Consider the following 72089-nt stretch of genomic DNA (forward strand, 5'->3'; position numbering starts at 1 on the left):
GAAACAAGCTTCCGGGGACCGGTTTCTGGCATTTCAGCCGTCTTCGGCCCGGCTTGCTTGAATCCTGATGGTGCAGTGAGCAAGGGACTCACATCTGAGTATACCCTTCCACGCTTATGGTGGACAAAACGATTCAGAAAAGGGAGTGGTGATGGACAGAGTATCTGAATTAAGCAGAACACTCCTACCCAGTCCAAAGATCAGGGCTTGATCCATCACCGTTTTTTAGCTCACTGCACCATCCCAGCTCAGAACCTGGCTACATGCAAATTAGTCTGTCCCTGGCCCAGTGCATCATGGGAACAGGGCAGACCAAACTACCAAGCCAATTCTTATACTGGGAAGGAAACAAGCTTCCGGGGACCAGTTTATGGCATTTCATCCGTCTTCGGCCCGGCTTGCTTGAATCCTGATGGTGCAGTGAGCAAGGGACTCACATCTGAGTATACCCTTCCACGCTTATGGTGGACAAAACGATTCAGAAAAGGGGGTGGTGATGGACAGAGTATCTGAATTAAGCAGAACACTCCTACCCAGTCCAAAGATCAGAGCTTGATCCATCACCGTTTTTTAGCTCACTGCACCATCCCAGCTCAGAACCTGGCTACATGCAAATTAGTCTGTCCCTGGCCCAGTGCATCATGGGAAAAGGGCAGACCAAACTACCAAGCCAATTCTTATACTGGGAAGGAAACAAGCTTCCGGGGACCCGTTTCTGTCATTTCAGCCGTCTTCGGCCCGGCTTGCTTGAATCCTGATGGTGCAGTGAGCAAGGGACTCACATCTGAGTATACCCTTCCACGCTTATGGTGGACAAAACGATTCAGAAAAGGGGGTGGTGATGGACAGAGTATCTGAATTAAGCAGAACACTCCTACCCAGTCCAAAGATCAGGGCTTGATCCATCACCTTTTTTTAGCTCATTGCACCATCCCAGCTCAGAACCTGGCTACATGCAAATTAGTCTGTCCCTGGCCCAGTGCATCATGGGAACAGGGCAGACCAAACTACCAAGCCAAACCTTATACTGGGAAGGAAACACGCTTCCGGGGACCGGTTTCTGGCATTTCAGCCGTCTTCGGCCCGGCTTGCTTGAATCCTGATGGTGCAGTGAGCAAGGGACTCACATCTGAGTATACCCTTCCACGCTTATGGTGGACAAAACGATTCAGAAAAGGGGGTGGTGCAGAGGACGGCCCGGGACCAGGGTTCTATTCCCGGTGCGGCAGGTTTCTGGACCAGGGTCAGCGGACTCGATAATTCTCTCGCCTCGGTGCCCACTCTGATCAGCGATCACACTCGGCAACTCTGGGCATTAGCTTGCCTCATCTTCACTAACGGCCCCACCAGACCGCCGGGGATGCCTGGTCTCACCCTGGAGATACCCATCTCTCAGGGAAGCCAGGAAGGGTTTCGCAGCGGTCGAAGCGCCTTGGGACCCTCCGGGTAAGTAGTGCGCTATATAAATGCCTATACATTTACATTTACATTTACATGGACAGAGTATCTGAATTAGGCAGTACACTCCTACCCAGTCCAAAGATCAGGGCTTGATCCATCACCGTTTTTTAGCTCACTGCACCATCCCAGCTCAGAACCTGGCTACATGCAAATTAGTCTGTCCCTGGCCCAGTGCATCATGGGAACAGGGCAGACCAAACTACCAAGCCAATTCTTATACTGGGAAGGAAACAACCTTCAGGGACCGGTTTCTGGCATTTCAGCCGTCTTCGGCCCGGCTTGCTTGAATCCTGATGGTGCAGTGAGCAAGGGACTCACATCTGAGTATACCCTTCCACGCTTATGGTGGACAAAATGATTCAGAAAAGGGAGTGGTGATGGACAGAGTATCTGAATTAAGCAGAACACTCCTACCCAGTCCAAAGATCAGGGCTTGATCCATCACCATTTTTTAGCTCACTGCACCATCCCAGCTCAGAACCTGGCTACATGCAAATTAGTCTGTCCCTGATCTCTTGACTGGGTAAGAGTGGTCTGCTTAATTCAGACACTCTGTTCATCACCACCCCCTTTTTGAATCGTTTTTGGCCACCACAAGTGTGGCATGGTATACTCAGACATGAGTCCCTTGCTCACTGCACCACCAGGATTCAAGCAAGCCGGGCCAACGACAGCTGAAATGCCAGAAACCGGTCCCCGGAAGCTTGTCTCCTTTCCGGTGAAGAATTGGCTTGGTAGTTTGGTCTGCCCTGTTCCCATGAGGCACTGGGTCAGACTAATTTGCATATAGCCAGGTTCTGAACTGGGGTGATGCAGTGAGCTAAATAATGGTGATGCATCAAGCCCTGATCTCTTGACTGGGTAGGAGTGGTCTGCTTAATTCAGACACTCTGTTCATCACCACCCCCTTTTTGAATCGTTTTTGGCCACCACAAGTGTGGCAGGGTATACTCAGACATGAGTCCCTTGCTCACTGCACCACCAGGATTCAAGCAAGCCGGGCCGACGACGGCTGAAATGCCAGAAACTGGTCCCCGGAAGCTTGTCTCCTTTCCGGTGAAGAATTGGCTTGGTAGTTTGGTCTGCCCTGTTCCCATGAGGCACTGGGTCAGACTAATTTGCATATAGCCAGGTTCTGAACTGGGGTGATGCAGTGAGCTAAATAATGGTGATGGATCAAGCCCTGATCTCTTGACTGGGTAAGAGTGGTCTGCTTAATTCAGACACTCTGTTCATCACCACCCCCTTTTTGAATCGTTTTTGGCCACCACAAGTGTGGCAGGGTATACTCAGACATGAGTCCCTTGCTCACTGCACCACCAGGATTCAAGCAAGCCGGGCCGACGACGGCTGAAATGCCAGCAACCAGTCCCCGGAAGCTTGTCTCCTTTTCGGTGAAGAATTGGCTTGGTAGTTTGGTCTGCCCTGTTCCCATGAGGCACTGGATCAGACTAATTTGCATATAGCCAGGTTCTGAACTGGGGTGATGCAGTGAGCTAAATAACGGTGATGGATCAAGCCCTGATCTCTTGACTGGGTAAGAGTGGTCTGCTTAATTCAGACACGCTGTTCATCACCACCCCATTTTTGAATAGTTTTTGGCCACCACAAGTGTGGCACGGTATACTAAGACATGAGTCCCTTGCTCACTGCACCACCAGGATTCAAGCAAGCCGGGCCGACGACGGCTGAAATGCCAGAAACCGGTCCCCCGGAAGCTTGTCTCCTTTCCGGTGTAGAATTGGCTTGGTAGTTTGGTCTGCCCTGTTCCCATGAGGCACTGGATCAGACTAATTTGCATATAGCCAGGTTCTGAACTGGGTTGATGCAGTGAGCTAAATAACGGTGATGGATCAGGCCCTGATCTCTTGACTGGGTAAGAGTGGTCTGCTTAATTCAGATACTCTGTTCATCACCACCCCCTTTTTGAATCGTTTTTGGCCACCACAAGTGTGGCAGGGTATACTCAGACATGAGTCCCTTGCTCACTGCACCACCAGGATTCAAGCAAGCCGGGCCGACGACGGCTGAAATGCCAGAAACCGGTCCCTGGAAGCTTGTCTCCTTTCCGGTGAAGAATTGGCTTGGTAGTTTGGTCTGCCCTGTTCCCATGAGGCACTGGGTCAGACTAATTTGCATATAGCCAGGTTCTGAACTGGGGTGATGCAGTGAGATAAATAACGGTGATGGATCAAGCCCTGATCTCTTGACTGGGTAAGAGTGGTCTGCTTAATTCCGACACTCCGTTCATCACGCCCCTTTTTGAATCATTTTTGGCCACCACAAGTGTGGCAGGGTATACTCAGACATGAGTCCCTTGCTCACTGCACCACCAGGATTCAAGCAAGCCAGGCCGACGACGGCTGAATTGCCAGAAACCGGTCCCCGGAAGCTTGTCTCCTTTCCAGTGAAGAATTGGCTTGGTAGTTTGGTCTGCCCTGTTCCCATGAGGCACTGGGTCAGACTAATTTGCATATAGCCAGGTTCTGAACTGGAGTGATGCAGTGAGCTAAATAATGGTGATGGATCAAGCCCTGATCTCTTGACTGGGTAAGAGTGGTCTGCCTAATTCAGACACCCTGTTCATCACCACCCCCTTTTTGAATCGAACAAAACACAGAGACACAGGTCTGTAAAATAAAAGGCAGGGAAATCGACAATTGTGCTCCAAAAGCGCATGCAAATGGCTGCTTCACCTCAACCTGCCTGATTGTGTCTCTGGTCTCTGATCTATGAGATGCAGGCTCGGATGTGATAGGAATCATGAAAAAACACTTTCTTCCTTTGATTTTCTTAATAACACCACGTAGCGCCATTAGACCATCACGAGCTTCAATGTTCCCCGGTATGGAAAACACCTGACTAGCTGCATATGATGTAAATAGGTCAGTGAGTCACTGCTTTTGTCAGAGAGATCCTTTTGTTACTTGCAGTTCCCAAGTTAAAATCCTAACATACAGGGCGAGCTATTAACTGTCTTGTAAGAGCTGCATGCAAATTGCAAGGAAAAAATTGGAGCGTTATGTTTTTTCCCCCACAGTCTTTGTTTCATTACCCTACTATTTCAAAAATAAATTGTTATCTTATCATTTTCAGCACCTGACAACCTGAAACATTACCGCATTTGGGGCAATTTTTCACAAACACGAGGACATCAACCTCCGTTGCTGCTCTTTCACCCCGGCTACAACCCAGCAAACACCAGTGTTAAAGGTAAGGAAACTGATGCTATATATTTTTTTACATGGGAGTTAGGGCTATGTATGTGGTCACTCTCCAGGCCCTCAAGCAGTGTCTCTTTCAGTGCCTCCAGCAACCACTATGGCACAGAGAGACAGGAGGCAGTACGGCTGTATTTTAGCAGTCATTTTGTGGGAAGGGGAGCTGTTGGAGATGTGTTTGTATTTGTATTGAAATTTCATATTATTGCACTGCACCTTATACATTGTATTTTGATTATTGACAGGTTTATCAGCAAACAACAAGAGGACCCCAACCTCCTTTGCTGCTCTCTCACCCGACCCCGGCTACAACCCAGCAAACACCAGTGTTAAAGGTAAGCAAACTGATGCTATATATTTTTTTACATGGGAGTTAGGGCTATGTATCTGGTCACTCTCCAGGCCCTCAAGCAGTGTCTCTTTCAGTGCCTCCAGCAACCACTATGGCACAGAGAGGCAGGAGGCAGTACAGCTGTATTTTAGCAGTCATTTTGTGGGAAGGGGAGCTGTTGGAGATGTATTTGTATTTGTACTGAAATTTCATATCATTGCACTGCACCTTATACTCTGTACTTTGATTATTGACAGGTTTATCAGCAAACAACAAGAGGACCCCAACCTGCTTTGCTGCTCTCTCACCCGACCCCGGCTACAACCCAGCAAACACCAGTGTTAAAGGTAAGGAAACTGATGCTATATATTTTTTTACATGGGAGTTAGGGCTATGTATGTATGTGGTCACTCTCATGGCCCTCAAGCAGTGTCTTTCAGTGCCTCCAGCAACCACTATGGCACAGAGAGGCAGGAGCGAGTACGGCTCTATTTTTAGCAGTCATTTGAGATGTATTAGGATAATGCACAAGATATATGTATAATGTATTTATACTGAAATTTGATATTATTGCACTGTACCTTATACATTGTACTTTGATTGTTGACAGGTTTCTTTAACATATATATATATTGGTAAGTCCAGCAACACACCATCATGAATACAGTACAAGAGCTGATTACAAAGTCATTCCAGTCACGGCCACTTGAACAAAAACTACAGATAAAACAATTAGGACCTCATCAGCCTGAAATAAACCTACAGCAAACTACCCAGGACAGAGGAAAAATGTCAAAACGTACATTCTCAAATGCCTGGTACACAAAAGCTGATTGGCTTACAGGGTGCCCTATAAGAAATTCTCTGTTCTGCTTCCCCTGCTTGCTGTTTGGCGGTGACTTTTCTTGGACACCGCAAGGAATAGTAGACCTGAAGCACATCGCTGAAAAAATAAAGAAGCATGCGCTCACAAGAAATCATCTGGAAAACCGGACAAGACTTGGAATGTTGGGGGAAGACGCACCAATTGAGCAGCAGATAAATGATGCGTATCGCGAATCCATTCAAAAACACAATGAAGCTGTTGATAAGAACAGACAAAATCTATCCAAGATCATTGATTGCATTCGTTTTTGTGGTGCTTTCGAACTGGCATTGCGAGGCCATGACGAATCAGAAACTTCCTCAAAACCTGGGATCTTCCGAGGCCTAGTGGATTTAATGTCAACCATAGACCAAGATTCAGTCTTTAAGGGCACCTCTAATACAATACAAAATGAACTCCTTGACTGTATGCTCGAAATTATAAGAAGCCATATTGTGCAAGAGTTGCGAAACACAGACTTTGTGGCTATTCAGGCTGATGACACCACTGATGTGTCCACTAAACCACAGTCCGTGTTAGTATTTCGGTACCTTGACAGTGACAGAAACGTTGTGGAAAGATTTTATGGCTTCACGTATTTAAGTGACTCTAGTGCAGCAACCATCACTGAAGCAATACTGTGTCAACTGGACTTAATTTTCCCGGACCTGCCTCAAAAACAAAAACTTATCGCACAAAGCTATGATGGTGCGTCCGTAATGAGTGGAAGCCTTAGTGGAGTACAGAAACGAATTAGAGATGTGTACTCTAATGCTCATTTTGTGCACTGTTACGCCCACCAACTCAATCTTATTATGCAACAGGCGGTATCAAAGATTAGAGAGACACAAGTTTTCTTTCAGGATATCGGAGGCATAGCAGCATTCTTCACACGTTCCCCCAAAAGAACAGAAGCCCTTCATGAGATTGTGGACAAAAGCGTACCAAGGGGATCCTCAACTTGTTGGAACTTTCACATTCGTACAGTCAACTTAATCTTTGAACAGAGGGAGGGCCTTGAGAAATGTTTTGTCGCCATAGCATCCAGAGCAGACTTTGATCACACAAGTCAGAGTGAAGCCCATGGCTTTATTAGAACACTACAAGACAAAGAGTTTCAGTTCTTACTGTTTTTATTTCATGACATAATGATTCCTGTTGATGTGTTATACGATCAGTTGCACAGAAAAGACCTAGATACTGTCTCTGTGAAAGCCAATACATCTGCATTTGTACGAAAGATTATGAAAGTGAGAGATGGGGTTGACGATTTAGAGAGCAAACTGCCGGAGCATTCTATTTTTGCAAATCGCAGACAAAACATCACCTCTCTGGTTCAAATTGGAAAGGAGATATGTGACATTGTAATTGTGCAGGCACAAGAACGTTTTTCATTCACAAAACATTTGGTGAGTGCAACTTTATTGCAAAGTAAAGAGTTTGCACAATATGATGAATCCTTCCCTGAGCGTGCTCTGAATCAGGCTGTGGAAGCATATCCTATGCTCAAAAAAGAGCAGCTGAGAACTGAGTTAACTGTACTCTACGGAATGCCTGTGTACCGGAAGGCCACAAACGCCTTGACTTTGCTGAGTTTAATTCATAAACTGCATATGGAAAACTCACTTACAGAGACAGTGACTTTACTAAAAATTGTGATTAGGACTCCAATGACAACAGTAGAAGCTGAACAATGTTTTTCAGCCTTAAAGCACATAAAGACATTCTTCAGGAACACCATGCTAGAAGAAAGACTAAATGCTTTGGGGAACCTTTCCCCTTGGCAAATTGCGAAAACCTTTATACCATTTATGTTTGGGGTACTTGCGTGGACCTATGTGAAGTGTGTGTACAAAGCTCAGCTCAACCAGAATCACGGTAACAGCGCATTGCGCTGCCTCTTTTATATTCAGTATATTGTAAGACTGTTTTTCTTCCCCCGCCTTTCCTTGTTTTGTTTCCCTGTTTTCCCCTCGCATGCCATTCGTTACTCTAGAGTCTAATAGAGTCGGAAGGCCGTAGGGGAAGACTGTGGACTTTTCTTCAAGTTCCTGACGCTCCTGCGGAACGAGCCTGGCAACCATTACACTGCTGTGTAAATTCTTCTACTCTTAGAGCTGAGATTTCCATGAAAGTCTTATAGTCTGAATTCAGTACCTGAGCATAATAGGACGGAATGTATGAAGCTCTGTGGTGTTACTGAATAAGCAGCTACCTATGTTATGCCATCTATTAATGTAATAACTGCACTTTCACAATTGTTTTATTAACCTTCCTGCTTTCTCAAATTTGCTTGAAAATGCACGATTTTTCTTCTTTTTTTTCAAAATTTTCTTGGGGGGGGGGGGGTAACCCCCCTATAACTCCCCTTTTGGGGTTCAGGCTCACTCGCTGTGCTCGCTCGCTACGGTGCTGTATGCTAATTAGTTTGCGCCCCACCACTTTAAAATCTCACCCACCGCCCCTGCTGTCGCTAATCCAAGTGTTTTTGTGTTATATTTATAACAGGAAATGTCAATACACCATAGGAACGACTCCCAACCAATTACAGAAAAATTGTGGGGAAGGAGAGAAAGCACCTCACAGTCATAACACCAAGGAGGGCTTGCTGGTTGGTACTCACTAGCACACCCACTTCTCATCATCGGTTGCTTTCTCCCTGTAAAGAAAAAGTGTGTGTCCCATCGTGAAATTCCCAGATAATGAAGGAAAAATAACAATGAAAAAACGAATATGAATTCAATGTCAGTGCAAAGTGTCAATAAAGTGCCCACTGGACCCGTGAGAATAGAGATGTAATTCCCAACGTTTAAAATGAGGTACTGCTTACTGACTTGACATAACTTTATTCAGTGCTGTAAGCGTCCCCAATTTAAATAAATCAGACCATTTTCAATTCCAAAGAGCCAACATGTTTCGTTTCCAACAGTTTGCACAACTTCATCAGGGCTGCAGGGGTTACCAGTTTTCACTTAATTCGAGATTAACACCCTGCCTATGGTTATATGACATTAAAAAGAGAAAGAACGTGCCAGGAGTAAATGCCACCTTATTCTTAAATGCACTCCAGAAAAACTTCATTAAGAGATTGCTTCATTAAAAATGCATAGTTACGGGGTGGTTGTGAATGTTCCCCATACCTGCAACCACTTCCTCAAGGCACATGAGCCAACCGATCACGTGTCCACTGGGTGACTGCACACATTGACATCACCTGAACATATGCATATTTTACCATATATTCCAATATGCAATGACTCATCGCATTAGATGCCCTCAACTGATCCTGGTATCGATGTGCATGGTATGCCTGATTATCAAAACAACATTTGTGTCAATACTCTCTCCGCACCATTCGTGTACCGCTCGTCAAACCTTAATTGTCAGAACAGCGCGGTAAACAATATGGAAGAACCCATCAACTGAATGTGACTCTCTCTACATGAACTGGCTTGCATCAGCCCTGCACTAGAACCCTTTACCGGTACCGAGTCCTGCCGGCGTAGTGAAGCCCCATCCTCGGTGCTTCAATAGAAGCAGGAAATAAGTACTAGCACACCTCCCTCCATCAGGCGTCATCATGTGACGCTCGTGAATGCTTTACACAGGTTATCACTGCAGCCATATTGGAATGGGGTAAAGTGCCGCATTATCAACATCTTATTCATCATTGATTGCGATGGGGTCGTGTTACCACTGTATCACTGTACTATTACCAGGTCCAAAAGTTTTGGTAAATCTGGGAATGTGTCAAAAACCATGAGAGTTGCGTGGGAACACCCACGCAATGCCCATAGAATGCCTTCCCAGGGCAGAATAAGGCAACGTAGCGATTTGCACTGCGTTGTCTTACTGTATTTATGGATCCACTCAGGGCCATGATAGTGGCCTTGCGTGGTTTCATAAATCACATGGTGCAAGAGCGACGCAAACCGGTTCACAAATAGGCCCCTCATTTTCTATACAACTCTGCAATAAAGAAACTGGCAGCAAGGAGAAATGTGGCAGTAAATCTGTTCTGCTTAATTGGTTCAAAAGTCTGCATTTCAAAACATCCTATGGGGTTAAGGCACTTGTTGCAGAGATCTTTGTGTGCCCAGTAAATCACAGGGAATATTAATAATGTTAAGATAACTCTGAAGGTTAACGCATTTGCTGAGGAAATCTGTGTTTTGCCTAGCCTCAGTTTTGAATCAAAGGAGCATAGAGGTTTAAAATATCTCCTGAAAAGCACATTATGTAACATGCAGATAACAGATTTTTATTTTAAATAGCTAGTTAATTGGGTTAGCTCTCTTTATTACTTGCGGTTCACAAATTGGAATCCTTCTAATATAGCACAGTGAGGTATGAAGAGCATATGACTTCTACACTTTGAAACCCTCATTGTCTTATGTACCACATTGTGGACATGGATTTATTTTATACACATATGATTTATTGTCAATGATGTAAAACACTCTGACACCCTGCACTGGGATGGCATTTAAATCGTTATTTGTGTAAATACTCGGACAGACCAACACATTTGACATTTTTCCAGTGTATGCATATCTCTTATATACAGACACTGAGCAAAGTCAAAAGCATGCCTCTCTTAAGTGCCTGTGAAGTGATAAGCTACACACTTTTGTTTCCCCTACTTTGCATTTAAGTGTGAGGCTCCAGATAGCTCTCAGGCAGGATACTCAAACAAAAGGAAGTCTGATGGCCCCTTAACTTCGGCCTTTGTCTTGAGACAGTAAAATTAAAAATAAGAAAGCCCTCTCCCCACCTGCCTGTTGCTGCTCAGAATGAAAGCAGACAATGTACAGGCGCTGCTTAAAGTGTCCCGCGCTGCTGAAAATGTCTGAAACCTACACTGGGATAAATTCAGCATATTTTAGTGAGGCCTATCTTCCTGGCAGGGTGGACAGTGTCCACCTTGTGAAAATAGTGAGTGGACTCCGTTTACCCATGTGTTCCCCCAACTTGTGCCCTGTATACAGATCATCTCTAAACAGGGCTCGAGGGGGTAGTACCCCTCCACATGCATGTCTCATAAAAATAGCAAGCAAAGTAGAGAAGAGGCCAGTGGATCCTACCCAGGAATGGGGATTTAGTGAAAGAATATAGGGCCCTGCTGGGAGGAAGCTATTTGGCGGTATGATTGTATTCTTCTTTCCCCCTGTTATTTCATTTTTTAGAAGATGATGGGTAGCATGTTTCATTCTAGGGAATGAGCTGCCCATGGTCAAGCTGTGCATTAGCTATGGTTTTGCCATCCATCCTCCAGCCCAATGGCTGCTTTGTGCATGCTACAGCTAAAAAAAATAATTTAAAAAAGAAATGCACAGCACTTAAAATGACAGCCTGTCCTCCAAGGCGGAACAGGTTAGATTAAGAACATGCATCGGGCGAGCCCTAACGCAAATAAGACCAAGAGGGTGAGAGCAAAAGGCGGCTTTATTGGGAACAGATGTCCCAGTAATTTCAAACATATTACAATAATAACAAACCCGTCTCACTAATACAATTGAAAACCTAACCACTCCCATCCTTAATCCTTCATCCAAACAAATTACCTGCTAAACTAACCTCAAAATTCACTCCCCTTAAATATCCTTTCAACCCCTGTCGATCCTAGCTACCTTAACATTGTGTTTGCGTGTCCCCATCCTCTAACACCCCCTGGTGAATACCAAGCCTTCGTTCATTGTGCTTTTCCTAAACAATACTTCTTTGTAAAACTGCAGAATGCTGCCACTGAGTGAGGCTAACCTACTGTCCCATGCTAAATGCTGTAGCGGGCAGAGGACAAATGTGACTGACACAACAATTGATCAATGTATGAAGGGGGTGGCCTGTCAGACCTGGCTGTCACAGCAGTTTTATCCCCAGATTTTGTGCTTTGTGGCCTTCTGTTTCTGACCTGTTTTGTTGGTTTTATGACTCTGGGCACTTTATCACTTCTGGTTATTGCTAAAGTGCATATGCTCTCCCTGTAAATCGCTGTATGGATTAGTGATCCCATGATTGGCATATTTGATGTACTAGTCCAGTGCACTACATGTGCCTAAGGCCTGTAAATCCAATGCTGCTAGTGGGCCTGCAGCACTGATTGTGCCACCGGCAAAAGCAACCTGTAAATGCGACTCAGATCTGCCACTGCAGGATCTGTGGGCGGTCTAAAACTGCCATGTCACCTTGGCAAGTACACCCACTTGTCAGGCCCTACCTTTCCCTTTTCTAACATGTTAGTCTCCCCTAAGGTAGGCCCAATGTACCCCAGTGGGAAGGATGCAGTGTATGTGAAAGGTATGACATGCCCTGGTGTTTGTGGCATGTCCTGATAAGGAAATACTGCCAATGTCGTTTTTAAATATTGCAAGGCTACCTGTTCCCATAGGATAGAATAGGGAGTTTGCTTAGAACATCTTAAACATAACTACCCCTAGGAACAAGGTAGGAAAATAAAGTTTAGTATGCCTGAACTCAGAATGTTAAAATGCATATTTTAGTGATGGTGATTTTTACATTATTTCTTTGAAAATACCACTTTTAGAAAGTAGGTATTTTCTTGCTTAGCCATCCAGTGTGTCTCTGCTAGGATGTGTATTGACTGTCTGGCTTTGGAGTGACAGGGGCTGGGTATGTGCAGTGGCTCCAGAGAGGCTGGATGAGTCAGTGTTGGGCTGAATTGGCCCGGTCTGCATTTAGAGTGGTGGGGGGAGATGTCACTTGAAATTCAATAGGCCCTGTCTGCTTTACACAATGCTGTCTCCACCTCCTGATGGGCAGCTGCACCAGAGAGGACATAATTGGTTTTGGCTGGACAAAAAGCTTCTCTGCCACCAGAGAACAAAGACATGTTTGCTATAAAAAGTGGGGCCCAGACACCTGAAATTTAGATTACAGCTGAACTAAGGAACCTGCCAGGAAGAAGAACCGGGAAAGCTGGAGGAGGAGTACTGCCCCTGTACTGTGTGCTGTTGGGGTTGGCCTGCAGTGGTTGCTTTTGTCTTGGGCAGGGAAACAACTGGACTGTGATTTCATCATCCTGCTGTTAGAGTTTTCTCCAAGGGCTTGAAGTAGAGCTTGCCTCCTATTGGAAGTCTCAGGGGTGGAAAAGACTTTGATGATCACTTTTGGACTTCAAGAGGAACCTATGCCAAAAAGAACAGATGGAGAAGCTGGAGGAGGAGTACTGCCCCTTTGCTGTGTGCTGTCTGGGGTTGTCCTGCAGTGGCTGTTTCTGCCAAGGAGAGGAACTGTGTGTGCATCCTGTTTGAGAAAGTATCTCCAAGGGCTTGAAGTGGAGCTTGCTCCCTGTTCAAGAGTTCTCAGGAACAGCAAAGACATCACCATCCTTCTGGTCACCCTCTCTGGTTCCGGTGGATCCAGCCTCCACAGAAGAAAAAAACAGCCGACTCCGTCACTGAGTCTGTCGCAGACTCTGTGTCCTGAAGGCACTGCAGAGAGCACCACCTCACTCCGCAATGCAACCCTGGTCTCACTGACTCTGTCAACGAGCCACTGCTTGCACCGCATCCTGTGGGCACTGCACTCCGCACTGCTTTACTACATGCTGCACAGATATCACCGACTCCGTCGATGCCCGACTCAAACATCGACTGGCTCCGTCGCCGCACCGTGACCTGCCAGCACCGCATAGAGCACCACCTCACCCTGCAACGCAAGCCATGGTCTCACCAACTCCATCAATGAGCCGCTGCCTGCACTGATCCGTGAGGACACCGCATGCTGTAATGCTTCCATGCCACATCACAACTGCGGCGGTTGCTATGACTGACCCGCATCAGGGCAATGGCCGCAACAATAAAGGTACTGTCTCCGAGTCTGTCAATGCTTTAGCTAACCCATACCAACGTGGTTGACTGAAATTGCTAGACACTGTCGTGTTCAGTATCGCAGTACCGCCAAACTGAGATACCGAGTAGGAGGAACTGTGGGGCATATTATCAAGGGGGTTTATCTCCGCTTTTATGGCTTTAAAAGCCAAGGAAGCTAAGATAAAATTATCTCCCTATTACCTAGCTGTCGCTAACACCAGTTAGCGACAGCTAGTAGGAGATAGCGACCATCTTGGGCCCCACTTTGCATGTCAGTGATATTTATCACTAATGACATGCAAAGTGGGCGTGCCAAGATGTTAGCGACTGAAAACAGTTGCTAACATCGCTATCTCCTATTACCAACTTTTGGAGATATTCGCGCTAAGCGCAAATATCTCCAAAAGCTAACACCTGCCCTGAGCAGTTCTTAGCCATGTTATCCAATGGGAGGTGGATAACATGGCTAAGAGCATTAGCTCGCTAATGCATGAATATCGCTGACTTTTTAGTGATATTCATGCATTGTGGCCGATTTTTATCGCATTTGCGATAAACCTTGGTAATACCAAGGTTTATCTGCGATACAAATCGCCGCAGCTCAGCGTTAATTTTTTCACGCTAACCAAGCAATAGCGATAATTATCGCTATTGCTTGGTAATATGCCCCTGTGTTTTCACTTTATTCCTGCAATTTAAATGTTATTTTGCACAGTGACTATTTTTACAATTATTGTATGTTGTATTTTTGCCCTTTTTAGTCTTGTTCGTTTAGATAAAGTTCTGCTTATTTTTCTAACCTGGTGTGGTGTTCATTTGTAGTGTTTTCACTGTGTTACTGTATGCATGCACAAATGCTTTGCACACTGCATCTGAGATAAGCCTGTCTGCTCATGCCAAGCTACCAAGGGGGTGAGCCGGGGTTATTTTAGAAGTGTATTCCCCTTACCCTGACAAGGGAAAAGGGTCCCTACTTGGACAAAGGTACCTACCCCTGCCAACTAGAAACCCCCATTTCTAACAGGCCCTATAATTAAGTATATATTATATATGCAAAAATGGAAGTAGGGAAGCCAGGGCAATTCCCAAGCTTTATGGGGGCAGCTGCTCTTCTGTATGGAACACTCTACAATACCACGACACTCGGAATTAGCTCACCTCCAATCTCTGAGTTCCTAGCAGAGTTTTTAAGCATAGGATTAGCACAGTGCCTCCCACCACAAACTAGAAAACTGACAAACCCTGTTGCCATTTTCGTAACCAAGTTCTTATGCATAGAATTAGCTGGTCTCACACTTGCCAAGCTGAAAAATTACAAAACCCTTTTGCCATGACAGGCACACTATTACAGCTGACTTATTTAGTGAAATCAAGAGGTGTTTGCTAACACCAGACCTACAAATATATTCAAGTCATGGATGTGCTACAGTGTAGGTGCAGCCAGAGATGTATAGGTAGGTATCAGCTATACCTTTATTTGTGAAGTGGGTTCAATGGGAGCATTGTGATGCCCAGGTTGGTAAACACCTCAACAGAAGTAGTTCACAAAAGCATGTACGTTGGTCATTATAATGCTGAATTGATACAACAGCTTTTGCCTTTGCAAAAGTGCTGCTCTTGAAACAAACGTGTATGAATTGGTTTATCAAAACTGCCTTAAGGCAGCATCTTAGTGTAGTAGATGGCATTTGATTGGAAGGCTCATATAGTAGGTTTTCGAACCCCTGAGTTTGGTAAAGAGCTTGATGACAGGTGTCGGCTTTGGAGAAAAGGGAGATGATTGTTACCAGATTACTTCATATCAACAGACACACCAGTGAAATAAAGTGTTGTGAGAGTGGAAGGAAAGATCAAAGCTACAATATGTCATCCTCTTTTATAAAATACAATTAGCTGTACAATTGATAATCATAAAGTTACAAGTTAGCCTGACAATGTGCCATTAACTTGACATCACTGTTATGTGATGGGTCCCACAGTCCCCAGCCCTCCCCTGTGACTAGTCCTGTGGGTGAGCATTGATGTGCTAGCTCAAATGAGGATGGATGGTGTTGGTAGGATGAGCACAATGGCGCTCAGTCCTAACATATACAAAGAAACAAGATTTTCCATAAAATGTAGGTGTTGAAACACAGGATCTTGTGATGCTTCCCTTTGAGTATTCAACTCACCAAACATGACAGAAGAGTGAGCCTAGAAGAAGAGATTGTTGATATTCTATGTGCAACCAGTAAAGTTCCTCATGCCCTCTGAGGTCCTTCTTGTGTGAGAAAATATAAATATAAATAAGTTGCGAGTATTTGTGTTTATAAATTGTGCTTTGTATTGGAAATCCTCTCAAAAACCTAACAAAAATGAAGTTTGTTAAAGTAAAAAACTTACTGAGGAAAAAGGACCAAGGTGGAGGAAGGATGAAAAAAGGTGGATGGCGAGTGAGCCTGGAGGAGTGTGGGAGGAGGACTGGGGGATGAGCTTTCCCATTCACTTGCTTTGCTCTTCATGAAGCAACGGGTTGCGTGGATTACTGTACCAATCGCAGTTTAATTCAGAGTTTAACGGCCCGTACTTTCCATGTTATTGCCACCCCATTCAGGGACAACTGTTGTTCATCTCGTTGACTATACAAACTGAGATTCGCACTACAATGAAAGACACTGTTTGTGATTCACATGGATTGTGAAAATTGATGATGGAAATTACCATGATTTATCCAGCACAACACTTTGATGCAATCGCTTTGGATGAATCATCACTAGCATCATTATTGCCCTGAAGAAGTCTATTTCTATGGACGAAACGCATTGTCTGTTGTCATCTTACATATGTGAAATTTTTTATGGGAAGAAAATAAAGATAAAGAATTGCACAAAGCTTATTCGCTTGACTGAGGAGTTTCTTTCCCCCTTTCCTTTGTGTTATTATTGATGTGGTGCACCTCTATGTTTTATATTACTGGGGGATTAGAGGTCAAGGGTGATGGTGATAGCTGAGGTGTAAGGGATGCAGAGTGACTGAGAAGGGAAGGAGGTTAAGGAGTTAGAAAGGAAGACAGGGATGAAGAGCGGAAGCTGACAAATGAGGGATGAGGAGTATAAAATGAGAAGTCAATGATGATGCTATCCTAAAATGTAATGCTATACAAATTGCTGTTGCCCTTCTATCAGGCACTGTTCCTTCACATGGGCTTTCCCTGCACATATATACAGCTCCAGTTCCACAAGCACCAAACAAAAAAATGAAATAAGCCAACAAAAAAAAAAAATCTGGCAAATAAGAAAGAACAGACTTGGCAGAATTGCAAACCCCTTGCAACACTTTTGCACCGCCGTCGCGTCACTTTTGTGATGCAGCGCTGGCATAAATAATGCGGCTAATTTACAACGTGATGCATCTAGGGAGATGCATCACGTTGTGAAGCCCTGCATCACATCATACCTGCGGCAGGCATAATGTATGCAGGGTGTGCGTTCCCATGCAGGAAAGCCTCGTAAAAGTGGCACTGTGAAATCTACGAGATTTCACTGCGCTACTTCTAAGACGCCACTGCATCAAAACATTATGCCTGCTTGAAGCAGGCTTAAGGAGTGATGCAGTACAATAAGTATAGGCCACAACATCCATTGCTGGAGTTGTTTCGTGCTTGTGGCACAACTCCAGCAATGCTTGACTTTTAGGCCAACAGATGCGTCAGAATTTCTGACACATCTGTCAATCCTTACACCATGGTGCACCAGATTGTAAATACAGCACATCTATGGTGCTGCAAGAGAATCGCAGGCTGGTGCAGAGAAACTGACGCATCTCTACAGATGCAACACTTTCTTGTAAACCTGCCCCAAGATTTCCCAGAACATGCAGGTGAAGATGTAGGCAGAGGATGTTGTGGTCCAGACGCCAAATCAAAATGACCAGGCAGATATCATTCACCAGGAAAGTGCAAGGACAAGATGGGGAAACCCGCTTTATTCTCCTTTTTGTTTTAAAATAGATGTATAATTAGTGGGTATTGATGATTTGTGGTGAAAATCCTCTAAAAAATATAACAAAAATTAAGGTAGATAAAAAGCATTGTCCAGCGAGAAAAAATAGTGTATGCATCCATCCAATTTCAAAGTTATGAGGAAATGTAGCAAGGTCAATGCACATAAACGTAAGCAACAAAGCTATTTTCATTGCAGTAAACTCGGGAGAAAACCGTACATCATATTTTTAACGGAAAACTGAAACGAGAAAATGTTTACAAATTCGGTTTCAGCGTAAAACTGATCTGTTGTGAAAAACACACAACCATTTCTTCAGAGGCATACAGCTGGCAAAGGCAAGGACAATTTTGAAACATTCAGGGTCATCAAAAAAATTATGTTTATAGGTAAGTGTAGGGAAAAGCATGCGTGGGCAAAGGTGAAACACAAAACTACAAGAATGCTAATAACTGTACACTTTGCAAAACTACACCTGCATAATATATTTAATATACTGTTTTTTGCTGGAAATGGCCCTTTCAGACAGGTATGCCCAAGCAGTTTGCCTTCCTCCTTTCCATTTTGCTCAATTCGTTTTTGTTGGCTCTAGGACTTTGGAACTTTACCACTGCTAACCAGTACTAAAGCGCTTGTGCTCTCTACTTAAAACGTGGTAACATTGGCTTATCCACAATTGGCATAGTTAGTTTACTCATTAGACCCTAGTAAAGTGCTCTATATGTGCCCAGAGCCTGTTAATTAAATACTAACAGTGGCCTGCAGCACTGATTGTGCCACCCACTTCAGTAGCCCTTTCATCATGTCTCAGGCCTGCCACCGCAGAGACTGATAGCCTCATTTATGTTTTTTTGCTGCTGCGCTGCCCACGGCAAAAGAAAAAGGCATGAATGCCCTGTATCTATTAGATACAATGTATTCCTTTAGTTTTCCCCTGCACCTGAGCAAAATGGGCTGCCGTGCATAAATGCAGGCACCTTTGCACCATGGTGCAAGGGTGCCTGCATTGTGGAGATGATTATTTTTTTGCAGGAAAGGAAACGTTCCTGTAGAAAAACAATCACAAGATACTTTTTCCTCTTTCTATGTGTGCTGCAGAATGCAGCATACATAGAAAGAGGAAAAATGTGGAGAAATAAAGATATTTCTACTCCGCTGTGCCCGTATGTTTTTGGTGCTTGCGTAGACTTACAATTTCTTGTAAATCTGGCGCAGTGTCAAAAAGCCATGGATGTTGTTGGGAACACCCCCAAGCAACACCCATGGAATGTCCCTTTTCACGCAGTTTTCTGTGTGAAAGGGGGACATAGTTATGAGGCCATCAAAAGCCATGGAACATGTCTTTATGTGGCCTTATAAATATGCCGGTGGCACATTGTGCCACCGGAACGCCGCCCCCCCCCCCCCTCCACCAAAAAATTAAATTCGGGGGCGTGACCAAGCGATCCAACACTTTAGACGAGCTCCGGAGGCCCGTTCTAATATCCTTCTCTAATCCTATGCCATCTAACAATAATTTCCCCTAGGCTCCCTTGTACTGTGCCTCTCTGCACCGGTCGTCTGGTGGAGGTGCTGAACGGCGGACCCGTAGTCGGTGCGGCAGCCTGGTGACGCCACGGACTGGCCCGGGGCTTGAGGTTCGGGCCCTAACTGCCCCACAACCCAGCTCTTCTGCTGCGCTGAGACAGACTGCCCCTGCGGCCCGCGTATGGGTGCACACAGAATTCCTTGGGGTACCGGAGCGGCGGCCGCATTACATCTGCCCTGGGGACCACGGAGTAAACACACCGGAGCTTCAGCACTGCGTCGTGAGGCCCAGCCGGTGAGGTGATCGATTCCAGAGGCCCATACTCATGGGCTTCCTGCCACCGACTATTCATGTTGCCAGCTTGTTTTGTAGCTCCTGCTACGGCAGAGGCCACTTTCTCTCTTTCCATTGGCTGGTGGCAGCCCCTGGGGCGGAGCCGGGGCTGCAGTGCTGAGCTGTGGCCGCGCGGCCTGCCCAGGTCTCAGCTGGAGGACGCCGCACCCGGCGGGATTGGCAGCCACTGGAGCTGGGACCGACTGGCTGCCCGTGAGGATTCTTCACTGTGCCCTGTGGCCCCTCGAGGCTGCCGAGGATTCCATCCGAGGCCAGTAAATGGCCCCCCTGATGCTGCTGCGCCCTGTGGGCTCTTAGACGCTTTCCTGGTGTGCCGCGCCCCTGCCTGGCCTTTCTGACTGCACCCAATATGGGGCCCCCGTGGGTCCTTTGTGAGCCTACCTTTGCGCTCCTGGCTTCCGGTCGGGGCGGTGGTGCACTGCGGAGGTGAGTATATTGGGTCAGCGGAGGACTACGCACATGACTTGATTCCTGTGTGAGGCCTCTCCATGCCCATGTCAAACTGAGGCCACAGGGGCTCTATGGGGCCTAGATCTCCCCCATTACCCCGTGGAGTTGAGGGAGCGACAGGGCAGGAATAATCTCCTTTCTGCACTACTCCTGCGTGCAAACCGCCCTCCATTTACTGAATGGGGCTTGGAGGAGAGCAGCTACCAGAGTGAACCAGGGATTACTATCGCTCCACCGTAATCCAGGTGCAGCGCCTCCACATATAGACCACTCGGAGCAGCAGAGATATACCTAAACAGAGGCACTCATTAGGGGGGTGAGGGGACGCCTGTGCACAGAAGCGGCCGGGCTAAGTCCTGGTGTGCTTGTGTGTGGGTGGTCTCCGCGCCGGCCTTTATGCCCACCCTAAGGGTGGATGCTATCTAGATCGATCGCTCACTGCGAGCCCTCCTTCCCTCCTCTCCCTCTTCAGGTGCTGCCACCACCACAAACATCACCTTGGGTGAGACCACATTATCTACTGGCCTTTGCAGAACCCTGTTGGCGTTGTAAGGACTTACCTGCTGTCACCAATCATGACTTGCAACAAGTGACAGACCACCAAACAAAGTACACTAGATCGTTATGACGCCTCTGGGACGCAAACAGCAGATTTGGCGAGTCAGAGCTCTCCTGGTCCGGACAAACAGTGTTTATGCCCCCCCTCTCATGGTCCCTAGTTGAGAAACTGACGATGCTCTGGACTGACCTCCCATCGGGTTTGACTTTAGTTGAGGGAGATTAGAACGATGTTATGTCCACATCGCAGGATAGGTGGCTCTCTCCAGCTCGAACTGCAGAGACCCAGGACTCTAAATTATTGCACCTGGTTCAGGGCTTTGGTTGGGTGGACTCGTATAGGACCTTACATCGCAACACATGTGCATACACCTATTTCTCTGGTGCCCATGAATCCTTCTCTCGTTTGGACTCCGTATTCCTCTCAGGGGCGCACAATCATAGGTTGAGCGCGGCTGACATTCTTCCTAGGGGTCTATCGGACAATTCACCAGTGTCTATTCTCCTGTGTTTGGATTCCAGGGGCTCCCCATTTCGATGGGGGTTGTTGCTGTGGCTGCTGCAAGACGATAATTACAAGACACATATTCACAAATCTATAGCGGTCTATTTCTTACTTAATACAGGCATGGTAGAATCTCCAGTTACTCTGTGGAAAGCAATGAAACACACCCTCAGAGGAGCAGATATTGCCTTCTCTACCACGCAACACCGGCAGCGACCCGATATGTTGTTATAAATTGTGGCCCAGTTACTGGATCTGGAACGCCCGAGTAGAGACACAGCAGGACAGGTCGTGCGTAGACAATTAATAAACGTCCAACAAACGTACGCCAAGGAACTCCTAAATAAAGCTCCGCTTTATTGGCTTGCCACCCGTAGTCGGATATTCCAATGAGAAGACAGGTCTAGTGACCTGCTGCATCATCTCTGTCAGCAGACACTGCGCCCCAGACGCTCCCATGTATACAGGGCACTGCTGGGACTGTTCCTCCGGACCTGTCCGCCATTGCGGACTGCTTTGCCTCGTATTTTGCAGACCTCTATGCCCCCCATGAAACATTACCCACTGCCCTTGTACATACATGTGGAGAAGTGTGGCTCACTGGTTAGAGGACGCAGACCTGGAAGCAGAGGTCAGCCCGGGACCAGGGTTCAATTCCCGGCTCGGCGGGGTCTTGAATCCTAAAATGGCCATGGACTCGACAATTCTCGCTCCGGTGCCTACTCGATTCACGGGTTCACACTCTGCGACTCTGGGCAATAGCTTGCTTAATCTCCACAACGGCCCCTCGTGGTGGGATGCCTGGCTTTCACCTTGCGGATGCCCTGCCGGGGTTATCTCACAGGGGAATACCAGGACGGGTTCCCTAAGCAAGCGCTTAGAAACCGCTTGGTGATTTGTGCTATATAAATTCCTGTACATTTACATTTACATACATTTATCGCTGACTTCCCTCCTCAGGTGCTGTTGGATGCAATGCGAGACGCACTGGATGCCCCCTGTCGATAGACAAACTACTGACTGCACTGCTTGGCAAGCAGGTGGGAAAGGCACCAGGTCCGAATGGTTACCCCTGTGAATTTTTCCAAAAATATCACTCAAAACTACTAAAACCCTACCTCGCGGCACTGGAGGCGTCATTGGAGAGTGGTGAACTTCCCCCGGATTGGTTACATGCGGAGGTTGTTGTATTCTTGAAGCCGGGTCACCCACCGGAACAATATTCGTCATATCGTCCAATCTCATTACTTAATGTGGAAGCTAAGCTTCTCGCCAGGGTGAATGCAAACCACTTAGTCCCATATATTACAGAACTAGTCCATCGGGATCAGGTCAGCTTTATGCCAAACCGTGCTACGCGGCACAATATCAAACGTGCCCATAATGCTATTGCCGCAGTTGACAAGCTTGGTACCCTTGCCGCGCTCCTCCTGGCGGACATGAATAAGGCCTTTGACTCCCTCAGCTGGACGTATATTTTTGCCTTGCTTGACCACGTTAATATAGGCCCCTGGTTACTAAGCCTCATTCAATCTGCTGTACACAAACATAACCGCCTCGGTCCGAGTGTAGATTCAGTTTCCAGTGGCTTCCCTGTTGGGCGGGGACGTGCCAGGGCTGCCCACTCTCCCCCTATCATTTTGTACTTGCTATGGAGCCGCTCAAGGCTTGGGGTTGCAAAGACACGCAGATGTGCGGGTTCGAGTGGAAAACATGCATCTCTGACCGTAGAGCACTTTAATCGGACGTTGTTTTATTCTTCCTCACAGACCTTGACCGAACCAGGCCGCACCTCCTTTGCATCATGCAGATCTTTGTCAAAACGTCCGGCCTCTATATGAATCAGGGCAAATCATTGTTGTGGCCGCTGCAAGGCGGAGATTGGCTAGTCGACTGGTCTCCTGAGGTAGTGGTGGTTCCGGACGGTTTCAAATATTTGGGAGTATATCTCTCAACATCTCAGGCGTTGGCGTGGTCTAAGAACCTCACCCCCCTATGGGCACAGGTGAGTGAGCAAACGCGAGTGTGGTCCCATCTGCCCCTATCTCTCTTTGGTAGGGCCGCAATTTTTAAGATGATTTCTTTACCTTGTCTCCTTTATCAACTACAGAATCATCCCTATCCGATCAAACCAACATGGTTTCCTCAATAGAACGCTATTCTCACCCGCTTTCTTTGGGGGGGGGGGCACATCGCGAGTAGCTCTGAGGACCTGCTTTCAGTCTACTTATTCCTGTGGAGTGGCAACTCCAGATGTTCAGGCTTATTACAGGCCTCCCACCTGCTCGTCCTCAATGACTGGTGGTATAGGGATCGTGGTGACCCGGCATATGCTGTGGAACGATGGCTGCTAATTGACGCCACCCTCCACATGACTCTCTATTCGGTGGCACTACTTCACGGGTTACCATCCACTACAGCCACAATCTTCAAGATTTGGACGTCGCCACTCCGCCTGATGGGCTGGTGGGGGAGACTCACCAAGGAAACTCTATTGAGGAACAACGGACAATTGCCGCAGCTGGCACAACTGTCCGGTTTCAAGGCTGGGAGGCCTTAGAGATAGACACAGTGGGGGCGGTTGTACGCGGATGTAATCTCAAATCCTTTCTCGATATACAAACGGAATATAATATGTCCCGCACACAGTTTTACTGCTATTTCCAGTTCCGACATACCTTCACCCCATACATCCCACCTCACAGAGATTCCTGAATTTAGCCCCAATGAGGCAAGCGGTTTTATGGGCAACCTGGGGGACTGCAAGATAACAAAATTATATCATACACTTATTAAAAACTAGAAGCCCGTCCCGACGTTGTCCAGGTATGAATCGCTGCCGGCCAGTAGTATATTGTTTTGTAGGATTTCGTTTTGATAGCATTTCTTATCTGTGACAGGCCTGTGAAACGCTCCGATTTACAGTGCACTGCTGATGCACTTAAGAGTGCGCGTTCAGTAGTATGTGAACTTTATTTTTCCTTGCAATATTATATAGCGCAAACTCGACAACATGGCATGATCACAATTTACATTACAGAAGAACACTTTTATTTGTGGTAGAGACACGGGGAGACAAAGCAACTTGCCTGGAATCACAGGATGTTGAGCTGATGCTGAGATTTGAACGTAGCTCACCAGCTCTAAAGTTTGCAATTCTAGAACTTGTGGCAGGAGGTGTGTCTAAAAGTGTATGTCGGTGCTGGCCATCAATGAGAGAGACCTGTGCATTTTTCAAATAAGTGTTGAAGAAATATGAGTATGTTGCTGGAGATGTGGGCCACCGTGCCACAAATGTACTTACCTATTATTTCGCAACTTTCTTTCCCCATACCATCACTCCGCATACTTTCATTACGAAAGTACCATGACTCTGCAATGCCATTATAACGCATGGCATTACATTTTATATGCTTTTACCACGCATACATTTACAACGAAATTCGTTGTAAATGCATCAATGGTAAAAGCATGTTTTTTTTAATGTTTGGATAAGGTAAGTATGGGTATAGGGGTATATGTTTTGGGGTACTGAGGTATATGTTTTGGGGTGTTTGGGTTTTTTAAGGGTTCAGATATAGTTTTGGGTTATGGGGTTCAGGGGTATTTTTAGGGTTTAGGGATAGGTATGGGTTTTGGGGTGCAGGGGTATTTTTAGGGTTCAGGGCTAGGTTTGGGTTTGGTGTATAGGGGTATTTTTAGGGTTCATGAGTAGGTTTGGGTTTTGGGGTACAGGGGTATTTTAAGGGTTCAGGGTTAGGTTTGGGTTTTGGGGTACAGGGGTACTTTTAGGGTTCAGGGGTAGGTTTGGGTTTTGGGGTACAGGGGTATTTATAGGGTTCAGGGCTAGGTTTGGGTTTTGGGGTACAGGGGTATTTATAGGGTCTAGGGATAGGTTTGGGTTTTGGGGTACAGGGTTATTTTTAGAGTTCAGGGCTAGGTTTGGGTTTTGGGGTACAGGGGTATTTTTAGGGTTCAGGTGTAGGTTTGGGTTTTAGGGTACAGGGGTATTTTAAGGGTTCAGGGCTAGGTTTGGGTTTTGGGGTACAGGGGTATTTTAGGGTTCAGGGGTAGGTTTGGGTTTTGGGGTACAGGGGTATTTTTAGGGTTCAGGGCTAGGTTTGGGTTTTGGGGTACAGGGGTACAGGGGTATTTTTAGAGTTCAGGGGTAGGGTTGGGTTTTGAGGTACAGGGGTATTTATAGGGTTCAGGGCTAGGTTTGGGTTTTGGGGTACAGGGGTATTTTTAGGGTTTAGGGATAGGTTTGGGTTTTGGGGTACAGGGTATATTTATAGGGTTAAGATAGGTTAGTGTTTAAGGGTGTTGGGGTATTTTAAGGAGTAAAGGTGGGTTATGATTATGGGGTGCAGGGGTTTTTAAAAGGAGCAGGGTTGGATTAGTTTTTAGGGTGTAAAGGGTAATAAAATAAAATAATAAATACAAATAATATAAATAATGCAATTTAAAGGAATACATGTTTTAATTAAATTAAAAAAATGTGTATATATATATATATATATATATATATATATATATATATATATATATATATATATATATACACATATATACAAACTTATATTTGATGTTTTAATAATGTACTTTTACAATGTATATGACTTTACTACACATGCATTTGCGTTATAATGGCATGCGTGATAAAGTCATATGCGTTGTAAAAGTTTTAGAAATTATGTCTTTGCCGAGTAATAGTCCTGCGTTATAAAAATTGCGGAGTGATGGTATGCGGGATGTTGGTTTGCGGAATATCATCACATATTCCCGGGAGAGGGATAGTCCCTTTCTTGCTATTTCCGTGGAGGCGGGCCTTGTGTCCGGATGTGCGTGGCGCGAGGCCGGTGCGCAACAGAAGTGGAAAATCTCCAGTGTGTGCTTCAGGCGTCACCGGAAGTTAAGGCAAGATTACATTTCCTGTACAATGGCCCCTGTTTGTGCTCCTTCCGGCCCTTGGGAATAGCGCCATGCCTGACCTCCATACAGTAAAGCAGGTGCACGTCACTGGGAGCGCGGGGCAAGCACACCCGGAGCTAGAATGTACAGAACCTGGGAAGAAAAAACAATGAAATATTGGGCACAACGCTCGCTTTTCCCCGTAATCCTGCGCCCCGCACACGCCCACACCCCCAGCACACACCCACAGCACACGATATGAAACATGGCATTAAGGGCGGAACGTACCACAACCCCCCAGCGTTTGTCACGCCCCCAGCACATGCCCACAGCACAACGCAGACACGCCCACAAGGTACTACTTTGCTGGCACAGTTCTTTTACCTTTTAAATGTATATGGTGGGCGTCTGCATAGCCTATGTCCTTCTGCTGCAACAGCCCTTTCCAACGCTGTATTGGGTGTTGTGATTGGTGCTGGTGTTCCTGAGATTACCCGCCTCAAAGGTTTGGGCTCTCTCTTTATTATATTAGTATAGATACCCCTACCACACTACAAAAAACTGAGAAACATGAAAGCAGGACTAAGGCCCCTTGAATGAGGACGATTGGATCGAGGCTCGTCTGCGACTTATTCAGTTTAAATACCCCCACAGAGCTTACTACACCAGACACAGACTGTGGCGCGCTGGGCTCATTACATCCCCACACGGACCACGTTGTAGATCCATGGAGGGTACTTTCCTACACATACACACCATGTGAACCTGCCCGACTTTGTCAAGGTTCTGGATAGGGGTGTTTGCATGCCTATCCTAGGTTCTGGGGTGAGACATTGTATCCACGCCGAGGTTGGCCATGCTGCATGCTATGGAAAACATAGGTGGCAATAGATATAAGCGCCACCTCCTATTTCTGGGTCTCATGCTGGCAAAAAGAGATATTACCCAGGCCTGGAAAAATTAATTGCCACCGTCGCTTGTGGTCTGGAAGAAGGGTCTGGACTTTGGCATGGGCCTGGAACTCACGATCTTTGAAGCGAGGGAATGCCTCGTAAATACTGCAAAATTTGGAAAAGGTAGGACCGTCTACAGGGGTTTGTATCTGGAGTCTCCTCCACCCCCGTCTGTCGCTGCAGAATTGTTGCTATGACACTAGTGGATTGGCATTTCCTTAGTGCCTCTATTTGCTGCAACTGTGGCTGGCAAAAACCACTAGGGTAGGCCCTAGGCAGTCCTGGACAGGGTGCCATGATTTTAAAAGGTATGACATGTACTTCTGAGTTTTACATGTCCTGGTAGTGAAAAACTGCTACATTTGTTTTTCACTACTGCTAGACCTATCTCTGCCATAGGTTAACATTGGGATAGACTCAAAACATCTTTTAAGTGGAATTTGTAATTGAGAAAAGATGGAAATTTTGACTTTGGTGTCTCTGGACTCAGACTTTAAAATAACAACTTATGGTGAAGTTGGATATTAAATTGTAAGTCTGAAAATGCCACTTTTAGAAAGTTGGCATTTTCTTACTTTAACCATTCTGTGACTTTGCCTGTCTCTAAATATACTTCTGGGTTTTGTGACAGCTAGGCTTTGTGAATTCCCTCTAGACAGTCCCATAAAGAGAGCCGGGGTGTGACATTTGTATCCTGATTGGCATTCACCAGGCTTATGGGTCTTCCTGAGGTAGATTGGGTGGGAGGACCTGACGCTTGCACCTGAATAGCGCTGTTCCTGTCCCAACACAAAGAGCTGCATACCACCCTGTAGTGAGTCTGGAGTCAGGGCAGAAAAGTTAGGGACCTTGTGATCTTCAAACAGAAATCTCCCCCACTTCAAAGGTACAACTGGGTTTAAGTACTGGGTCCTTGACACCACCAAATCAGAACTTTGCTGGAAACCAGGGACATTCTTCCTGGAAGTACGGTAGGAGGTACTGCCGCTCTGCTAACTGCTTTGCTTTGTTGGCATGCTGCCTGTTGATTACTATGCTGTAGGAGGGACTGCCCCTTTGCCACCTGCTTTGTTGTGCTAGCCTGCTGCCTGCTGCTTCTTGCCTGTGAGTGAGAAGGACTGGAACTGCTCTCTATATCCTTGAACCTAAGTTTCTCCAATTGCTTGCTGGGTTTGAGGACTTGTGACTTGATGACAACGCACTCCAGACTGCGAGGTTTGATGCTGATGCAGCATGGTTCCAAAGACATCACTGCAAGGTTCAGTGCCGATTCGAAGACAATCCTGCGAGGCTTGATGACACCACCGGGTCTGCATCATAAGGGGTTCAAAGACAACGTGGGACCCGACTGCAAGGCTCAACTTCGACTCATTGACCGGACTGCGTGAATTGGAACCGACACATTGAGTCTCCCATGCCAATGCACGCTCCATCCAACATACTTTTTCAGTCGGTCCTGCATGGGTCCTTATAGCCGGCCTGCCCACCATTATGGTCAGCCTGAAACTTTGGATTTACCCTAGTCCAGTGCAACATCAAGTAGCCCATAAGCGCTTTTGACTTCTAAACCCTATATTGTAGTTTATTTTTCTTTAAATCATATCTCAAGTTCTACTCATTGGATTTTGGTTGTTGCGGTCTTGTTTTACTTGCATAAATATATTCTATTTGTCTAAGTTGGCGTGGAGTCTTTTTGTTAGTTTTCACTCTATTATTGTAACTAAATTGTGCACAAATACTTTACACATTGTGTAAAGTTACAGTGGGATTTACTATGCAGCTTAAATTTGTATTTACATTGGATAGTAGCCCAAGGTCGATTTCTTTTAACATTTTGGATTTTCCTCCAACTATTTCCAATTGCACAGATGCATCACTTTCACTAGCATCACTCTCCATTTGTTCCATTGGTCCTGAATTCATATAACCTGCTCCACTTTGTCCTGTCGTGTTCATCACAGCTGTCACATTTGGTTGCCCTATTTGAGTTTTTTCTTGATCATTCTCTCTTAGATGGTCAAATTGTCTTCCAAATGTAACAATTTACCCTGCCTCATGGTCAATATGATCTCTATCAAAAAATGTTTTGCTTTTATCTCTTCCTCTGCCTGAAAAGGGTTTTAGAACAAATGAGAGTGATCACAAGAGAAGACAAACAGTATCCAATAGCAAGGCACTTCAAAGAGAAACATTATAGGATGTGAGGTTACTCAAATGTTGTGCAATTGAAAGAATTCCTGAGGTGGGAATAGAGTTCAAGAGTTACGTCGCTTGGAGTCGAGGTTGGTATTAAAGTATGACACCAAGCATCCTGAAGCTTTGAATAACGATGAAGAGTTATTGGTCCATCTGGGTTGAAGCATATGATGGAAGTAATCTGTCTCTAGGAGGAAAACAATCTGGTATTATGTACAAAACAAATCTCTAACTAGATGTTTGCTGTTTTTAGTAAGAAATATGGAGGATTGTAACTGATCAAGTACTGTTTATATTCTTGTAGGTTACATGGATATCGTTGGATGAGAAGAGGAATGCAAAAGAGCTTATCTATATCTGAGTTGATTCAGGATAGCTGGGTGAACTTTTTTGGAAATATTTGGACGAAATGTTGATTGCTTGAAATTCAATTTGTTGAGTAAGGATAGCCAACTTGGGTTCAATTGAATATAGTGACTGTCTAATTCATAAAGGACTCATAAGGTTGTGAATTTCTTGTGTGTGTATAAGTTGGAATAATGTAGTAGAACAAGATTGTTAAGATGATAGTTATCATCTAAATTATATTTTATTCAAGCCTGCAATATTGGTCTTTGAAGGTAGAAATTGAAATGCAACTAGCCAGAAAATGCATTTTTTAATCATAATGACTAGTTGGTAACATGAGTATGACTACTATAATATGGACGCCATGTGAATTCAAGGATCTCTAAAGATGCCATGTAGTCCTACTTTCCTTTTGTGGGCGTGAGCTCTTGAATTTATGTAATTGAAAAGCAAACACAAGGAGCAGTCAGCTCCGAAACACGTTGGGCCTTTTTTGCTGTCAAATAAAATCACCACGCTCAAGGAACTGAGCTGCGGCTCGTCTCTGTTTATTAAAAGGACATATGGCGAGAGGAATATTGGTGTTATTGCAGGAGTTTGCCACCTCTCTGTAAGCTCGCCATCACAAGAGGCGGGAACGTCAGCGACTTTTTATTGCTACATATATGTATATATATTCTTATTTTCAAAAGTATCAAACTATGGGGGATATTTACAAGGAAATGCCAGAGCATGGAGCTGCTCAAAATTTGGCATTTGCTGTACTCCGACATTTCCAAAACGCAGGCATGCGCCGTATTTATAATAATATGGTGCACCCCTGTGTTTTGCCTAGCGATGGTGCTAAAATTACCAGCCTAGTGCCAAAGCAGTCACTCTTGCACCATAGTGCAAGGGTGTCTGCTTCACAGGGGATGATTGTTTGTGTGCTGAAAGGTATCCCTTCCCACACATAACCAATCCATAGTGGTGATTTGTTACTTCTTTGTGTTCTGCAGAATGCAGCACACATAGACGTAGCAAATCATCATTATTTAATGATTATTTATGTGCATAAAAGAACACCTTTACAATCATTATTGGCATTTTGCTCTTTCTATGTGTGCTACAGAATGCAGCACACATAGAAAAGCAAAAATGACGAGAAACAAAAGTATTTCTCCTCGTTGCGCCGTTCTAACGCCTGCTCATGCATGGTATTAGTTTTTGGTGCTCCCTCGGAAATACACCTCCTTGTAAGTCTGGGTCATCATAAAAAAGGGTGTTGCTGGTGCAACACCCACAGCAGCACCCTTTTCATGCCCCTTTCCAGCAGATGTGTGCGTGAAAGGGTACGAAGTGGCGTTAAGCTATAAAAAGTGGGTTAACACCTCCTTGTAAATATGGTGCAGGGCATATCGCCACCGGAGGGTCAAAAAAGTGGTACTGTGGTGGTGCTAAGGGCTTGTATATATGCCCCTATATATCGTACATCAAGAATTGTACATACATTACCATTTCCCATAGAAGGACTGAAAGAATAAATAAAGTTTAAACTAAAACTAAGCCAACCAATACAATTTAACTATAAATAACTTTTACTTATAAGATCAAACAAACAATGAAATCAACAATATATAAGGCACACTAATGTAAAGAACTAACTACTTCAAAAATGACACATTCTGCAAGATAAGAAAACTCAGCCTGATTTTCTCACCAGACCATTACAGGAGAAATATATACATTTAAAAATCTACTGAACCAAGTCAATAAAACTTATATTCAAAATAAAATATAATTTTTATTGAATCTAAAAACATTAAATAACAAATAATTTATAAAATACTTGTCAATTTCTACCTTTTTGCATAGACTTCCTAAAAGAAAAACACGTTACTTGAAACAGTTATAAACTGCCAGAAAAAAACACCACAAACCAGAAAAAGAATATAAGAAAGTAAGTACACATAAATCAATACAAAACTATAAACTCACCCAAATACCCATCAAAACTAAACCTAACGACCTCTACTTCTACAAACTACCAACAAATTTATATTTAAAAACTAACTCAATTTCTTTTTTCATCCAACAGAAAAGAACCACCTGCTCCACATTAGAATACCCACAACGGAAAAAGTGCAAAACCATGTGAAACATCTAAACAGAACATATATGTAAGTCTAGTTGCATGTTTTTACATGTAAATAATAAATGTACAACCTTTAAAACATTCTATATATTTATACTATAAGGCTGCTTTCAGATACAATGAAAGAAGCTGCAAATCATATCACTTCTCAGAAAGGAAAGTTGTTACTAAATCACATGGGCGACACCTACAGACCAGAAAGTGCATCAACAGAAACTATAAACTGGAAATGTAATAAAGATGATTCTAATGCTTGCTATGGGAAGGCAACTACAAAGATGATGTTGTAATTCATGTAAAATAGCACAACCACCTCAAATATCACAGAAATAGATATTGCAGGATATAAGAGAGGCAAGCACTAGCTCCCAGGAACCCACAAGCAAAATCCTAATAGATATACTACCTAAACGCCCTGAGCATATCACAGGCTAACTACCACCTATCCGCGCTTTAAAACATTTATTGGTATAAACTAAAAAAGGTACTAGGGATACCCCACCTGCCCCTTGAAAATATTACGATACACACACACAAACCTGAACAATTAACAATGACACACAATAAGGAACCTTTCTTTTTATTTGAAAACGTACATAACGAAAAAAGAATCCTAATATTTTCTACAGCATACAACTTACTAAAACTGAGACAATGCAAAATGTGGATGATGGGTAGGACCTTCAAAATGGTTCCACAGCCATTCACTCAGAATTACACCATACATGGTAAATATCAAACACAAATATCCGGTTTTGTATGTGCCCTACTACCAAATATATCAAAAGCAAATTGCGAGCAAGGGATTTGTTTTACAATCTCATAGACAGCGTAGGGGATCTCTATTGAAAAGAATTTTAGATCCTAACTATGAGCATCAGTTGCTGTATTATATTCAAATGTCCAATTATTTAGGACAGAGCAAAAGTCACAGTAAAAGGCTACCACACTAGCCAAGAACTAAACATAAAAATAGAAAGAAGCAACACAAGGAGATTATGTATCAAAATTGTTATTATTTTGAAGCAGTTATAAGGGTTCTTCATCAGTTGTTAGAATAAAACATAATAAACAATTCTAATGTACAAGGATTACATTAATTTGTCCAACAGTACAATAGAATACGTCCAAACGGTTACATATGGTGCAATGACTACTACTAGATTTGAAGCAAGTCACTGAACGCAAGATGTCAGTAGTGGCAGAAGTGGACATGAAGGTCGACGTTTCGGTCTTAACAAGATAAATCACAAGACCATCATCAGGACGAATTGTTAAATATGTGCCGATGACCCTTGAAAAAGAGGGCCTGCTTTAACCAACTGTCACGATTAGGAGGTTTCATTTGCAGCAGGTTCTCACTGAAAGGCTTTACTGAAAATTCAGGGTCGAATTACTTGGTCTTTAAATCACCGTTATACTCATGAGAGATCTCAGAGGTATTAATTAGTCTGTTTGTTAAAATCGCAAGAGACGTGCTTCAACTGGCAGAGTCACAGGGGTATAACGGTGATTTATGTTTAGTTCTTGGCTAGTGTGGTAGCCTTTTACTATGACTTTTGCTCTGTCCTAAATAATTGGACATTTGAATATAATACAGCAACTGATGCTTACAGTTAGGATCTAAAATTCTTTTCAATAGAGATCCCCTACGCTGTCTATGAGATTGTAAAACAAATCCCTTGCTGGCAATTTGCTTTTGCTTTAGTATCTACCCAAGTCCACAAGGGTATATTGGGTTACCCACCCCGTCTCTATTATTATTACTACTACCAAATAAACAAAGTAGCACTTACTACGACCTCTTCAACCATATCAAACATAAAGCAAATAATTACTTACCCCAACAAATAATCATAGACTTTGAACAAGCCAAGATCCAAACCATTCTAAAAATGTACCCTCACTCAGCAGTCAAAGCTGTTATTAGGATTTCAGTCAAAGTATATGGAGGCACCTCCAAAAATCTGCACTAAGGGCCTGAGGACTGCCTGACTGGTGGTGGTACGGGGATGGCTGTCCAGCCACAGCCGCACTGGTGGTCCGACCGCCCCACTGTGACTTTAGTGGGTGGAAAACTCTTTCTAAAGTGAACAATATGTTACCCAAATTAGCCCTAAACTTAGTAAACAATCCAAAAGAATATATGATATGTTAAAATTTAAAATCAAACTCTTCATAAATTACAAAGGAGTAAATTACTTAGAAATAATAGCCAAAAGTGTATCATAAAATAAATAGTAACATACCAAACTCCTCAAAAATATGACAATTTCTAAGCCAACACACCAAATCTTTCTTATTTTAAATATTACATTTATTAAAATTTTTATGTTAATGAAGACCTATGTAGGAAAACTTTATATAAATTATTTAAAATAAATGTAAACATCATCAACCAAGAGAGTAAAAAACAAACTCAATCCATCACATAAATTAATTACAACACATAAATCTATCAATTCCACGAAATAATCAAATACTATTAGCAAAAAAATTATAAAATTACATCTCCCACCCAAAAGGAAATTAAATAAATTAAACTTACTGTTCTGTTGCTGCAGATTTTTTTCTGTATCCACGTAATGAAAAATAGCATTCCACCAAAAACGAGAAATATATTGTTCAAATACCCCCATAAAATGCAAAAATTAAACAAATCCAAAAGACATCCCTCGAAGCAAACCAAAGTATCCAAGAACAATAAAAAACCTGAAAACAATTCACCATCAAACTTTAGCTAAGGTAACTTCATTTAACATAACTTAGCGATACACTACTAAAATAGTGTACCAAAATGCTAAACTATAAACTAGTGAAAAACAATATCAATAATATATCGAAATATACAAAAACCCCACAAACAACAGTATAAAGCTACCTTCTAGACCTCCCCTAATTTCCGTTCTACTCTCTAAACGCTTTAAAAATCCTCAAACAGGACTTTCCTGTTTCAACGAACAGCAGCACTTTACCGCAACCTGGTTCTGTAAAAACAGACAAAAAGAATACAAAAAGTTTACAAATTAGAAGGTAGCAGTAAACAAAAATGGTTGCTAAATAAAACTAAAAAAATACTATCTCTCCACAAAAATAAATAAGAAATATTGCAAAAATATTAGACTCATGTATTAAAAATTGTTAAAAAATATAAAGCATACTTACTTTGTAAAAGTGTTATGATACAATGTAAAAAGTAAACATTAAATTATAGTATAAAAAATACAATTATTTGATATATACTGAAAAATAATGTTGAAAATATGTATTTAAAAACATTAGGAAATGTTAAAAAAAACTGTTAAACAATTTAAACTGAATGTGAAAAATGGACAACATACGATACTAAAAGAACAATTGATGGACAGAATGCAGAACAATGTCATACATTCACCCCAGTACAGAGATCTGGGCCTAAATCCATCATTGTTTTGTTCACCATGCCATTCCAGTTTGGGCCCAGCCGTATGCAAATCAGTCTTGACAATACGCCCAATGGGAACAGTCCAGCCCGAACTGCCAGGCCAGGTCCTCCCTGGACTGGAAACAAGCATCCTAGGACTGGTTTCAGGCTTTCAGCCCTCATCAGCCAGGATAGCTCGACTCCAGTGGCATGGAGAGCACGGGACGGGTATGACCAGACGTGAGTCCCTTGCTCACTGTGCCACTGGATTCAAGTTAGCCTGGCTGAAGAAGGCTGACATATTCTGAAACCGGTCCCAGGATGCTTGCTTCCAGTCCAGGGAGGACCTGGCTTGGCAGTTCAGACTGAACTGTTCCCATGAGGCACAGGGTCAAGACTGATTTGCATATGGCTGGGTCCAAACTGGGGTGGCGTAGTGGGCAAAAGAACGATGGATTTAACCCAGATCTCTTGACTGGGGGAGAATGTTTGAATCATTCAGCATTTCATCCATCATTTGTTGCAGTAACATACAGTACTATGCACACATAATTGATATTTTACTAAGTGATCACACAAATAAAAATAAATGGTTTTCTACTTAACGTTATAGAAAAGTTTGTTTTTGAGAAAAAATATACAAAAAATGCACCTTTAAAACATAAATACAATGTGAAAAATGTGTGTTGTCTAAATTATACAAAACAATGTAATTAATAATATTATTATTTTTTACAAACATGCAACACACTGTTTTTTATTATATTTCTAATTACCAACAATACTAAAAAACAACATAAATATTTCTACTACATACAAATATAAATAAGTAATAGACTTGAGAGAAACAATATAAAATTAAATATTCACGCACCAACATAAAACATTAAAAAAATTAGACATTAAAGTGGTGACATTTACTATTCCAACTCCAATCAATACCAATTTGGGGAAGGTGTTGGACAGTAAAGGGGTGACATTTACTATTCGCACCACAATCAAACCTTATTGGGGAATGTGTTGGACACTAAAGGGATGAAATTTACTATTTCCACTCTAATCCAACCATAATGGGCAGTGACTGGGCACTAAATTGGGGATATTTACTATTCCCACTCCAATCTATACCAATTTGGGGAAGGTGTTGGACAGTAAAGGGGTGACATTTACTATTATCACTTCAATCAATACCAATTTGGGGAAGGTGTTGGACAGTATAGGGGTGATATTTACTATTCTCATTCTAATCCAACCATATTGGGGAAAGGGTTGGACACTAAAGGGGTGACATTTACTATTCCCATTACAATCCAACCATATTGGAAAGGTGTTAGACACTAAAGGGGTGACATTTACTTTTCCCACTACAATCCAACCATATTGGAAAGGTGTTAGACACTAGAGGAGTAACATTTACCATGACCACTCCAAACTATATCAATTTGAGGAAAGTGTTGGACACTAAAGGGGTGGCATTTACTATTCCTACTCCAGTCAAAACCAAGTTGGGGAAAGTATTGGATGCTAAAGGGGTGACATTTACTATTCCCACTCCTATATAACCTATGGGGGAAGATGATGGACACTAAAATTGTGGCATTTAATAATCCGCACCAATCTAAATCTATTTGAAAAAGGTGTAGGACACCAAAGAGGTGAAATTTTAAATATCTATCTCAATATAAAACATTTTAAACAAAATAATACAATTAAAACACACAATCAATACTCCATATCATATACATTTGTAACTATAACAGTAGCTACTTTGTGTTATAAAACAAGCTAACCTAAACGACAAACAAAACAAAATATTAACATAGAAAAACATATTTGTGTTACTAATAATAGTTATAGTATTGTGAATTTTGTATATGATTCTTAAACTTTTAATCATAAAATGACAAAAAACCTATTATTCCAAAATTACTCTCCACTAAATAAACAAATAATTAAATTAATTTAGTATTTTTATACATTTATATATATTTTCCAAAAGAAAGTTACACATTTTTAAAAATATATATTTTTAACAATAGTTGTCGTAAATATATATCTTAATTAAAATTCAAACAAATTAAATAAATAATAATAATATACATTTCAAAATTCTATTTGATTAGTTTGCATATCTTCAAAATGATTAACATAAATTTTTAATTAAACACATATACTTTTTTATAAATCTCAATACCCTTATCCTCTAAAAACCCAATATCCTACTACTAAAAAAAGTATTAAACAATTATTTTCATATATTAATACAATTGAATATACAATTTGCAACACTTTCCTAACTAAGCAAATATCTGAATAAAAAACAGATATAATAACAGGCAGTACAATAAAATAGATACTAATTAACACTTACAAACGATATTATATATAACAATATTTAATACATCAATATTTTTTTTTTTTTTTTTTAAAGTATGTCCTCATAAGCCTCTTTAGTGGAAAGAAAAAGCAATTACATTCTTCCACTTGCACATATTGATGGGCACCTGAATGCCTGTGCTCCTGTGCTTTCCAGCATTACGGGTAGGTGAGAGTAGAGACTGAGGTCGAGATTTCTGATGGCCCTTGGGCTTGGTCTCCCTCTACCCTCTTGTCCATTTGTCTGTCTCCTCCCTCTCACTTTTCGTCCGGCAGACAAGACAGCAAGACCCTAAACCCGAATACCTGATGAGGCTGATAAGGCGTAATCATAGGACCGTTAAAACCTTTCTGTTGTCATTTAAAACATCGCACCATTCAAAGAATGCCAAAAGTTAACTCTAGTGCTCATCCTATCTAGGGTGGCTATGTATTTAATTAAAACCAACAAGTTGTCCAAACTAGGAGAGAGGGAAGACACCCATAACTTACAGATCTCCCTATGCGCTAATAATGCAGCACATAAGATAAGCCTTGCCTGAATTTTGGTATGTTTAACTCCAGGCTCCAACTGACCGAAGATAACAAAACGCTTAACTTAACATGCAGCTTAAGCATTTGAGACAGCGCCCTGCACACTTCGCTCCAGAAAGCTTGCAATTTTATACATTCAACAAACATGTGGACGTCGTCCGCTTTCATGTTACCGCACTTCGGGCAGGGAACTCCACCTCCTCTCCCAAACTTTGACAGTTTCAAGGGTGACCAATACGCCCTATGGATGGAAAAGAGATAATTTCTCCTCAGGTGTGCAGGCTTGACCGATTTAAAAAGCATAGACATAGATACTTGCCAGTATTTTTCCAGCGAAGATTCCGGCAAGTATTTTCCCCATAGTTCCACAGGAAGTGTGAATTCTCCATCCTCGATTCCCACCAGTAGCCAGTAGATGGTCGCTAACTCCTTCTTTTGGCTTGGCTGTTGCTTCAGCTTAAATTCCAAATTGTTTTGTTCACCTATCCTTGTTAGTGGGTCATAGAACCAACTTCGCAATTGAACATATTTAAACCTGGATAGGCGAAAGTTTGTTAGTTGGCTACAGCTCTCCCAGGAAATTAGCTCGCCATTGCTTATTATCTGGTCCTATTTTGTGAGGCCCCCCTCTAACAATGGTTTAGCGAGAATGTCTTTTGTCCACTCAGGGGAGCCGGAACTATCCCAGATAGGAGCTAAAAAGCTGTGGTAGGGAATTTTTAAGGTTTTCCTAACTTTATACCATGTCTCTGCAAGCCCACTCAAGATCTTCAACCTGACCTTTAACATTTTTTGGGGATCAGCATATTTGAAGAGAAAACCCTCTTTACCTCCTGGCTCAAGATTCACAATTGTGAACCACAGTCCTCCTGTCATAGAGGGGCTTGGGGAGTTAAAAAGACACTTCCCAATAAAAAAGTAAATCCGGCAAGGCTAAGCCTCCTTTCTCGATCCTTCTCCTCAACTTCTTCCAAGCTATTCTTGGTTCTTTACTCGCCCATATAAAAGAACCTAGATCACCTTGTAGCTTTTTGACTGAAGACTGCCCGGAGACACCGACGGAAAGAGCGGTGCTCCTTTTACCTGCGCTGCAGCCAGGTGGGGTGAAGCCTCTCAACCTACATACATGGTATACGGTTGAGTACGCCTGGATGTCCAGGTGATATCTTTTCATTATTTATCTTATTTCTATTTACAAAGCAGTAGTGTATCTCTAAGGTCCTGAAGAATGCATTAGAAACTCCTTTCTTGTGAATGCAGAAACATGTCGACCACCAATAAGTGCGGTTATTATTTAAAACCTGCACCCACACCTGCCTTTTAATCTTAGGGATTGGGGGATATTAATAAATTTCTCTTTTCCACCCAACTCACCTAATTTTATCATTACCCTTCACTTTTTCACTCCAATCACCAGACACTGCTTTTTTCACTAGCCACTATCATACCCTTCTGTTCTGCCCTCACATCACATCTCGGTCACGGTAATTACTTACCGGCCGTCGTGTCTCCTGGGTAAGGAGATCCCAAATGATGACAACAAGGGCGGTACAGTGTGGCTTCTGATGGGAACAATATATTTTTCTCCATATACTCTTGAGCCTTGACTTGACCGCTCACTAACTATTGTTTCTCACTGATACTGTTTTGCATGCATTTGGTATAGTGGTCCTTCTTGCTTGACTTACTGACCTACTCTTTGACCCCCAGATATTATTTGTTGTTGTGCTTTTTGATCTAATCCATCTCAAAAGGCAGGGGAATTGGGTAGAAGAGGAAGGTAAGCTTTGGGAGGATTACCATTTTGACTAAATTACTTCTTCCGTAAAGTGATACTGCAAATGGGACCAGGTTTTCAAAAGTTTTATTAATCTCCTTTCTGGCTTTATCACAAATAAGTTTAGCTATTTTATTAATGTCATGTGATATCATGACTCCCAGATATCTGATTTCATCCTTGCCAGTTACCCCCTCGATGTTCCAGGACATAATTTCTGACTTATCACTGTTGACCTCGTAGCCTAGGACCTTCCCAAAGTCTGTCGTTAGCGCCATCAAACGGGGCCAAGTTGTCAAAATATTTGTAGTTAAAATCACAATATCGTCCGCATAGAGCCCTAGTTTCTTTTCCCAACCAGAGAATCTAAAAGGTAAAATTTCGGGGTCCTCTCTGATCTTTCTTGCCAATGGCTCTATATAAAGGTTGAAAAGCAGAGGCGACAGAGGACAACCCTGCCTAGTTCCTCTAGATATTATGATAGGTTGAGTTAAAGAGCTGGTAACTAGAATCCTGGCTTCTGGAGCTTGATAGAGACCAGCAAGAGCATTACAAAAACTTGCACCCAGATTCAAGGAGGCAGCTACCTCTTTCGGATAGGCCCAGTTCACACTGTCAAAGGCCTTGGTAGCTTCCAAGGCCACCAGGGCAAGAGGGTGGTTGTAGGTGGTTGCAAGATCTATTGTACCAACCAATGTAAAGGTCAGATCTCTCAAAAATCTTCCCCAAATGAAACCTTTTTGATCGTCATTTATTAGCTCAGCCATCATCCCATTTAATCTATCCGCCAAGATCTTAGTATACATCTTGTAGTCGCTATTAAGCAAGGAAATAGGGCAATATGAGTTGCATTTTTTGAGGCATTTTCCAGGCTTCAGAATTAGCTAAATTGTGGCTTCCTTCCAGGAGGCTGGCAGGTCCAAATGCTTGACATACAGTTCATCAAAAAGATTGACTAAGATGGGGGATAAAGTAGCAGCCAAGACCTTATAGACCTCTTGAGGAATGCCATCCGGCCCAGAGCTTTCCCATTTTTTAGCTGAGCAATTATCTTTTCCACTTCAAGGACGTCTATATCTCTATTTAAAAGATCAACTTTTTCTGTTGTCAACTGGTTTCCCATGCCCTGTCCTAACCATATTTTAAGATTATCTTTAGATAGATTGAGATCTTCTCGATAGACTTTACTCAAATGGCTTTGAAATACTTGCTCAATTCCTCTGCTGTCGCCTACTAGGTTCCCTGTATGATCACGTAGAACTTCCTCGACTCTATTTCTTAGTTGTTCTTTCTTTACCTTCCAGGCCAATAATTTGCTGCATCCTTCACTATATTCAAAGTGAGCCATTTGACTAGCCTCCCATCTCTTTCTCACCCGCTCTTGCAATATGATAGATAAACTTGCTTTTACCTGTGACAATTCTTGGTGCCACCCTTTCCTAGCCACTTCTCCTGCACTTAGATCGATTAGTTTTTCTTCCAAGGAGCGAACCTTATCCTTCTGTACTGCCACTTCTTTGTAATAACTCCTCCTCTTCTCTGCGGCTAGTGCCCCAAGTCTGCCCCTATGAAAAGCTTTATAAGCATCCCATGTGACCCCAGGGGCTGCGGATCCCCAATTGAGGGGCCGAATAGGATGACGGACTGAAAGCGTCCGCACCGCCAATCTCGCGGGAAATGACCGGCCGACCGCACCGTGGGGAAACCCGCGGTGCTATTAGGATTCCCCTCCAGCAAAACCCACCCGCGACCGACGGATGCCTCCAAAGACCGCCGACCACGGACGGAACTATAGAAAACCCGACAGCAGCGGACAGATGTCTCCAAAGACCGCCGACCGCGGACGGAACTATAGAAAACCCGACCGCCGCGGGCGGAGTGGCCGCGGTAACAGGCCCAACCGCCGACAGTGCAGAGGAGTGACCGGCCGCACGATTAGGATAACACCGCCAGGGCAACGTAAAGAATCACCCTCCACGACCGTAGCGGAAAATAACATCAACAAATGTAAGTATCAGCGGAAGGGCCAAAGCCAATCCACCGCGCCGGTCATACCGCAAAAAAAATGCCGGCAGCAAGGTACCATGCAATCCAACAAATCAGGACCCAAACCTACCATGAACACACCCCTCCCCCAATAACCCACATCAAAAACACACCCTCATGGTGGAAAACCTGACAGGCAAGGGTCCACACCCACAACATACCTGACTGCAAGATACCATTGGGACACAGCCACAAAGAAGAAAATAAAAGGAGCCCCTCCCATCCCCACAATCCTTTGCATCACAGCAGAACTGAGAGGAAGAGGCACACAGCAGAGCACAGCACCACATACACCAATAGCCACACAATAACCTGCATATCAACACACACACCTCACCATCCACCACAACACCATCCCAACAAACCAAACACCTGCACCTCCTACACCCTGCACAGCACACACCATGGCCCACAAGAAACATCCTAAATTCACAGAGTGTGAGCTGAAAGTCATGGTGGATTAGATTATACGTGTAGAACCCAACCAGTTTGGAACACTTGTACAACAGACTACACTGGCAAAGAAAACCAAAATGTGGGAAAGGATAGTCACCAAAGTGAACGCATCAGGGACCGCACCACGCACCAAAAGAGACATCCAGAGGCGGTGGCACGACCTCAAGGCAAAGGTGAAGTCAATCAGGGCCAAGAACCGCGAGCGGGCCGAGCGTACTGGCGCCGGAACTCCCATTCAGCCAATACCCTACAGTGAATGGGAGGAGAAGGTGCTTGCAATATTGCACCCGGAGAGCCTGGAAGGAATGACTGAGGGATTGGAGACCAGTAAGTACAACCTAATGACCACATTCACAATGCCAAGTACTGCCTTGCACAACTGCTAAGATACTCCACCTAGGCCCAACACCATGCATGTGGAGCACACAGTCATCCTAATGTGTGAATGCCAGGGCTAAAATGCATCAACCATGATCACCCACAAACGGAGCACCACCATTTCCAGGGTCACATGTGGCTAAGCAGCCAACACTCAACTCCCAACAGGCCCCCTTGACCCACAGCTGAGCAAGATGGAGTCCCTCTGCCATGTGCTAGCAATGCAACCCCCCTCACCAAACTCACAGGTAGGTAGCCATCTTCATAGGGAGGGGTGTACCTGGTTGAGGGGCCTGCACTACAACTCCCAACAGGCCCCCTTCACCCATAGCTCAGCAAGATGGAGTCCCTCCACCATGTGCTAGCAATGCAACCCCCCTCACCAAACTCATAGGTAGGTAGCCATCTTCACAGGGAGGGGTGTACCTGTGATTGAGGGGCCAGCACTACAACTCCCAACAGGCCCCCTTCACCCACAGCTGACCAAGATGGAGTGCCTCCACCATGTGCTAGCAATGCAGCCCCCCTCACCAAACACACAGGCAGGTAGCCATCTTCACAGGGAGGGGTGTACCTGGTTGAGGGGCCAGCACTACAACTCCCAACAGGCCCCCTTCACCCACAACTGAGCAAGATGGAGTCCCCCACCATGTGCTAGCAATGCAACCCCCCTCACCAAACTCATAGGTAGGTAGCCATATTCACAGGGAGGGGTGTACCTGGTTGAGGGTCCAGCACTACAACTCCCAACAGGCCCCCTTCACCCATAGCTAAGCAAGATGGAGTCCCTCCACCATGTGCTAGCAATGCAACCCCCCTCACCAAACTCGCAGGTAGGTAGCCATCTTCACAGGGAGGGGTGTACCTGGTTGAGGGGCCAGCACTACAACTCACAACAGGCCCCCTTCCCCCACAGCTGAGCAAGATGGAGTCCCTCCACCATGTTCGAGCAATGCAACCCCCCTCACCAAACTCACAGGTAGATAGCCATCGTCACAGGGAGGGTGGTACCTGGTTGAGGGGCCAGCACTACAACTCCCAACAGGCCCCCTTCACCCACAGCTGAGCAAGAGCAAGATGGAGTCCCTCCACCATGTCCTAGCAATGCAACTCCCCTCACCAAACTCACAGGTAGGTAGCCATCTTCACAGGGAGGGGTGTACCTGGTTGAGGGGCCAGCACTACAACTCCCAACAGGCCCCCTTCACCCACAGCTGAGCAAGATGGAGTCCATCCACCATGTGCTAGCAATGCAACCCCCCTCACCAAACTCAAAGGTAGGTAGCCATCTTCACAGGGAGGGGTGTACCTGGTTGAGGGGCCAGCACTACAACTCACAACATGCCCCCTTCACCTGCAACACTGTAGCAAGAAGTACCACACACCATCCTAGAAGTGTCAGGATCAAAACCAGAAAACAACCCTTAAACAGGTAAGTACACAGTCCCTGCAGACCGCAAATTTCTGTGTACAACCAAGAACCATTGGACCACATAAGGAGCCACCACCATTTGAATGTGGGACACATCCACTAGCCATGTTACCTCTGCACACATCCGAGTACATGGAAATGCCATCTGGGAAATAGTTGCAGCACACAGAACACATGTAGTTGAAGGTCAGTGCACCATGTCTAACAGGACATACAGCCACCATCAACGGCCATGTGTGCACGGATACCAGGCCCCAGTATGCGCCGTTAAAGCATGGCACATAACTCTATGGAGGCCTACAGCATGAAATAAGCCAGACATGCATCAGACGACGACGACTCCCCCATGTGCAGTAGTAAGCCAGGGTATTCCGAACCGTCTGTACACATGGCCATGTTCACATTGTTTTGCCACATCAACAATGAGGACATGACCACGTAATCAAACAATACCTAGGTGTCCCATAGTAAAGCACCACAGTATGACACCTAGCCAAGTGGCGTATGCCACCCTACCCCCTCATGATGCCCAGTACTGTGTACCACAACAATGTGCTGAGTTAGTCAATTTTGTGCTGCATGACATGACATCCCAATCGTCACAACAACCAACCTGTGCAGTTCACATCAATGACTCTCTATTCTTTGTACAACAGGTGATCGTAAACTGGCGGGTACCGCTATGTGCCTGACGGGCCCCTAGACTGAATGGGCATGGGCGGTCACTCACCGCCGGGGAACGGCAGTGGGTACCGCTATGTGCCTGACGGAACATACCAACAGCCATTTCACAATGTAGATACAAATGTTGCTGAAATCCTGCCCTGCCCCCGATGTATGCGTGAACCTCCATCGCGTTGCAGGACACTGGATGCATTTGAAAGAGGCACCATCGCGTTAGCGCGCGCATGACCGCGTCGGTGTGTCACCACCATGGCACCTGATTCAACAGCCAATGGGAACCGCCATCGTGGTTGCTAAATGCAAGTTTGAAAATAGCGGAAGGCGTGCACTGCCACCGCGGGGCCAGTCATTGGAGAGTTTTCAATAAGGCAGACCTTGGACACCATTGCAGCTGCTCTGTACCACTGATATTACCTCTGGGCCCTATATATGTGTGGGAGTGAGCACCACATCTCCACTGCTTCCAGCCACTGCTGCCTGCACCCATCACCTCTACCTGCTGCTGCCTTCTCCCTACAACACCCACTGCTGTTGCTGCAGATCCAGTCTCCAGCCAGTGCTGCCTTCACCCATCACCTCTTCCTGCTGCTGCCTGCCCCCTACAGAATCAGGTGCTGCTGTGCCCGTGTCCTGGACACCGTGATGGCGAGGGTTGAGAAGATCCGGTCCCGTCCCTTCAACACTGAGGAGCTGGATGTCCTCATGGACAGTGTGCTCAACCAGTATGGGAGGCTATACGGTGCCCCTGGAGTGCTGGTAAGTGTAGTGTGATGTAAATGAGGGGGCATGGGGTGCACCACTTACTCAGTGCAGCTGCTGTCAGGGCATGCTGGGGGGCTGTGTAGGACACAGTTGGACATGCTGTGTGCATGGTGATGTGATGTGTACCCAGTTCCTCATGATTCGCAGTCTGCACTTTGAGATGGGTGTGGCACGCAGTGTCACAGAGCACATGCCATATGAAGGCTTGTAATTAGTGGCCTGACTCAGGTCTGTTGTGTGCATGTGACAATCCGTGGGGGTGGTGTGGGAATTGCATGTCCATGTCCCTCCATGTTAGGGCCATGGCACACATCCCTTTTCACCACGGCCATGTCGTTCGGTGGTGTGCATTTGAGGGCAATGTGGGTCTGCTCCAGCCCTGCCTGGAAATTGTGGGGTTTGTCTGTTTTACTCACAGGCTGATTTGCTACAATGATATGACATGATTCACCCATGGGCACCAAGAAGATATGTGTATGCTGGTACATGTGCTGTTCCACTCCCCATCCCAGCTATCTAGTTTGTGTGTGCCTCCCATGCCTTTTCTCTAAGTCTCATGGCATATGTACCTGCCAGCCATATCTGCTGTTCCCCTGGTACGTTTATGTGATTCACATGTACAGTGTGTCTGTATTGACAGACTAATGTACACTGACATGTCTTCCTCTTACCTCCCAAATCCGTAGCTCAAACTTCACCAGCGTAAGGGCATATGGAGGGCCATAGCACGCAATGTGCGTGCCTTGGGGGTGTGCAACAGGCGACATACACACTGCCACAAGCGGTGGGACAACATCTTCAGGCTCAGCAGGAACGTGGCGGAGATGACACTGGAGGTGATTCCACGTGCTGGCAGGTTGGCACACCGTACCATGACCCCACTGATGGCACGCATCCTAGCAGTGACACATCACAATCTGGCTGCACGTTTGAGGGAGGAACAGCAGGAATGTGGGGGTGAGTCTACAGTATGGGCTCATTTTTAGGTTTCGACCTGGCGATCTGCGCAAGCAGTTCGCGCAGGCGAAATCTATTGTTTACAATATTGGCTTAAGGAACGGCCCCCGGCTCCCATTGGCTAGCTCCATAAATGGAGGCTAGCCATTGGGAGCCGGATCTGTCCGTCAAGGCCGGACCAGATTCGGGGGCATTCCCGCGATTTTTCCCTCTCCACCCACTTCTGATCGTAATCGCGGCGGTGGGTGTGTGTTATTGTTTTTTTTTCGAGTCGGCCTGTTTTCTTCTTTTTACAAGTGTTTGTTGTTGGAGTTGGCTGCAAGATTTGAGTTCCCACGAAGCGATCAGGTAAGGAACATTTTGTTTATAAATGTGTTTTCACTTTGTATGTTTCCCGTCTTATGTTGCCTGCCCGCCTCCCCCTCCCGCTGTCCGTGTGCCTGCCCGACCCCCCCCCGCTGTCCGTGTGCCTGCCCACCCCCCCCTGTCCGTGAACCCTCACACACCTGCAGCCGGCGGGGCGGCTTCTCTTTCCGGCCAGGCCTGCCATGGGATCGCCTATTGCCGAGAGCTGCTCTGGGTGCACGAATGGGGACTTGTCATTGCCTGGGTCTCTTACAGTTCTTTCAAGGGGCCTCCTTCGAAAGCATCGGCTGAATCGAAGTGCAGGCGGGGGCCACCCTCCCTCGGCCCTTTCTGGAGGGGCACAGGGTACGAAACCTTCTCCCTCATTTAGAAGACACCGCCAGGTATGAATGGACAGTGCACTCCAAAGATAGATCCTTTCGATGCACCCTGACTGCTCCCAGTCTTGTCCCCTAAAGTGTATGTATATATATACATTGAAGAACAGGATACGTATTGGCTTCTGGCATCCGCGGTAAAAGAATCTCTCTAAATGCAGGGCTTAAAGTGGGCCGGGTCCTGCGGTGAGTGCAGGCTCCGAGACGGGCTCCGCAGTTGATTGTCTTCTGCTGTAACTTTCATCTCTTTGCGCTTCTATATTGAAGTGCTTGAAACCAGCACCCACATTTGTTTGTCGGTTCCATTGGCAATGAAGTGATTTTCCCAGAAGCACAGGGGGGCGTATGTACAAGCCCCTTGCGCCGCTGGGGCGTCACTTTGAAAACGGCGACACGTGATGTGGTGGCATCACAAGGGGCTTGTGAATCAGCCCGAGGGTCAGATGTTGAGCCCACGCTGTGGATCCGAGCCTGCTTCCTCTGCTCCGAAGTTAGTAGCTCTAGCCATTACGCCACAACCTCTCGGGCCAGAACTAAAGCATTTGCAATATTACAGACAACGAAGCCCTTGTTGTATGTATGTCTGCATGTCGTATATGTATCTCATGCAGCTAACACCCTTTGACAAAGCCAGTAGGCCCGTCTTGTTGTAGCTGTCATGTGACTTGTATTATACATCTGGAGGCAATGACTGAAGCATCGACATACCAGCCGGCGGCACAATATGCTGAGCACAGATCTTTGTTTTGCATAAATGTTTTAAGCCACGCCCTCGACCACGTCCCTTTCAGAGACCCCCAGTTTTTCATCCCACTAAAAGCCTGGTTTAAATCATCTAAAAAGGTGCGCCTAACCTTCAGCACAGGGTGTCTCCCCAGCCAGCGCTCACTGACGCCCTCTGCCCTCCCACCCACCAGCCCTGCACCACCAGCCGCTGCCATGTACCACCTGTCACAGGTGATGAAGGGGGAGATAGTCTACACCTCATAGGGAATTACGTGTGCCACTTGAACTGAGAGAATCCGGTGCCCTCGGTTATTCCTCATTCAGCAGGCTCAACAAAGCATACATAACAAAGGAGCAGGGAGGGGGCTCATTGCGCTCTGGCAGGATGGGTGAGTTAACATTACATTTTGAATCAACAAGTATTTGTATGTTTTTGATATGTGTGTTTGGACATCGGCATGTTTTGAAGCAACGCCGTGTTGCACTCTGGGATTTAGAGTCCAGTAGCAATATGACAAAACTACAAACCTGAGACTGCAATCTACTATTGGATGACATGACTGCTACAGCCCCCTCACTGCAGCTTGATTTTTATCCAAATCACCCAGTCCACGTTTTGCGCGTGCATTCTGAGACTTCTTGTCCAGATTGTAAATGGAGAGCAACAGAACTACAAATCCCAGAATGCACAGCAAAATGTTTGGACTGGGCGAGGTTCTGAAAATGTAACTATCTCAGTAGATTCTTGCATGCCAGCTTGCAATCTCATGTCCTTGCAACAGCTGTTTAAAGAAGGCTGGGGCTCGCATTTATTAAAGGTAGCATGTTGGCTCGCACTTCCGGTGATGTCATTTGGAATCGCCGTGCCATCGTTTTTGGGCAGCTCTCTTTGGAGAGGATTGCAGCTTTTTTTCCACGCTTCCCGCCGTTTGCTTTTTGGTGGAGGGAGAAACCTTTATCGGGACAGGAGCATGAGATCGGATTGCTGGCTTCACTGGTAATTGACGGACTTGTGTTTTACTTTTCGGGGGTTCAGGAACTTCTGTAAGGGCAGGTGTTAGTCAGAAATAGGAGCTACCACCCTTGCGTCATACCAGAATGTTACCAGGGACGAGCAATGGGCCTCCTCCCATGGAAGGCCATAGGTTTGCGATAATTACAACCGTCCTGCGAGGCTCAGTACTTGTTGCCAACAAATGCCACCTTTGTGCCTGGGCCAACATTTCACTAAGACCGACAGTGGGCCCGCTTCTCCTGCATGCACTCAAAGCCACGTATGCACGCACTAATACATGCGCGTATGAACTCACACAAACAGACGTGTGCGCACAAAAACACACAGCATCAACATTTTTTCAATTACCTTCCCCGCTGGCCAATTTTCAAGGTCTATTAAAATATTTGGAATTAGGACGGAAATGTTAATTTTGAATCCGACTCTCTATGTAATTCTTCATTATCTGCTACCTACAGCCCTGTTTTATTGAAAGATCAAAGATAATAATCAAAACAAGTATTTTGACAGATTTATTAAGGTGGGTATTAATTTACCTGTTATTGGTTGTGTTTCTAACTTGGGGAGTACATGGCGCTATATAAGTATATAAGTACTGTTGAATTGAATCTCATCGAGAAATGAATTGAAGGCTGTGTGACACTGCGCAACAGCAGCAATCCATTGATGTATGATACATTAAAAAAAAAGTAGAAATTGAGTTTTATAAGATGGCGAATCCTCTTGATGTCTCTTTCTTAATCTCACGTCTCCTGTAATTATTAATTTGGGATGCATGTATTTTCAAACCGTCAGGCTGAATGGAGTCTCTGGAAACGTCACGCGTTGTGTTACCAATAACATTCTTTGTGCCTTACTTTCTGCATCAGTATGGGTTTGCAGCACTAACAGCGCGCGTGCTCTTACTTTGCTACAAGCCACATAGATACCCATGAGCCTTTGTATTATATTTTAGGCTCTCTCTTTTTGTCCTGACGAAGACCCCAACATGAGGCAATAACAACCCTTCAGCGTACATGGGGGTCGAAACGTAGACTACGCCAACCTAGCACACCATAGGACTGAATTAAATGGACTTACCTAACCTATGTGTGATGTGATCTGGGAACATTTATATTACCTTGACTGTAAAGGAGTATAGATTTTAATGTGATGTTATTAATGTCACGCCACCTTTACTCAGTCCCTCACAAACCTCCTCACAACCCTTCCCTTCCTCACTGAGAGCACTATTGATGTAATGACTTCATAATTACATTAACAAATTTTGATGATTTAAAACAATTTCTGTGATGATGAACTTACTATAATACATGATTGCAAAAATAAATGCAATTAGATTTTGAACATTTAAACTTTATTTTTCATTTCGTTTAGTTATAATTACTGAAGCTTATTTGTGGTGAATGACTGTATGGAGTAAATACAGAACATTTGTGGAATAATTGTGAAAAACTCGGACCACTCTTTGCTGTACTTACTTAGTGACCCAGGTCCACGAGTTTTCAGGGCCCACCCCGTTAAAACTCAATACTCTGGAAGAAACTAAGCACAGAGTTTTTTATTTAGTGCATTTTTATATAGCGCGGACATTACCCACTCTGTGTGGGTGTGTGTGTGGGGGGCTCTGTGTGGGTGTGTGTGTGTGGCATTTGCGAGAGATTAAGCTATTGACATTGTAAATGACAATGCCATTTATTTATCTGTTTTCAAAACCAACACATAAATAAAAATGTTGTCATTTACAATGCCAATAGCTCTAACTTTTGCAAAGGCGAAACCGTTGCATTGTAAATGCTTGTTAAAATTAGTGACCACATAGGTTGCAGGTCAGAGCCAGTACTTGCCTCTGTGATGTTGGCAGTGTGCTTCAACTGCTTGTGAGTGGACTCTGTGTTGTGTGCAGTTGTCATGGTTTTCCAGAAGCAAGACATACATAGTGCATTCCTGTGTCTGGCCCTGTACTTGGCAATCAGATCTGTGGCCTCATGGCATCACCTGCATAGTCGTCCGCATTGACGTGCCATGGATGTTTGACGCACATATTTCACAAGTACAGGCAATTTGTGATAATGAGGATAGGTGATGGAGGTTGTAGATGCACAGGCTGTGTACGATATGTTGTTTGGACTTCCAGGTCTGCCCGCAACTTGCCTGTGACGTTTTGGACTCTGGCACTTACGTGTACCCACATCTCTCTCTCTTTCAGCATTGGACGAGGGTAGTGTCAGACAGGCAACAGAGGCAGTTGATGACAATGCATCGTGCTCTGATGTGACACAGGATACAACGGAGACAGATGTGAGCAGTGTTAGGATTGGGGGTCTCTGGTTGGCGCAAGTATTCACTTGTGACAAGCAGGGACCCTCTCCTCTAAGTCAGGGCGAAGGATGACCCCTTAGAATTACCCTTGCTCACCCTCTAGGTGCGTGGCGTGAGCAGCCAAAGCTATTCTTCAGGCGTTATGGAGTTAAGCCCTTGTAATAACACACACAGTAAAATATACCAATCCCCCCCCCAAATGGACACCAGGCAGGTATTATATATAAAAATACGTTCCTTTATGTAAAAATATATATATATATATATATGAGCAGATCAGACTTATCACAAGACCAATAACGTTTTTGCTGGGCCACAGGTTGTAAATAGGCAAGCTTTTCTTCTGTTCACAGTTCAAATATGGGTTTCTTTTCACTTCAAATTACTTCCACTATAGTTCTCTTAATATTGCAGGCTGTTCCTTCACTCTGGTTTCTAGTTTAGTTCAAAAGCAGTTCTTTGGCAGGTTGGACAGGTTTCCTACCCCTCTTGGGCCTCAGGGACCGGGTTCTGCGCTTCGTATCGCTTCGACGAGCTCTGGACGGGAAAACTCGGCACACCCTGTAAAGGCTCACGCATCGGGCGTGAGCACCCGTGCGCGGCGTACATTTCGGCAGGGGAGGGAGAGGCGTACCGCTGTCAGCCTCGGGTGCGGGTGCACAGATCCCGCCTCAGACCTGCTACGGCCAAGTGAAGCGTTCAGGGCTCCATGCGCACAACCGTTCACTGTTACACAGAGCGGGCGAGGCAAAAGGGGAAATAACACATTGCGGGCCCCTAGCCCGATGTCAGCTCGTCGCAACTGCCTCGATTCCTTTGGGTTTGGCCCAGTCGTGCACGAGCAGCACGACTCGGTCCGGTCAGCGCCTTGGGGTCTCTTCTTGAAGAGGAGGATCTCCGGGAGGCAAGGCGCAGCACGGGAGCCCTCAGTACCGACGGTACCGAGGGGGGGCTCCCTTCACAATGCGGAGCGGCCTCTCCTGGGGGGACAGCACAAAGCGGGGCGGCCGGGTGCAATCACATGCACGGGCGGCCATCCAGGCTGTAGGCTGCTCGCGGCCCCGGGATTCCGGCGGGAGGGGCTGAAGTCGCACTCAAGCGCTCCTTTAAGCAGGCGGGGGTAGAGGAGCGGCCGGCCTTAACCCTGGGGCAGAGAGCGACTCCGAACGGAGCGAGGCTCTCAAGGGCAAGAGGGCAGGCTGACTCCCGGGTACCACGGCCCTAGGAGGGGGCGAGAGGGGGCAGACCTCACCTCCGGCGGGGGGAAATACTCGGCCTCAGACAGGAGACGAGCCAAAGCACAGGAGAACCCTCTGGTCCTGGGGTTTAGTTCAGGGGGCAAGCTCAATCAAGCCCTTGGAGAATGTTTCAAAGCACAAGTCTACAAAGTCTTTTTAGCAAGTATTTTCCTCTCCTTCCTCAGCAAGGCAAGCAGCAGGCCTGTCCTTCCAGCGTCTTCTTTTCCTTCTATTCAGGCAGAGGTTCGTTGTGGGAAACAGGATTCTGATTTACAAGGAGCAGGGCTCCTACTTTTATACAGCATTTCCTTTGTCTTTTCAGGCCAGGGGGGCCTTTGCATAACCTCATTCAGTCTCTGAGTACTTTGTTGGGTGTACTCTGACTTCTGCTTTCAGTGTGAGGGGCAGGCACATCAGACGCTCCACAGGAGGTGGAGCCAGCATTGTGGGGACAGGGGCAGCCAGGAGTACCTTGTTGACAGTGCTTCGCCCTTCCTGGGCCAGGTGCCGGCTGAGTCATCAGTCGCTCCCCAGGGGGCGGAGCCAGCATTGTGGTGGCAGAGCACAGACCCATTCAGAGTCCAGGGGCACTCCCAGCTCCCACCAAGCTGTAATCCTGGCATTCACCACCTGTCATCCCCCAGCACAGTCCCTCACATAACCCAGACAGTCAGATACACATCCTAGCAGAGGCGGGCTGAAATGGTTAGGCAAGCAAATGCTAGCTTTCTAAAAGTAGCATTTGCAAACACAGGATATTAAAATAAACTTTACTAAAAGATGTATTTTATTATTCTGAGTTCAGGCATATTAACCTTGACTTTCTACCATGTTCCCTGAGCCTGCTGGGATTATAGGGTGTAATAATTCCAGCAGCCCATCTGGCCTAAGAGAACAGGTAGCCTTACAATAGTGAAAAGCGAATTTGGCTACAATTCACTATTAGGGCATACCACACACATCAGAGCATGTCCTACCTTACACTTACAATGCACCCTGCCCTTGGGCCTACCATAGGGGTGACTAATATGAAGTTAAGGGAAGGTTTAGAGGCTGGCAAGTGTGTGCACTTGCCCAGCCAGCATGACAGTACCAGACTGCACGCATGTTCTGCAATGGCAGACCCTAGTCACATTTTAACAGGCTGCTTCTGTGGGTGGCGCAACCAGCGCTGCAGGCCCACTAGCAGTATTGGCATTTACAAGCCCTGGCACTCCTGGTGCACTTTACTGGGGACTGACTAAATCCAATGAGCCAATCATGGAATCCAATCACATATACACTTTACATGGGGAGATCATATGCACTTTAGCACTGGTCAGCAGTGGTAAAGTGCCCAGAGTCATTAAACCAACAAAAACAGGTCAGAGCGAGTATTGGAGGAAGGCAAAAAGTTCAGGGATGACCCTGCCAAGAGGGCCAAGTCCAACAAGCAGCATCCTTGAGGGTGCCTGTAATGTCCATGAGGACTCACGTGTTGAGACACCAACATCCTCGTCATCCGACAGCAGGTGTGAGTCTTCATTGTTAGGTGACACAGGGAGTGGAAAATTGACCCCCTCAACTGGCACACAGCATACAGGGTCCACCCTCCCGCAAACTGCAACACGTACTGCCCGTGCTCGCCAGAGTCGGAGACGCAGAGTTTCCTTTGGTCCAGGCACCGCTGCACCTGACCCTGTGTGCCAAACTGCCCTCAGTGCTGAGGCAGTTGACCTGCTGCGCCAGCTGTGTGTGGGTCAGACTAACATGCTAAATGCATTCCTGGACCACGACAGGAAGTTGGGCCAGGTGGTAGCTTTCATGGAGGGGATGCATGGGGATGTGGCTGGTATACACAGGACTGTCCAGTCCTTGTCCTCGAAAGTGACGGCAGCCATTCAGCTGTCACATGCCCAAAGTTCAGCTTCTATCCCTACGTCCACACCACAGGCTGTAACAGAGGAGAGTGACCTCTCCGATCCTGCCTCACACTCTGGATATGGCACACAGAGACAACACAAGCAGCAGGCAAAGAAACACAGGCCACAGACACCATCCTCTGGGAAAGCTAGAGGCAGCGCAGGGCACGACGTAAGCTACCCCTCAGATGAGACACAGGGCACTCAGGCGTCCCCATCCATGACCACTACCAGGGACAAGGCATCTCCCAAGGAAAAGGCATCTCCCAGAGACATGGCATCTCCCAAGGAAAAGGCATCTCCCAGGGACAAGGCACCTTCCAATGGAAAAGGCATCTCCCAGGGACAAGGCACCTCCCAAGGAAAAGACATATCCCAAGGAAAAGGCATCTCCCAAGGAAAAGACACCTCCCAGGGACAAGGCACCTCCCAAGGACAAGGCACCCCCCAAGGACAAGGCACCTCCCAAGGACAAGGCACCTCCCAAAGACAAGGCACCTCCCAAAGACAAGGCACCTCCCAAGGACAAGGCAACTCCAAAGGACAAGGCACCTCCCAAGAACAAGGCACCTCCTCCCAAGGACAAGGCCCCTCCCAAGGACAAGGCACCTACCAAGGACAAGGCACCTCCCAAGGACAAGGCACCTCCCAAGGACAAGGCTCCTCCCAAGGACAAGGCTCCTCCCAAGGACAAGGCACCTCCCAAGGACAAGGCACCTCCCAAGGACAAGGCACCTCCCAAGAACAAGGCACCTCCCAGGGACACGACATCCACCGAGGACATACAGCCATCAGCCATGCCTCCCCTGAAGCTGGTGTTGGAGAGGGATTGTAAGATACATTTCTCAGAGGTCGATTCACCCCATACCTCGACTCCCACCACCACACCTGTGAAGCAGAGGAAGGAGTACAGTGTTGTGGGGTCCATTGTTACACAGGTGTTTGAGGGCAGGAGGCAGGGCCGGAGCAAGCGTTCAGCAGGGTCCAGCATGTCCCCAGAGAGCAGACCACCACCAGCACATGATCCACCTTTGATGGGAAGTGTGTCTGTGGAGCCAGCACCACTTCCCAATCCTGTCAAGTCCAGACCGAGCTTACAGATCCCAAAAAGCGTAGACATACACCGCCAACAACTGAGCCTCATACTGTCTCTCCTGTACAGCTGTTGCCAGTTCCCACTGCCACCCAGCCTCCTGGACCATACAGCCCAGTGGGTCATCAGTACAGTGATGTCACTACCTCAGCTGCTGTTCACACTCATGTGTCAGATACTGGCACTGTGTCTGTTGTCTACTCTCAGGTGTCAGATACTAGCACTGTGTCTGTTGTTCACTCTCCTGTATCAGGTACTGCCACTGTGTCTGTTGTTCACTCAAATGTATTAGGTACTAGCACTGTGTCTGTTGTCCACTCTCCTGTCTCCGATACTAGGACTGTTTATGTGGTTCACTCACATGTAGAAGATACTAGCATGGTGTCTGTTGTTCACTCTCCTGTATCAGGTATTGCCACTGTGTAAGGAGCTAGCTCTCATGTCTCAGATGCTAGCGCTGTGTTTGTTGTTCACTCTCCTGTATCATGTACTGACACTGTGTATGGAGCTATCTCTCATGTCTCAGATGCTAATGCTGTGTCTGTTGTTCAGTCTCCTATGTCAGGTGCTGCCAGTGTGTCTGCACGTCCGAGAGTACACAGTTGCACCTCCGATAGTACACAGTCCACCTGATTCTCTGGTGTGAGTTTAAGTCCCCCTCACACACATCTCTTTCACATTGCTGGCTGGACTGTCCATTGTAGGCACCCTGGCTGTGTTATTGTCCATGGCAGTATATATGCACCACATTTCCCTGTGCTGCCTCAGATGTACCTGCTTCTATTCTGACCACTAGCCCTGTTTGAGTTATGATGCAATGTGCCACTGACTTTTTCTACCTCAGATGTACCTGCTCTGTTCTGCCCACAGGCCCTGTTAGTAATGTGATGCAATGTGCCCCTGACGTGTGCTGCCTCAGATGTACCTACTCTGTTCTGCCCACTGGCCATGTTAGTAATGTGATGCAATGTGCCACTGACTTTTGCAAAAAACACAGTTGATGGACAGAATGCAGAAAAATGTCTTACATTCACCCCAGTACAATGATCTGGGCCTAAATCCATCGTTTTTTTGCACTCCACAACACCCTAGGTCAGACAATGGCTATATGCAAATCCGCCTTGACCCTGTGCCTCATTGGAACAGTCCAGCCCGAGCTACCAAACCATGTCTTTCCTAGACCGGAATCAAGCATCCAAGGACTGGTTTCTGGCTATCAGCCTTCTTCAGCCTGGTTAGCTTGACTCCAGTGATGTGGAGTGCCTGGGACTCATGTCTGAGCATACCCAGCCCACTCGGGGTGAAAATTGCAAAAAACACAGTTGATGGACAGAATGCAGAACAATGTCTTACATTCACCCCAGTACAATGATCTGGGCCTAAATCCATCGTTTTTTTGCACTCCACACCACCCTAGGTCAGACATTGGCTATATGCAAATCAGCCTTGACCCTGTGCCTCATGGGAACAGTCCAGCCCGAACTACCAAACCTTCAGAAGTACCTGCTCTGTTCTGCCCACTGGCTCTGTTAGTAATGTGATGCAATGTGCCACTGACTTGTGCTGCCTCAGAAGTACCTGCTCTGTTCTGGCCACTGGCCCTGTTACTAATGTGATGCAATGTGCCACTGACTTGTGCTGCCTTAGAAGTACCTGCTCTGTTCTGGCCACTGGCCCTGTTTGAGTTATGATGCAATGTGCCACTGACTTGTGCTGCCTCCAATGTACCTGCTCTGTTCTGCCCACTGGCCCTGTTAGTAATGTGATGCAATGTGCCCCCAACTTGTGCTGCCTCAAATGTACCTGCTCTGTTCTGCCCACTGGCCCTGTTAGTAATGTGATGCAATGTGCCACTGACTTGTGCTGCCTCAGAAGTAACTGCTCTGTTCTGCCCAGTGGCCCTATTTGAGTTATGATGCAATGTGCCACTGACTTGTGCTGCCTCAGATGTACCTGCTCTGTTCTGCCCACTGGCCCCGTTAGTAATGTGATGCAATGTGCCCCTGACTTGTGCTGCCTCAGATGTACCTGCTTCTGTTCTGGTCACTGGCCCTGTTTGAGTTATGATGCAATGTGCCACTGACTTGTGCTGCCTCAGATGTACCTGCTCTGTTCTGCCCACTGGCTCTGTGAGAACTGTGCTGCATCTTCCCCCTTGGTTGTGCAGCTTCTCATGGACATGTTCTGCACTCTCTCATTGCCCTGGTTGGAACTGTGCTGCTTCTTGCCCTTGCTTGTGCAGCTTCTCATGGACATGCTCAGCACTCTCTCATTGCCCTGGTTGGAACTTTGCTGCTTCTTGCACCTTGGTTGTGCAGCTTCTCATGGACATGCTCTGCACTCTCCGATTGCCCTGGTTGGAACTGTGCTGCTCCTTGCCCCTTGGTTGTGCAGCTTCTCGTGGACATGCTCTGCACTCTGTCATTGCCCTGGTTGGAACTATGCTTCTTCTTGCCCCTTGGTTGTGTAGCTTCTCATGGACATGCTCAGCAATGCGTACTGGCCATTGGGCTGGCTCCTGGGTACATCAGAGTGCTATCTTTGTGATGTTTAATAAAGGCAGTTACTTATGTTGTGTACTTTGTCAGTGTTCATGCTTGTTGTGTAATTGCATTGTGGATTTCATGTGATTTACAACATGCCCTGTCTATCACTTTCACATGACCAATGGTCTGTATTTGTTTTCAGCTGTAACAGTCAATAGAATTTGTCTTGTCTCTGTGACAGAGGCAGGTGGACTCAGAGAGATCTTTTAGTCCAACTACAGTTTGCATACTCTCCCTATTTGTACATGTGTCAATAGCTGATGTTGTTGCTATCAAGGTGGGAATTGTATCCCCATCATAGACAGGCAGCCGGTCCAGGGTCCATCATGTATGTGTGATGGTTGTTGATGTGTGTACAGTAATGTGGATGTATGCTCTTCTGGTGATGGCCTGCCTTCCTAGACACATGTGCTAACTTGTATGTGTGCAATTGTGATGGGATGGGATGTGAGCGGAAGTCTTTGTGGTGGTGGTGTATATGCTCCTACATTTGGCACCTACGCAGTGTATGAGCCAGGTACTGTGTGCCAGTCTGTTTGCATTGTGTGTCTTGTGCTTGGGTTCAGATGTGGGAGTTCTGGTAGTGCAGTGTGTTCTGGTTTCGTTGCAGTCCTGTGGTCCACCTACTTGTTGCTGGCAACTGTGAGTAGGCAGGGTGTGTGACAGACAACTCTGTGTTGTTGATGGGATATGTGTCTGCTCACAGTGTGTGTTCAGTGTGCAGCCCTATTATATTCCATTGACATGGTGAGGGTGTGTTGTCTTTCACTGATGTCACCTGTGTGTGTTTGTTCTCAAGTATGGTATGTGTGATATGTGTTCATTTTATCCTGTTTCTTGGTTTGTGCATCATCCCCTTTGTGTGTTGACGCTCCTTGTATTTGTGTGTGGTGCACTGTTGACCTGTTTGTTTCTGAGTTACAGTTCACTTGTGTGTCCTATCCCCTTAGCTTGTCAGTGTGTGTGCCTCACCATCAGTTAATCTATTCCAATGTGTTTGTGTTGCAGGACTTTGCACAGGGCCAATGTGCCAGTGGGTCCTTTGTCCCTTTGCTCCTATGTCAGGTTCTTGTCCTGGTTTGCAATGCTTGTAGGTTGTATGCAGTCCAACTGTTGTTGCTGCACTGGGCTCTGTTGATGTTGTTGGCACCTGTGTGTTCCTGAGTTTTGCTTGTGTAAGTGTATTGCTGGTCGTCTGCGTATCAACAGTGGCACTCCTACCCTTCCAGGATGTGATGTTGTCTGTGTACTGCTTAGTGTTGTGGAGGTACATTTTGTGTCCCTGTGATGTGTGGTTGTGCATCTGTTTATTTTCTCCCACTACTTGTCATGCATGCAGTGCTGTGAGTGTATTTTGGCTTGCATTGGCCTAATGTGCATCCTTCTGATCTTCTGCATTTGACTTTGTGCACTTCCTATGCTTCTTGTGCCTCAGCAAGGCTTGTCTTCTTGTCACCCAGAGTTGTTGTTGCACACACTTCACTGTGGTTTGCATTGCTTGACTGTGCCATCCAGGTGTTGTTTGCTAGACTGGGGTGTTGTGCTGTGTTGCTTCTCTTGTATGTGTTGTAGACATGCTTTGTGTTAGCCCTATGCCTTTTCCTGAGTGTCCCCTTGGCTTTTTAGTATCTATGTGTATGCTCTCCATTGCAGCTGGCTTCTGATATGTGTGTCTGGCTGTGGGTATTGGTGGCTTGTGTATGGTCTGGTGGTGTGTTTGTGGTGGTTGATGTTCATGTGTGATGTGTGTGTCGTATTTGTGATTGTACAGAGTGTACTTGGCATCGATGTGGGGTTCCTTTTGGTGATTGTGTTGCCATTGCCATGTGGTTGGGTGTCTTGTGTTCATGTTCACCCCAACATTCTGTGCATGTCCAGCTGTTGGGGGGGAGGGATGACCTATGTACAGCTCCCTGGTGGGGGGGGGGGGGCTGGGGGACTTGTTGATGCTCCTGCATGTCTCTTTGTGTGTGTGATGTGCCTTATGTGTGTGTGGTGGGGTTGAGGCCCTGTGGGCTGAGTGGACGGGCCATGCCAACCTGTCTGCCTGGCTGGTATCTTGGACACTTGGGCTCTGGTGTGTGCGCCGCTACAATGCGATGTCCGTTGGATGGCTGTGGTGTTGCGTGGGCGGCGTGTGCCTGATGCGGGGGGTGATTGTGCTGAGGTGGGACTGGTGTGGGTGCACTTGTGTGTGTTCCTGTCCCCACGAGGGTGTCTGGTGTGGACAGGTACCAGTGTTCATGCATGCTGTGGCGTGGTATGTGTGTATTGCATGCTTGCGTACCTGCGGCAGCGTCCACAACTGTGCATGACTTGCTGGTAGTGAAGTACCAACAGGGCCGGGAAGGCGTGTAGGTCTGGGTCCTTGGTGGTCGGGTCCATGTGGTGGGTCTCTTGGCAATGCTTTCCCTCTCCTTTGTGGTGCTTCCTCCGTCTATGAGATGGAGGTGTTTCCGCTGCGGTGTTTTGGTTTGTTTGCAGCATTGTAATATTGCGGACGGTCGGGACGTCATTCCGCACGGCGGTGAGCCTGGATTGGCTGCGTCCGCCGTGGTGTCTGGTGTGTTCCCGCGGCGGTTCACGTTTTTACGCGACGGACGGTAAATGTGCCCAGTTCCCCTTCCTAATATGGCGGACGGAAGGCCTGCTGCTGGCGAACGATGAGGTGTATTTTCCGCCGCCTCCAGCCCAGCGGTCATGCATCCGTCCGCCATCCTAATAGACCCCTGAGTACAAAGAATTATTTTGTCTCTACTCTAAGAGCCTGAACCACTCCCTCTTCCAACAAAATTCTAAGATCAAGGGTCCATCTGGATTGAGTACCAACCTTACTAACCTTCAATGTAAGCATCACTGCTGAATGGTCTGATAGGTGGACTCCCACATGTTTAACCTGCTGTATTTCATCCTTCAGTTTACAGTCCACCAAAAAAGAATCAATCCTTGACTGATGCCTATACTTCTTGTTATAAAAAGTAAAGCTTTTTTGTTCCCCTGCTTTTTGTCTCCATATACCCAACAGGCCAAGTTGTTCCATCATTTACTTAATTAAACCAAACATATTAGGGTTAGTCTGAGTTCTACTGTGCACAGACCTATCTAATACGTGATTCAATACAACATCAAAATCTCCAGCCGAAATAATTGGGTCTGACAAATTCAAAATTTCAGCCATCAGATCTTGTAGCGGACCTACTTCGTAAAGATTCGGACCATAGTAGCCCGCTAGCGTGAAGGGCTGAGCTAAGATTTTTACTCTGGCTACTACCCATCGACCAGCTTTAGCAGATGTATAGGAGTCCAGGTTCACTTGTAGCCCTCGTTTGATTAAAATTACCACCCCTTTTGTCACTGCTGATTGGGCTGTACATGCAACATGCGCTACCCATTTTGTAGCCTTTAAAAGCTCTGCTGCCTCCATCCTCGTTAAATGAATTTCCTGAGCTATAATAATCTGGGTTGGAGAATCTTTCGGATGCTGGAGAATTTTCACCCTCCTACCTCTAACCCTCAAGCCATTTAGATTCCAAGACAGGATTTTTATGGTCCCTTCCTTCTTACTACCCATCATCGGTAACTGTTAAAAATTTGTTTATGAAAACATTTAAAGAGACTACAGAGGACACATTTTTGTTTCCTGCTGCTCCCCATCCTGTGCACCCTCCCTCCCATAGAGACCCCCCCCCACTTTCTCCAAGGCCAAAGAGCCATATGGATTTCCTCTCAGAGAGAACTGCTTTTTAGTGTAAATTTGCCATTCCAGTGAACCCTTATAAAAGAAATTGAACCTAGAAAAAAAGTCTGAAAGAGAGAATATCATTGTGTGATTCACATCTCTTTTTTAATTATACTAGTTTTTCTTCGAATTTTAACTTTACCTTTTCTTATTATTAATCCCTTTTTATGTTTTATTCTTCCTCTCTTCCCCCTTCTCCTTTCCCTTACACTGATCGTCTTATCATACTTCACTTTACATCTTCTATTCCTTACTGACTAAGCAGAGTAAGCAGAGTAATGAAAAAAAAAATTACAACCCATTTGCTTGGAAGTCTTTTATGAACTCGTCTACCTTCTCACAGGAGTGAAAGATAAGCATTTTACTGTTAATCATCACCTTCAAGTATGCAGGGAATCTCAGCCCGACCACTGCTCCTAACCTTTTAAGTTGTCCATCCTCTTTCCGAGCTCCCATTGCCTGTTTGAGGTGGCAGCTGAACCGTCTGATCTGAATTCGTATTTTACCCCCTCAACTTCTACGGATTTCAGGATCAGTGCTTTTGAGAGTATCTTCTCCTTTAATGAGAAGGTTAGGAAGTTAAGCAGGATCTTTCTAGGCTTTGTCCTATTCGTGTTTAGCCTGTACGGATCTTTGTGTACATCCTGAATGTCCTTACTTATTTCCTCTTCAGATTCTTCTAGCTGCAGCTCTTTTTTTATCAGGCGAACTACGAAGGTTTTGATATCTTCTCCCTCCCTACCTTCAGGGACTTTCAAGATTTTTATATTATTTCTCCTCTGGAAGTTCTCCAACCTTTCAACTCTGTCTAAGTACTCAGATTCTGATGACTTTAATTTTGTAATCTCCGCTGAGTTTATGTTGACCTTCTCTCTAAGCTCCTTTACTTTCGACTGTTCTACTGATAAGGTCGTCCATCTTTCTCTCCAGGGTATCACAGGCCAGTCTTATCTCCCTCTGATTCCCTTCTAATGTCTATATTCTTGATCTGATCTCTAAGGTCAGGGCTCTTAATAATCCACTAAACTGTAGATCCTCACTACCTAAGGTACCTGGACCCAGAGCTGGAACTACTGATATAGCTCCCTGCTGTAACCCTCCCAACATAGCAGGGATGCTCATATTCTCCTCAACAGAAGGCCCGGTCAATAGTTGACACCTATATGGAGATACATTATCACTCCAGTCTATAGCATCAATTGAGACTGATTTTCCAGGGGATATTGCTCTCTCTATACTCTTTTTCTTATTTGCCTCATTTACCCCCTCCATCCTGCTCTCCGCTAGAAATACTGTTTGGGGCACAATCTTAAAATATGTTTATATCACAATATTTTTTACTGACAGTCTGTCCAAACACTTTTCTTGCATTGCTTTGTCTAACAAGTGGTTGCATCTTGTATGGGTTCAGTGCCATGCTTGTTATTCTCTGCAGGTACTGTCCATGGCAACTAGTGAAGCAATCCTGGATTCAATGGGTAAATGCCTACATTCAAATATTGTTCAACACAGAAGCACTCTTTTGGCTACCAGAAGCAGAGAGCTGGCTAATGTGGATGGATGAAAAGCTACATTTATTCAATGTTCAGTAAGGATATTGTCTCTTGGTGCTGCCTAGCCTGATGTCTCCTCGCTGTACAGCCTTGTTTTGAGAAAAAAATGTGTCTACTGATAGTATGCATTGTCCTCATCCTACCCTTAAATGATCAGACAGGAAATTCTAGAGTCTGGGTGCTAGATGTGACAAACATCGGCATCCAACATGTATATCTCTGATTTGTTGGATGACTTCTGCTTTCACTTACAACTTACTGGCTAGAGAGTGTCCATCATCTTTAGATGTATCCCACCAAAGATTCCTTTACACGGTTGTAGGAAGGTAGATACCTGACTATGGTTACCCCAGATTTTTTGCCTAGTGTTTAGCTGGTTTTCGGCTTAGTTGGCCTGGGATCCTGCTAAACAGGGTCCCAGGCTATCTGCTCTCTCTGTAAAATGGACTCAAAGTACCCTAGGTACATCTCCAATTGCATGTTGGATCACCTTATCAGCCCTGTACAGTGTACTATAGGTACCCAGGGCATAGGTGCATCCAAGGCCTACCAGGGGCTGCAGCATATCTTTTGCCACCCCTGGCTGGCTATCCAATCTGACACAACTGGCTGATCACTCAGCTGGGGCAAGGTGGTGTAATCACCCCTTGCTTAGATATAGTATACCTATATCTAAACCTATATCTGGACACATATACACCTATAAGTCACTCCTGTGGCAGGCCTTAACAATCCTGGAGGCAGAGTGCTTGGTTTTATGTGAGAAGGTGCTCTAGCATGAGCTGAGCCTGTCTGCAGCTTTCGGAACCAAGTCCCTTAGCTGTTCTGTGATATTGCCATACCATATACTCTTAAGTGCATTATAATCCTCGCGATTACTTGCTAACTTTGGTTTGGCTTTATCAAAACATGTTGTGTAAGGTGTCATACGGTTTGGAATACTACCCCCTCACCAGGTCTGGTGACGGGGGTAGCATTCCACCCTTCTAGAGGGAGAAGACATGTTACTTTGCTTAAACACGGTTAAATCTAACCAGAGCCTCAGCATCAGAAAATGGATGCTGCTGCCACCGACACAAGTCTGGCCTCCTGCTGCTGACCAAAACTCCGGCAGGGGAGGCCTGGACAAATGGTATCCTGTCACAGGGAGGTGTTACACCACCCCAAACAGGAGATAGTGAATTGGGGCAGGGAGGGCTGAATGAAACTAGACACTGCCTGGGGCGCACAAGGCGTCCCATGCATAGTCCAGTTCAAATCGGTGCTGGGGCACTCCAGCCCCAGCTCTGGCGCGAAACTGGACAAAGGGAAAGGGGTGCAACCACCCCCTTCCTGGGTCCCACCCATAGGAGGGACCTAGCAGGTGATCCAGCCCCTTGATTTGGAATAAAGATAGGAGCTGTGCCAATGCAAACTAGATCATCCTGACTGAAACTTTGAAACAAAACTCTGGACCCTTCGACATCCTACTCAACGTAGAAGACTGAAGAATCTCCCTTGTGGTCAAGGAGTGTCCACCCTGTGCAAGCAGGCACCATCAGCGCATCGAGACTTCCTTTGCCGTTGCTCCCGCCAGAGCTCGAACGACAGAGACTGACAAGACCTGGACTCCCAGACTTTCAACAGCCCGATCCACAGTCCTAGCAAAGCTTAGACCCGTGGAGGCGAGGTGAGACGTGGGACCGGCCATCTTGAAAAGTTGACAAAGTGCTTCCTGTGCAACTCCCGAGGCTCCCTTGATGCTGTGCTTTGGAGTTTGAGAAGCCCCAGCCCCGAGCAGCCTGTGCTCCAAAGATCACCTCTCCACACTCTCCGAGTGTTGCGTGGGGCCCTTTTGCACTTTTCCTGCTTGATGCGTTGTCCGGTCGCTTGCCCGTTGGCTAGTGGCCTCTGTGACGACAATCCATCAAAACTACACTGCTGGTCTGGTTGCTCCAGACTGGCCCCAGCTCCCCCGAAACGGAGCCATCGATCTGACCTTCCCGGTTCGATCAAGAAGACATCTTTGAGTTCTGCGTGGGTTGTCTTTGCCAAGGTTTGGTGACTCCAATTCGAGTACCGACACCGCCGACAGCAAGAGCCTTTGTGCGACAGATTGTGTTCACCAGCTGGTCATCCTCGATCCTTTCTGGTCCACGGGGCAGCGGAGACAAACTACCCAACAGCACCTGATCGCAACCCGACATTGCCTGGTTCCGTCCTGGTTCCATCCTTGTCACTGGCTAGTGACCCAGACTCTGCCCCCTCTGCTTTCAGGTACTCTTAATCTTCGATCCACCCTTGGATCCAACCGGACTCTTCTCTCCTGGTCGCCTGCAGCATCTTTTCCTCCAGGCTCCATAGAACTTCACGACGAAACCCAACACACTTTGGCACCTGTGCACCAGCTTCCTGTGGGTGGGGTAACGATATAACTCCGGTGCTCCTGTAGTGGTTTACACCTCTAGTGTCCTAGTTTTAAGTGGCTAAGTTCTAGTCCAGTTGGAAGGCTCTGAAACCTATAACTTTCTGATTTTTACTCACCATTGACTTGTATGGTAAACGTGGTTGCCTATAGACACTGCACCCGCATCCTGTGGGCCTCCTATGTCCTAACCTTTGTTAGTCCAGTGTAGGCCCAGCGATTCCCAAGGCCCTAGGCATGTTCATTGTTCGTGACGTGGTACTTATACCACTTTCTTAACATATGGTTTGAGTGGCCACCCGGCCTATCCATAATTGTGCAGCTTATTGTATGTTATACTGTGTTCTTTGTTTAACGCTTGTGCTTCTATGCTAATAAAGAGTATAGGGGATTATTCTAGAAAAAAATACATATATTTTGTAATATATAACTTGTGTGGTGTCCTTTCATTTGATATTTAAAAGGATTGTATAAAGTAAAACAGCTGGCTGAGTTTAGCCTAAGACTGCTCTTGTCCATGCTACCCCTAGGATAGCTGGTCTATAAGGTTGACTTACAACCAATCACCATAAGGGTTGTTTGGACTGGTGCACGGTGCTCACTAGAATAGTGATCATCATATACCAGGCCAACTTCTCACATTGGTGGCAGCGGTGGGATTTGAGCTTGCTGTTGTTTTACCAATTGTAATCTTTGACAATATCATTTGAAAGATCACATCAAGTACCTTAGGTACATATAAACAAAGCTTAACATACTTAAGTTCTACTGAACTTATTGGTTGTAGACCAAAGGGCTTAGCACACCCTGACTACAACCTCTAGAGGGGTTCCAGTAGGTAAACAAATAGTGTAGGTAAGTGTACCACTTACACCTCACTAGTCATGCCTGACACAGGTGAACCCTCCCGTTCTCTACCTGTGGGTGACCCTTACAAGGCACCATCCAGTTATGAAAAACTCAGCCACAAAGACTTGAGTGCCCGGTGCACTGCAAGAGGGCTGAAAAGGGGTCACAACCCCACCATCCCTATCCTCATAGCAATCCTAGAGAAAACTGATCTCGAGAAGGAGTCTGTGACAGGTCCTTCAGGTAAGATAGGAGAAGGAAACCCCCCTGATGATGCTGAGACCCATACCCCAGAAGTTGAGCCTGAAGAGGTAGACGATGATGAGGACTCAGGTAATCAGGAGGATGGCCAGGTTTAAGTTAGAAGATTGAGTCAGGCTAACTTAAGCCTACATGGGAATGGAGAAGGTGTCCACCTTCCCAGGCCCAGTAGTAGACTTAACCCTGGCACCAGAAGGGTTAGATCTCCTTCCAGGGAATCTGACCAGTCTAATGCCTCCAGGGGATCTCAAAGGGGAATGACTTTCCCCCAGAGAAAAGAACGTGAGGCTAGGATGAGAGCTACTCAACTTCAGATTGAGAAGAAAGAGATAGCCTTGGCCCAAGCTTAACTTGATTTGGCAAGGGAGCAAAAGTTAAGTGGATTAGATTCCACTGGTGGCAGCATTATCCCTAAGGATAAAGACAGTTCCTATGATAATAGAAACCTGAGTAAGATTGTGCCCCCCTACAGAGATCGGATGACATCCACAAATGGATAACTGCTCTTGAGAGAGCCTGCATGGTACAGCAGGTTCCTCAGGATCAGTGGGCAGCAATCTTGTGGCTCTCCTTTTCAGAAAAAGGGAGAGACAAGCTCCTCACTGTTAGACCTGAGGATGCTAAAAACTACTCTGTCCTGAAGAGTGCTCTTATTGAGGGGTTTGTCCTAACCACTGAGCAATACAGGGTATTGTTCAGAGATACCCAAAAAGCTCAGACTCAGGACTGGACTGATTTTATTGATTGTGCCACTAAGGCTCTGGAAGGTTTGTTGCTGGGAAGCAAAGTACATGACTATACAGGATTTTATAATTTGATTATGAGGGAGCAGATCCTTAGTAATTGTCAAAACCAGCTTTTACACCAGCACCTGGTAGACTCAGATCTGACCTCTCCACAAGAATTGGGTAAGAGGGCAGACAAATGGGTCAGAACCAGAATTAGACCTAGAAATCAGGGTAATGACCAGAAGGAGTCTACCAAGCCTCAAGAAAAAGGTGGGGATAAATCTAAAGACAAGACTTCCCCAGGGCCCCAAAACTCCAAGGATGGGGGTGGGTCCTAAGACACTTCCTCTACAGTGAAAAAGCTTTGTTGCCATGCTTGTAAAAAGCCTGGCCATTGGAAAAATAACAGCAGTTGCCCTAAGGCCAGCAATAAGGAGAATATACCTCCAGGTAATACTCCAACACCTCCTGTTACTACTAGTAGTAATCCCCCAGGTGGTTGGAGTGCCCCCAAGAATTTGGCTGGGTTTACTTGGGGAACACAGGTGGACTCTGGCCTAACCAGGTCCCCTACCACAGCTAATTGTTGGGAAAAAATGTTGCAAAATGGTAGCTCTAATTTCTATTGATGGCAGTAGTTTCTTGTGTATTTTCCATTAGTTCACATGAATTGCATTAATTCGTTTTCATAGTTCAAATTAGTTTATTTGTATGAGTGTCCAATTTATTTATTTGGTTATAGGAAATGAACTTCTTTTATTGTGATCCATGAGATCACATTCAGCACAGCTTGCAACTGGAGCTATGCCATCAGGCTTCTGTGTGTTTCTCTCTCAGAATTTTATTATTCAGAACCATTTCATCAGCAGTTTTCTGAACCCAATTATGAGCTTGGCAGTTTGGGAGCGGGCCACCATGCCAGTACCCCACTCCCACACCATCAAAGTCAACTGCCCACCAGATTACGAATTTTCTCCTGGTCTGGATTGGCTGTGCTTTGGTGGTCCTGTGCGGTGAGCCGTAGAAATGCACCGCAATGAGAATGCCCAAGCCTGTTCCTGCACAGCATGGACTGGTGCAGCCCATGCCATGCAGAAACGGGCGTGCATATACACAGGGGGGCACAACATGTGCCCCCCCTTCATGTACCCCATGGCCCTGAGGCAACAGGGGGCCCTGTAGGGCCGTCTTATTTTCCTCACCACCATGAAAACTGTGGTGTTAAGGAAACTCGTAATATGCTTGGTGGTGTAGCAGCAGGACTGTCAGCATATTGTGGTCCTCAGACTACTGCAAGACAACAGAGAATGTCATCCCTGGCAGGTACAGCAGTCCCATGGCACTCCGACAGCCCAACTTGGAATACCACAATCGGACCGCTGAACCTTTGGTTTGGTGGTCCATCGGACAGCCAAACTCATAATTAGGCCCTAATTCTTTTTCCTAGTCGCAAGCCCTTTGAGGGACTTTGTGAAGTTTAAATTGCACTACCACAATTATATGAAGTCCAAATCTTTAATATGAAGTCCAAATCTTTACAAGAATGTGAGGTTGTAAGGTTTGTGGGCTTCGCACAACTTCGCCAATGGGTTAGTTAGAGAATTGTTTTGGGTTTCATGGGGAAACTGTCTTGCGAAAAGTAGATCCTACAACTTTTTCTTATGGCAAAGCCAGTTTTGTGGGATTGTTGACTGCTTTATATATTTGCAAAGTTCACAAAGTGGCAAAGTTGACATGGTTTGCATATCTATAGCGAATTTAGGCACTATCATTTTAAATATGCATACCTGCTAAAGTAGTTATTTTACATATTACAAATCTTTGTGGCTAAGATATCTATACTGCAAGGAGGGGCTATCAATATATGGAATACCAAATCTTACATATAGACACACTACTGAAGAAGCCACATGACATGCAACCCTACCTAAAGCAGATGGTGACTTATTTTCATACAACTGGATTCATTTTGCAGACGATTTTCAAGTACCAAGAGGATGTTAGATCTGTGAATGATATTATTTTAATTAAAATTGTAGATAGTTTTGTTGTACATTTAGGGCATGTGAATCAATGTAAATGCCTCAGGGCCTCATTAGGAGTATGGCGGTCTACAGGTCTGCATTACTCGTGGTGGCAGTTGGACCTTCACAAGACTGCCGGCTTCTTCAGGGCTCAAGGTTCTCACTGCGCTGGTGGTCTGAAACCAGCCTCAATATGCTGCCAGTGCTGACTCCGCTGAGCATTTTATGAGTTGGCTTTCCAGCACCCTTTTCATGGCGTTTAGCATGTCATAAAAAGGGTAGCGGAGTGGCAACTAAGGTGGCCCTAACATAGCCCCCAGATAGATCTGGGCCTAGGGGGTTACATGCAGGAGGGCAGATTTTGTGCCCCCTGGAATTGCACCCCAGTTCCTGCATGGTGAGGCATGCATGTCACACCGTGCAGGAACATGCTGCAGGTGCTATCACTGCGGTGTCTGAAGTTATACAGCCATTACTGTTAGACAGCTACAGCACCGCCTGCCTGCCATGTTTTACAGTTGTAATCCGGTGTGCGGGCGCTCAACAGGCTTGGCTGTCCTCCTGTCAGTGCGACAGTTGCGGGCTGACAGGAAGACCATCAAACTTGTATTATGGTCCTCAGTGTATAGTAAAAGAACTTTCCTATATGGTACATATATTTATTAGATGTTACTTATGTCCTTAGAGGACCCCGGCGAGAGTCACGCTTTCAGAGTAACCTGTGCTAATAAAGCATCAATATGATGGCTAAAACATCTCATTATCAAGCTCCCATTTTGAAAAATGGCTGAAGGGTTGCTTTGAGTAGTTATGTTCGGTCTCTAGAGGAATGCTTGACCCCCAAAACCTATGTTTTGACACCAAAATGAACGATATAGGTCTCATGGTTCCTGAAATATTGCATTATCACTGCAACAAATCTGCCATTTTTAAAAATGTCATCCAGAAAAATTAGGCCCGGATCCACAATATCTACCAAAAACACAAATGAAAAAATAAAATCTCTGGACAATAATTTCATATGGTGGTATAACAAGGGACCGGGATTTTAAGTAGAGTTAAAAACCAGTTTCTATGTTGCTCCACCTTTTTGACCAAATAGTTCTTGGACTTTTTGCACAAACATTAAGTAAACTAGAGGTTCTATACTAGTGGCTTGTAAGTGTTTTTTATTGGTTCAGCTGATTTGCTTTGTAGGAAATCTGCTTTATCTGTGTGTGACACCAGATATTTCACCTTTTGCTGTGCCTTATATTATTGCTGGCTGTAGAACTCTGTGCACTTTATCCCTGCTAATCAGTAGTAAAATGCCCCTGCTACTCCTTTAGATATGATTGAAGTGGCATATTTAATGAGCTGTCAAAATAATCCTTTTGATAGGTCATAACATCCCTTTTAAATATTAATGTCATCCCTAAATAGGCTTTATAGTGCGCAAGGCAGGGTGCCTAGTATTTAAAAGTTGGACATTTGGAAATGTAATATTAAACATGTCCTTACAATGACTAGCAACCAAAAGCTAGGTTTCATTGTGGGAGGCCTAGCTGTCTTATGTAGTAGCCCAGAGGGTAGATTTAAATCCTAATAGTGTATGCCAGGATTGAGACTAGCTAGAAGAATAATTAAACAGCTATTTTAATAGTTATTATAAATCCAACTCAGTGGCGAAATTGAATTTCTAATAAATATTAAGGAAAAGTAATGTTTATACAGTTACCATTACCTGCCTGAATTTCCTGGAGAATAATTTGCATTTGCTGCCCAACTTCTCACAGCCAATGATAAGCATCTGCATCGATCTGAATGAGGTGTGAAATTCATCCCAGGAGCTACACAATAGGTCACTGTGATTGATAGGTTGACTTGTATGGTTAAGGGTGGTTCCTTAGAGTTTAGCAGAATGGGGGCGAGGGGGGCTGGTAGCATCCATTTTGACACAACAGTGTCAGATCCTGCTGGAATGTCAAATGCTGCTTTGACAGACAAGTTGGGGTTTACATATAACACTGTAGTCACACTTGAAACAAAGAAAACAGGATTTCAAGACAATTGTAGTGTATCTACTATCTGTTTACTGAAAAACTCTGCTTTGTCCTACCCCACTTCTCTCTAATGGTTTATTGGGGGTACAGTGGCTGCTTCAAATTGGGTTTTGGTGTTTGTTGCCTAAGGATACCAGAATTATCACATAAATCCTCAGCTCTCTGAGCCCAAGCTTAGTGTTTCCAAAGACTTTCGGCATCTTGAAAATGCCTAGAATGCTATTGGATCTCACATTCACAATGAGCTATTTATGCAAATTGGAGTCTTTTAGAAAATGCTAACTAATATGTTGTTTTTCAAAAACCTGAACCCTAATGACTGCAAAATATTTAATCAAACAAAGCTATACCAGGATTTTCAATTTTATAGCTGTAAACTAGGTAGTACTACAGCAATCTGGCTGCTTGAGCCATCAAAAAAGATCAGCTTTTGTGTTTGCAGTTACCCCATTTACTGCGGTGGCAATTCCGCT

This window comes from Lissotriton vulgaris, chromosome 8 (assembly GCF_964263255.1).
Source record: "Lissotriton vulgaris chromosome 8, aLisVul1.2, whole genome shotgun sequence".
Taxonomy (NCBI): domain Eukaryota; kingdom Metazoa; phylum Chordata; class Amphibia; order Caudata; family Salamandridae; genus Lissotriton; species Lissotriton vulgaris.